The 71,421-nt window shown below is 43.8% G+C and overlaps 5 protein-coding genes and 1 pseudogene across 5 annotated transcripts in view; 3 read left to right on the top strand and 3 right to left on the bottom strand.

Moving 5' to 3' along the window:
• Positions 1-15,752: 15,752 nt before the first annotated feature.
• fam241a (family with sequence similarity 241 member A) lies at positions 15,753-21,902 on the bottom strand. The gene is made up of 2 exons (XM_030357115.1): positions 21,707-21,902; positions 15,753-16,584 (listed from the first exon to the last, which is right to left on the bottom strand). The coding sequence occupies exons 1-2, from the start codon at positions 21,824-21,826 to the stop codon at positions 16,261-16,263; spliced, it is 444 nt and encodes a 147-aa protein (XP_030212975.1). The 5' UTR covers positions 21,827-21,902; the 3' UTR covers positions 15,753-16,260.
• Positions 21,903-25,995: 4,093 nt separating this feature from the next.
• On the top strand, positions 25,996-29,026 carry lrit3b (leucine-rich repeat, immunoglobulin-like and transmembrane domains 3b). The gene is made up of 5 exons (XM_030357145.1): positions 25,996-26,884; positions 27,071-27,156; positions 27,241-27,534; positions 27,614-27,673; positions 28,147-29,026. The coding sequence occupies exons 1-5, from the start codon at positions 26,460-26,462 to the stop codon at positions 28,380-28,382; spliced, it is 1,101 nt and encodes a 366-aa protein (XP_030213005.1). The 5' UTR covers positions 25,996-26,459; the 3' UTR covers positions 28,383-29,026.
• Positions 29,027-29,254: 228 nt separating this feature from the next.
• LOC115544283 (glutamyl aminopeptidase) lies at positions 29,255-44,551 on the top strand. The gene is made up of 21 exons (XM_030357146.1): positions 29,255-30,379; positions 31,459-32,098; positions 32,370-32,511; positions 32,962-33,096; positions 34,455-34,575; positions 35,150-35,304; positions 37,456-37,569; positions 37,740-37,874; positions 40,008-40,073; positions 40,300-40,365; positions 40,502-40,662; positions 41,009-41,091; positions 41,210-41,340; positions 41,613-41,668; positions 41,759-41,906; positions 42,021-42,100; positions 42,393-42,497; positions 42,627-42,800; positions 43,344-43,484; positions 43,778-43,859; positions 43,934-44,551. The coding sequence occupies exons 2-21, from the start codon at positions 31,464-31,466 to the stop codon at positions 44,078-44,080; spliced, it is 2,877 nt and encodes a 958-aa protein (XP_030213006.1). The 5' UTR covers positions 29,255-30,379; positions 31,459-31,463; the 3' UTR covers positions 44,081-44,551.
• rrh (retinal pigment epithelium-derived rhodopsin homolog) lies at positions 44,445-49,851 on the bottom strand. The gene is made up of 7 exons (XM_030357147.1): positions 49,544-49,851; positions 48,785-48,975; positions 48,498-48,597; positions 48,242-48,395; positions 47,925-48,093; positions 47,324-47,502; positions 44,445-44,785 (listed from the first exon to the last, which is right to left on the bottom strand). The coding sequence occupies exons 1-7, from the start codon at positions 49,653-49,655 to the stop codon at positions 44,680-44,682; spliced, it is 1,011 nt and encodes a 336-aa protein (XP_030213007.1). The 5' UTR covers positions 49,656-49,851; the 3' UTR covers positions 44,445-44,679.
• Positions 49,852-52,720: 2,869 nt separating this feature from the next.
• Positions 52,721-56,888, top strand: LOC115544228 (glutamyl aminopeptidase-like; annotated as a pseudogene).
• Positions 56,889-70,648: 13,760 nt separating this feature from the next.
• LOC115544233 (uncharacterized) overlaps positions 70,649-71,421 on the bottom strand; it is a 6,557-nt gene continuing 5,784 nt past the window's right edge. Inside the window, exon 2 of the mRNA XM_030357100.1 lies at positions 70,649-71,421. This exon is cut by the window's right edge and continues 5,239 nt beyond it. The gene's annotated coding sequence lies outside the window, so the exon portion shown is untranslated.

Raw genomic sequence — 71,421 nt, forward strand, 5'->3', positions numbered from 1 at the left:
CAGAGACGTTGTCCCGCCAATGAGACTCGACCGTGCGAGCGCCACATGTGTGTGTGTGAATACACACACTGTAACGCAAGTGTTTCTTGTCGGTTCTTTGACGTGTCTTGTATTTCCACAACGAGACTGTCGTGGGGGTTATCTGAGCCATGGTTGAGAATTGGGGGAAAGGAACTTTGGTTTGACTCGCTGAAGTACATGAACTGCGTCATGCCGCCGGTTGCCGCGAGGCACCATCGCCCGGCAGCGGGCAGCCGGCAGCAGGCAGCGCGCGGTTCAGTCGACTTCAGGTTGATGTGAAAGTGGAAGAACCAGAGACGTCGCAGAACCCGACAAAGTCGTTTGTGATTCATAATATCGTCTGGAGGCGCACACAATATGTTATAAGATATAGATATCTATGTATTATATGATATTATTTAGATATATAGCTCCAGGACTGTAACGCAAGTGTTGAGAATGAATTGGGGGGAAGGAACTTTGGCTTTGACTCCCTCAAGAACATGAACCACGACAAGGAGGAGAAAGGGATCTTTGCCGGGCAGCCCTTATGCACCTCCGCCTCCGGCGGTGGTCCCTCAGCGGGGCTCAAGCGGGAGACATTCGCCGCCAACAATCCCTTTCTCCTCCATGTCGTGGTTCATGTTCTTGAGGGAGTCAAAGCCAAAGTTCCTTCCCCCCAATTCATTCTCAACCTTGGCTGAGATAACCCCCACGACAGTCTCGTTGTGGAAATACAAGACACGTCAAAGAACCGACAAGAAACACTTGCGTTACAGTGTGTGTATTCACATTGATGTGGACGTTGAAGAACCAGGAACGTCGGAGAACCCAACGCGGTCGTTTGAGATTCATAATATCGGCTCACACAGCTTTTGGCCGTGATAATATATATTATATGATTTAGATATCTGTGTAGGCTATGATAATATTTAGATATAGAGCTCCAGGACTCCCGTGTGTTCTAGAATATTTACAGAACACAGCTAAAGGCTGTGTGCACCTCGCCATTGCGATACATCCACTGTAAACAGAGCGCATGGTGGCTGCAAGCTGCTCAGGGCCACACCCCCACCCTCCTCCTTGACACGCCCACCGAAACAGCGCATTTGGGGGAAGCTCAATGTGCGACTGGCTCGGAGTGGCTGTAACTCTGCACCACGGCTGAATTTAGGGAACATCTTTGAATACTGTGTTAGTTGCCCACTAATACCTATATTAAAGAATACATAAAATAGCATGTCATGGGACCTTTAATGAGGCCCATTTACACAAATGCCCTCTAGCCCGGAAGAGGCTGTAGGTCTTCATCCAGTATTGGACTTTCAATGCCCTGGTACTTTAGTTTGAATTCTCTGTTAATGTGTCACTTGCCTTTTGGCTTCAAGCATTGTCCTCCATGTCCCAAATTCAGCTTAATATTTCTCCATAGTTTTGCAGCGTGCAGATAGTGACAGACAGATAGTGAGGCAGATACTTTCAGCTTCAGTTTGATTTCCCAGTCCTCTGCTTCATCTGAGTTCACCATGTCTACATATAATCCACTTTCTGAAACTGAACCTTCTGCAATACTGCTTACAGATCTTTGACGCCATGACAGAGATTTTAAAGCATAATGGTTAATTAATGCATTATGGTTATTCCTTGTCTGTTTTTTACTTCAGAATTAGAACCTTGTCCAACTGGATTGGTCCTGCATTTGGTGGATCTGCACCAGAGGCGGAGTGGCCGTCGGGACTATCGGGAGATTTCCCGGCCGGCCAGCCGGCCGGCCAGCGAGTTCAGGTGGACCGGCCCACAATTGTGTAGCGGCCTGCGAAGTCAGTTGGACCGGCCCACAGTTGTGAGCGGCCGCGAGGCGTCTGCAAGCCGGCCCTGAGCATAATTTATTCCCCGTCAAGACGCCGTGAAAATCCCCGAAATAAACAATATATGTCTCAAGAACATACAACCAATATTTATACCACTTGCTTACTCTCTATGTCTCATTCATGTTTTTTTTTTTTATATATTTTTTTTTTACTTCATTTAATTCTTCATTATTCAGGCGTTACAGAACTTTCATGGCCATGAATAAATAATACGAACTACAGTTTACTTTAATATGTTTGTTCTTGAATTGACGTAGAATGGAGCAAAGACTCCTGGGATTGGGAAATGCGTTTATCCAATAAACAGCTTGCAGGTCAAGTCCATTTTCGGAAATGTAGGGGGATATATGAGCGGCCCCACGTCTAATGGCATGGCCCTAAAGACGCGTCAGACAGAGAAGGCAAGCAAGTTTGTGGTTGCTTGCTTTTGCTTGTTGTGGCACTCATGGAAGGCAAGAAGAGAAAAGAGAAAGGAGGGGCTGAAAAGGCCAGAATAAATAAGAAGCGGATGCTGGAGGGGGATGCATCTAAGTGCTGAAATCAGGCATTAAATAGTTGTGCAGGTGAATTAGCCAGAGCTCCACCATTGACGTTATTGCTAGGCGGGAGCTAGCACAAGCTGCTAGTCAAATGTGTATGTGCTGGCTGGTATATATCAGACGAATTAATGACTTAACTGATCTTTCTCTTTTAATGGATGGAGAATACGTTAACAGATTTGGAACATGTAGTAGTAGTCGTCTAGTCGTGTCAACACGTTACACCGGTATTACCGAGCATAAATGGTATAAACTTTGAAACTAGGTTACTCCGTCAACTCTCCTCTCACACTAGGTGACAGCGTCTTATAACGTTCTATATATAATAGTATAATATAATTTTATAGATAATATCACGGCCAAAAGCTCTGTGCGCCTCCGGATGGCTGTAGTGCGAGGAGCACTACGGCCATCCGGAGTGCTTTTGTTTACTGCCGTTGCTATGGTTACTGGTCTTGTAAGGAAGTGCGCCAATTCTCGGAGCGCCAATTCTCTTCCGCACAGAGCAGAACTGTGACCTATTTTACCCTTTTTTTTTATTACTGAAAAAAATATATAAACTAGAACTGCAAGCAGTTATGCAGGGGTCCAAGAAGTGTGCATTTCGCCGGCACAACGCGACAAGAAATGTGCATTTCGCCGGCACAAAGCGAAGCATGTGTTCAAAACGCTACCCTGAACCTGTGGATACAAAGGATTTGACCGTGGTAGGAGTAGCGAGAAGTCAGTGTAGCGTTTTTGCGCCAAAATGTTGTAGAAGATATACAATTTCCTCGTTTATTGCGCCCCCTAATGGCGAAATGTTCCGAATTTTTTATCGAACGACAATAAGGCGAGCCCCGACATGTGTGTAAAATGTGGACTCGATCCGATGTGTAATTTTGTTTTTTTTTGGATTTTTGATTTTCCACGTCAAATTTAGCTAATAAACCAATATTCAAAACGCTACCGTTTCGTCGTCGACGGTCGGATCAAAAAAGTGTATACGGTTCCTTTTCGTGTGTGTCTGAAGATGTCGTGTGCAAAGTTTGGGGTTGATCGGGCGAGAAATGTGGGAGGAGTAGCGAAAAAACAGTTTTGCGGTTTTCGCGATTTTGCGAAAAAAAATTCCAGACGCAAATGGGCGTGGCCTATGCCAAAAGATGCAGCAGACTCCAGTGAATATGTGGGTACAAGTTTTTGACTGTGGGAGGTTCGGTGTGGGAGTTATAGCCCCAAACGCGTATTCCTTGGTATAGCGCCACCTAGTGGCCGGCATACCTGGATTTTGTCGTCTGCATAGTCTTCAGGGACCTGGATCTAATCATGCAATTGGCGTGTCGGCACCATTTACGGTCTGGGCTGTGGTACCACTTCTAGTTGGGAATAATAATAATAAAAATCCTTACAAAAACAATAGGGATCCAACCTGTTGGCTTGGACCCCTAATAAACGGTGTTGCGGGGGGGTGGGGCCGGACCGGGGAGGATTCTCCCGGTGGCTATTAGTGCCCCACTCCGCCCCTGATCTGCACCCAATAGCCTCGGCACCCTGGAACACTTAAATAGTTTTGTGCATAGTACAAGTTTTGTGCATAGTTGAGTCCATTTGTGCATCTCTTTGTTGTCTTCTTCTGACAATATCATCACCTGTCGCTTCTATTTCAATACCATTATGGCATGTCAATTATCGCACCCATTGATCGTCTGAAAGTGCCGGTATGTTTACAATGAAACAGAGCTATCCACTTCCTGTTCCGCTACGTGCAACAGCATAAATGGACCATAGTGCAATATTCCCTATCTCCCCCCGCAAGCTTTTAACAAGAAAAATAAAAAGGCTGAAAGAAAAACGGAATTGACCGAATGGCCTTATGCACCTTAAACACAATTGCAAAACATCAACTCATAGAACCTATGTAAGGCTAACCGACAGCATAGCCCTTGTGGCAGGCAGGCACACTGGCCGTCCTGGTGGACCGGCGCAGGTCAGTCTCCGGCAGCGGCAGCGACACAATGTGCACGGATGGGGTCCTCAGAGGCCGGCAGTGACGCACAAAGGACATCCCGGCCCGGCACCACCGGCATGATGGTGCCGGGCCGTCGACCTCGAGACGATCGGCCGATTGGAGTAGCGGTCCACCATCACGTGGTAGTGTACACCCTTGTGCATGACAAAATCTGAACACACCGCCTGGAAAACAGCGGGATGCTGCGAGCTTAGAGGGTGCCATCCGGTGAAAGTGTTATTTCGGTTGGCGCAGATGTCGGCCGACATGCCAGACCAAAACACAGACGATTCTGCGCGGGCAGTCATCATGGAGACGCCCTAGTGAGCAGCGTGCAGGGCGCTCAGCACTTCGCCACAGAGTGAGGGCGGTATGACTATCCCTTATCCCTGTACAGGACTTGCCCGTCAGCTGACGTAATGTCCTTGCGGTACTTGTGGAAGGCACGAATGACCTCTGGCATCTCGATCCTCAACTCGGAGAAGCCGTCTACTGCCATTTCCTCCAATATGCGCATCCCGCCGTCGCTGCTGGTTGCCTCCCTCCCTGTCCCTCCCTGTCCCATGTCACCGAAAGCAATGATACGAGCCCCGCAGCGCACCATGTCAGGTCGCCCTCCTCAATGCCCTTTGAGAGACAGGACATCGGCGTGCCTGCTGGGAGAGAGGGGTCACGATGGCGGCATTGTCGTCTGGAAGATCCATGGGCAATAGTCCCTGGGAGCCTGTGTGACATGGCATCTGAGGCCCTATTCTTCATGCCCGGGTCATGGACGATGCAGAAGCAGTAGTGCAGGTTCTTCTCCTTGAGTTTCCTTGGGTATGTCGTCAAGTGCCCTGTCACCAAGGAACTTCAACAGCGGCTTGTGGTCGACTGCCAGAATCAGGTCCCTGCAGCCTAACACGAGGTAGCGTGCCTTGTCCAAGGCGTCAGCGACTGCGAGTGCCTCACCCTCTACGGGCGCGTATCTGGATTCAGCTGCATGCGTGAACCTGCTGCCAACCAGGGTCATCTTCCATCCATCCGCACAGCAGAAGGGCCTGACCGGTGTGCATCTTGCGTGTCCTACTGTGTACCTGTCTCGCCTGGTGGAACGGGGATTGTGTGTGGTGGGTCTCACGGAACGCATGCTTGTTCAGGGCCTGGAAATCGACGGTGAGTCGTGGCTTGCCATTCTTCTTTGTGCAGTTCACCATGAGGTGACACCACGTCACCAACATGCCAAAGGGTACCTCCTCCGACACGCCAAGACGAACGTCCTGGTCGAGGCCCGCTTTTACTTCATCCTGCCAGTGTATGGCCATGGGAATGGGGGTGTGGCAGGCAACTGGCGTTGCATCCTCATCAAGCATGAGACGGAACGGTAGGCCGGCCATCCTCGGCAGGGGCTGGTTTGGGCATGTATTGAACGTGCATTGAGCGTATTCCATAGAATATCCCTGTTAGCCTCCGTCGCCGGCATGGGGAGTGCGGTTGGCCTGGTCGGCGGCGCCACACACTGCGGGCAGTCGCATAAGTCCGAGGCCGCCAGGTTGACCTCCCCGAGTGTTTGGAACTTGTCTGACATCATGCCCAGGTCCACGCAGGCTGTGCGAGAGAGGATTATATGGTCTGAGGTTTCTGTCACGTACGCGATCTGGTGCGCCTCCAACCTTATTTACACGTGTCTGCCTGCCCCTTCAAGCTAGCATGAAACGATCCGATGGGCTCCTCATGTCCCTGTCGCCTGTTAGATAGGGCCACCCGAGCTACCATGGAAATCTCCGCACGGACGGCGAGTGCTCTCATGGCTCCTCCTTTTTTTTTTTTTAAACAATGGCATCGCCCAAGGAAGGTGCAGAAGTCGACGGAGCAATCAAAACAGTTTTATCGAAGATAGATTGAAGGATTTTATCAGAGGAAAAAAATAATAATTACCAACGTAAGCCATACCCGAATGTGTAAATAAATTACTGTTCAGCCAAGGCCAGACTGATTTTCATTGCAAAATACAAACTTAAATATCTGGATTGTCCAAGGAGGTAAGTTTCACCAATCAGACTGGTTGCAGACTAGCTTAAAGGGGTAGTTCGGAATTTTGGACATAGGGCCTGATTCCCAAGTGAGCATTGGTATTCTTTATCACTGGAGACAGTTTTCAACACATTTCATTCAGTCCTTCTAGTTGCAGAGTTCGCTCGTGCTAGGCTAGCGCACGGCAATGGGCAATGCTAGCCTGCTATTAAAAACAGTCTTGCCCACTCCACAGTACACCCGAGGTAAATCAATTATAACGCCAGACTATAGATTTAAATGTCTGTGTTGATAGAATAATGTTAGAAATAAAACTAACCTTGCATTGCATTGCATTTTGAGGGAATTGCTGGGTCTCAGCAGCAGTGTTATATTCCTGGTAGTAGGCTACGGCAGCGGCGGACTGATACCTAGGTTACCGGCTCTAGTTTTTTTTCCTGCCACTGTCATTGCTACAAACGCAGAGTACAGTGAACGAAGGAATTCTATTAGGGTATTCAATTAACAAGATATGGCCACGTTTGGAGGACTTAGCGATGCATCTGCTTTTGAAGAGCCTGCCCGACACCATGGCCTTCCCCCATTGCTGATGCTGGCTTGGCGAGGAACAGCCACCCCCCTCCTCTGCACTCCCCCATCGACGATGACCTCCAGCCTCATCTCTCCCATAGCCACAACAACAACTCCAGCTCCACTGTCTCTGTTATAACTGATTTACCTCGGGTGTACTGTGGAGTGGGTAACACTGTTTTTAATGGCAGGCTAGCATTGCCCGTTGACGTGCGCTAGCCTAGCACGAGCGAACTCTGCAACTAGAAGGACTGAATGAAATGTTATGACAACTGTCTACAGTGATAAAGAATACCAAAGCTCACTTGGGAATCAGGCCCTACGTCCAAAATTCTGAACTACCCCTTTAAACCTGTGTGAATGGGGAGTTTCATTTTATTTTTCTTCAAATGTATTTCGACCAATCAATCATTTCTACATGAAATGGGGAATGATTTTGACAGAAGAGGACTGAAGAATTTGAGAATTTGACAGAAGAGGACTGCTAACAGAAATGATAGCATATTCTTCCCAATGTCGATATCCCTCCTTGGCCATCAGCAGAAACACAAAGCCAGCTCTGGCATACTAAACTTGTCTTCTGAAACCTCCATCCTGACACTTGCAGATTTGTTTTTTCTTCTGAAGAATATATCCGTAACAAGACCAGAAACACTGCGTAACTCCGCCTCTCACACTTCCTGGTCCTGGTCCAGGCGCTGTTCAGTCTCCCCCAGGAGTCTGGCAATAGCAGAGGTTGAAGAACCAAGTCACCCAACCCTCTACAACGTTCACCCAACCCTCCACAACGGTTAAGAAAAGTACCCATATCATATCAGTTTTCGGCTGTGATCTACCATCTATAAGGTTGATAAGAAGCGAGACTACAGCCTCCCCGACACATCTACTCTGCCACTATCTGCCACACAGATAGCAGACAGACCAAAGACCTTGAAGAGAGACAACAGCCTGCCCGACACCATGGACACCGTGCCTTCCCCCATCGCTGATGCTGGCTTGGCGAGGAACGGCCACCCCCCTCCTCTGCACTCCCCCATCGACGATGACCTCCAGCCTCATCTCTCCCATAGCCACAACAACAACTCCAGCTCCACTGTCTCCTCCCTTTTCGGTTTTCCAGCTGAATTTAAGAAACTGGAATATGTTGGCATCAAACTTGCATCTGTGTCAATGATAGCATCGCCACGTCATGGCCACAGGCTGATAACAAGAAGATAACTGTACACAGGCTGATAACTGTAATGATAGTAGTCCTGAGTATTACTGAGACAAAAAAGGGTTCAGCCGTAGACAAAGTATAAAGGACGTTTCGCATAATCTGCTGAACCCAAGGTTGCCTACGTCAAAACATGGCAACTTTTGCATTCCTGCTGTAACCACTAAGAGAGTAAACAAAGGGAAACTTAGGCACACTGCTAACCTCACAAATCTCATACATATCGCCTCCAAACCAAAAACAACCTTAAAGCCTATCAACAACACCATCAGGATGGGTCTACTTAATGTTAGGTCTCTTAATAACAAATCATTTTTAGTTAATGATTTTATTACCACCTCTAAACTGGATTTTATGTTTTTAACTGAAACATGGCTGGAACAAAATAACAGTGCAACCGTTCTGATAGAGACAGCTCCTCCCAACTATAACTTTTTTGATGCATGTAGATCTGGAAAAAGAGGTGGAGGGGTTGCTGTTATATTTAAAAATGTTTTTCAGGGGAAACAGATGTTATTTGGTGATTTTCCATCATTCGAATACCTTTGTGCTGCATTGAAATGCTCCCCCAGAGTTCTCCTATTAATTATTTACAGGCCACCCACATACTTCGATGACTTCACAGAATTATTGTCTAGCATCTCCACAGACTTTGACTGTCTAGTTATAACTGGTGATTTAAATTTTCATACTGATGATTTGAATGACAAGTGTGCAAAAAAACTTTTTACCATTTTGGACACATTTGAATGTCTCAACATGTGAAAGAGACTACTCATTGTAAGGGGCACACTCTAGACCTGGTTATCACAAAGGGCCTCAATGTTTCTGATCTCTCTGTGACTGATCCTTCCTTGTCTGACCACTTTTGTGTTTTCTTTAACATATCTTTTATTCCCGACATACAGACAAAATCAAATACTATCAAAAAACGGTATATCAATGAAGAATCTTATGTACTTTTTAAAAAGGCCATCTCCTCACTACCACCTCTCAACCCATGTTCTGCTGATCTTGTAGAAAACTTTAATTTGAAAATTTTGAAAGTCATTGATGTCATTGCACCTTATAAGGTTAAAACGATTTCTGGAAAGCAAAAGGCACCCTGGAGAAAAGCTGCTTCTGTAACAGCACAGAAAAAAGAATGCAGGAAGGTTGAACGCATCTGGCGTAAAACAAAACTTCATATAGACCATGATATCTACAAAGAGAGCCTCCGTGCCTATAATTTAGACTTAAAAAGTGCTAGAGAAACATTTTTCTCCAATATCATTAAAACCAATACTAATAACGCAAAAACCCTATTTGCAACTGTTGACAGACTGACCAACCCCCCAACACAAATTCCACCTGATCTCCATTCCACGCAGAAATGCAATGAGTTTGCAGCTTTTTATGCTGATAAAATTGAAGGCATCAGACGCGCCATCAATATCTCCACTTCAAACAAAAATGTTGGACTACCACCCTGTTCAGGCAAAAGTAACGTGGCAGGGATGGCATGCTTTAATGTTATAGACTCTAAAACTCTTGTGGAAACTGTTACACAACTAAAGCCATCCACCTGTTGCCTTGATTCTTTATCTACCAACCTCTTTAAGAATGTTTTTGACTGCCTAGCAATAGACATATTGCAGATAGTTAACAACTCTCTCCAGTCAGGCAACTTCCCAAAAGCCCTGAAAACTGCAGTTATTAAACCCCTTTTAAAAAGTGGAGCCTCGATACCTCTATTATTAACAACTACAGACCAATATCAAATCTACCCTTCATAAGTAAAATCATTGAGAAAGTTGTCCTCCAGCAACTTAATCACTTCCTGGCATCAACTGGTTGTTATGACACCTTCCAATCAGGATTTCGACCCCTGCACAGCACTGAGACCGCCCTCATTAAAGTTGTAAACGACATCCGTCTTAACACAGACTCAGGCAAAACCTCAATACTAATGCTACTAGACCTCAGTGCTGCATTCGACACTGTAGACCATACAATACTTTTGGACAGGTTAGAAAACTGGGTGGGGCTTTCAGGCACAGTCTTAAATTGGTTCAGATCCTACCTACAAAATAGGAACTACTTTGTTTCCATTGGCGACTTTGTATCAGAATCAACCAATGTGATGTGTGGAGTCCCACAAGGTTCGATCTTAGGACCCTCTTTATTCAACTACATCTACATGCTCCCACTAGGACAAATCATGCAAAATAACAATATTGACTATCATTGCTATGCTGATGACACGCAAATCTATGTATCGCTATCACCAAATGACTATCGGCCCATAGATCTGCTGTGCCAGTGCATTGAGCTAGTGAAAGACTGGATGTGCCGAAATTTCCTTCAGCTAAATGAGGATAAAACAGAGATAATTGTATTTGGTGCTAAAACGGAAAGGCTTAAAGTAACCCAACACCTTCACTCTCTGTCCCTGAAAACCTCAATCAAAGCCAGAAATCTAGGGGTTATCATGATTAACATTTCGAAAGTCACATCAAATCAGTTACAAAATCTGCATATTATCACCTTAAAAATGTAGCAAGACTTAGAGGGCTCATGTCCACCGAAGACTTACAAAAACTTGTACATGCCTTTATCACTAGTAAGCTTGATTACTGCAATGGTCTCCTTACAGGTCTCCCAAAACAAACTCTAAGGAAGCTTCAGCTTGTTCAGAATGCTGCTGCTAGAGTTTTAACAAAGACCAAAAAATTCGAACATATTACACCAATTCTTAAATCATTACATTGGCTTCCTGTAGGTCTGAGAATTGATTTTAAAATCATGTTGCTAACCTATAAATCCCTACATGGTTTAGGCCCAAAATATTTAACTGATATGCTTCCACTACATAAGCCTTCTAGAACACTAAGATCTTCTGAGACCAATCTGTTAAAGGCCCACTATGCAACTTCGGGCATTTCTTCGCTGTTTTCTTGGTTTTGGCACGCACATTTCTCTACACAGCGCCCCCTACAGCTTCGTAGTAGATATTTTACAACACTGTCGTAACAACTCGTTGACGACCCTTCCCCATGCACTTCTACGCGAGCCATGTGCATTTGTTTTCAAAGAATCCGGCAAATGCGTGGAGCCATGTCCGAAGTAGATGTTCATAAAGTGTAGGCAAGGTTATACATTTTTAAAATGGTGTATTTGTATCGCAATAAACATAAATCCATCCTTTTTTATAGTTGACGGGAAGAATTTATATCCTAGATTATAATTGTTTTATCTTAGGTTGAACAGAACAATCAGTGTAAGAGTGTTGGCCAACATAATAATCTAAATAAACAAGAACCTGGATTCGGGGATTCAGTCTGTATCTGGGGGACGAGACAGACGAACAGCAAAACACCCATGGAAACAAAGGTGTTTATATGATTGCAACCAAGCAAGCTAGAAACATACAGGGCTCACAACAAAACGGTCGAGAAAACAATTTTTACAGGGCTCACAACAAAATGGCTGAGCAAACACATTTGTACAGAGACTATCAACATCAAGAATACCACGAAGACAAAGTTCACCCAAGGGTACTTTCAATTTCAAAAACAACACGGCCAAGTCGGCGTCTGATTTACAGTCTTCTTTTTCTTTCAGTTCACGCTATTCCTGAAAAGCTTGCCCAACGTTTACTCATGCCTGGTCTCTCTGTCGGTCAGCCTCCCTTTTCTCTTCTTCTGTTCCTCCGACATTGGGTTTCTCTGTCTCTTTTTCGTCGGCTGATCTATGATGAATGTAACAATCCCTTAGTTACTTATGTTTATATCGAGCCGGTTCCGTGTTTGGGGGTCTGTGCCGTAAAGCAATTCGTTACTTCGCGAGACCCGAGACTCCCGCGAGAGTGGGCGGCGGGTCGCCGGCAGAAACATATTCCTTTTCTCCGCCAAGATGCGCAAGGGGGAGTCGAAACAACGAACAATCGAACAAAAATGTATAATAGAACCATCGCAATGACTCTTAGCCTGTTATATTAAGGTAAATCAAGCCAAAAAAGTTGCATAGTTCCCCTTTCACTCATGTCTGATCTCTTTTCTGGTCCATTCTTCTTTTGTTCCACCGACAGTCGCCTCTATGGTCCCTTATCAGTCGATTGATCCATGATTTATGCAACAATTGCCTCGCAACTGGCTGTTTATATCTAGCTGGTGCCAGGTTTGGGTGTGTGTCTGTGCCGTAAAGCATTTTCGAAACTACAATCTGACTACATTTTCGAGGCGCGATTGGATACTTCCGCTACGTCACATTCGGATTGTGTCGGTCCGAACAGAGCAAGTTGCATATGCGCTTTTTCCTTGGAGAGGTGACATGGGGCAATGACACACCCACCAAACGACCCAGAAATGGTTGCAGAACCATCAGAATAACTGTCAACTAGCATAATTAATGTAATTTTGGCTAAAAAAGTTGCATAGTGGGCCTTTAATTATCCCCAGAGTAAACACGAAACATGGGAAAGCAGGATTTAGTTACTTTGCAACAAATAGCTGGAATAAACTCCCTGAGGATTTAAGACTTGCCCCAACTCTGAGCACCTTTAAAACAAGATTGAAGACTTTTATGTTTGCTTTAGCTTTCTGCTAAATCTTTAATACTTTGCCTTTATTTTCTAAAATGCCTTTTAAACTTTCCCTTTATTTTCTATTTTTACCAGAAAGATACATGATCTGATACCAGACAGAAAGGTTGTATAAGGGTAAGAGTCCTGAGTTTTGTATTTGTATAAGGGTTAGAGTCCTGAGTTTGTATTTGTATAAGGGTTAGAGTCCTGAGTTTGTATTTGTATAAGGGTTAAGTCCTGAGTTTTGTATTTGTATAAGGGTTAGAGTCCTGAGTTTGTGTACACTGTGTTTAACTCTTTTGAGAAGAGGTGTATAAGGGTTAGAGTCCTGAGTTTGTATAAGGGTTAGAGTCCTGTGTTTGTGTGTGGGTGGAATTCTGAGACCGAGCTCCGTGGGAGACGTTTCCAAGTTCTGTCTGGGTTAGAGTCCTAGAATCTGGATTGGAGTTCCAGAGAAAGGACCAAGTTCCTTTAGGTCGGGTTGGAGTCCCGACTTGGGTTCCAGAGATACTGTTGATCTGACCTTAAATACATTGCACTTTAAATTTTACTTACTAAAAGGCCTTTTTAACTTTCAATTTAATTTTCTATTTTTACCAGAAAGATACATGATCTGATACCAGAGAGAAAGGATAAGGGTTACTAGAATCCGGGTTGGAGTCGGATACCAGAGAGACTGTTGATCTTTTACTTATCTATTATTTTATTTTATTGTATGACAATGTTTATATGTGAAGCACTTTGAGTCTGCCTTGTGTATGAAAAGTGCTATATAAATAAAGTTGCCTTGCCTTGCCTATAAGGGTGAGATTAAAAATAACCTTGTGGATGTATTCAAATTTAGAATAACCTCATGCATAACGCTGGCTGAGGTTTTTTGACCGCAAGGTAAAAATAGAAACATGTCTAACACTAGTCACAAGCTTTATTTTAACCTATGACTTTTAACATATTCAAGCCTTTGCTTCATCCTGCCTTAATAAATGTCACTCTCTTTATTTCTGGAACAGCATTCAATCCACCGCTTTTGGTTGCACAAAATGCACCTGCCTGTCTTATGACTAACACTATGAAATGTGACAATATAACCCCTACTTCACATACATTCAAAGAAATCCCAATCATACATCTGTGTGTCTTTGGGAGATATAGCTCGGAAGATGGTCGGAGGTGCGTTATTGATGCAAGTGCAAGAAGCCGTCAGATGAATGAGTGTGTTGCTCAAAAAACAGACGATTGCATGTGTTTGTTTTGTGATTGGCTGATGTCTGAGTATACTGGGCCAGCTGGTTGGATGATTGGTTAGTGTTTAGCTAGGCGTTTCCCACCAAAAATATTGCATTGAATGTGTGACTCACACAGCTGATGAAGATTTCCTTTCGGGCTTGTACATTAGAATGCATCATTTTGTCTGCAATACTCTAAAAATACTCCTAAATCAACGTTAATATACTGTAATATATAAAAAACACTTTGGCAGGTTGAAACACAACAATGTCTACCCATAATGACAAATAAACAAGATTATTTACTAAGTAATGGCCAGAGCAAACATTACTACCAATACAATAACTAACTGTGGAGTGTGTGCGTGAATGGCTGCTGGTTTTAGCGGCGTCACCTGGCCCGAGGCTGACTGGACCCTGGGTGTAAGAATTGGATACTAACTATACTAACTGTTAATATACAAACAGAACACAGTTGTGGTTGACAGAAAACCTACCAGACCATATCAAAGTGCTCAAAGAGGACTGGGCAAATACCAGTGGGGTGAAAACAACAGTGGTACCGCCGTTTGAGAAAATTGTGTTTTAGTAAGTTACATTCAATGGGCATTGGAGTGTGGTTACCTGGGTTATGGCCTTTTAGTGCGACAGAGGTATCTGAGTGAAGTAGGGAACAGAATGTCAAAGGCTTCTGAGGTCTTTTTATACACTCAAAGATCTAATAACTTTGTCTTTTTAACAAAGGGGCATTGAGCAAAACGTAGAACACAGGTCTATTGTTGGATTGATTGGCTAGCTCCCGCCTACATCCAACAGGGTCCTACTCTTCGTTCCTCAGGTAAAACTTAAGGACAATACGTCAACCCCCCTCACAAGATGCTGCCGTCCTTTTCCCCAAACTCAAAGCTGGAAAGAAATTTTGTGCACATTTTCCACCTGCACCGTGGCCGGGTCTTTCCCAAATTAAGTTGATTAATAAGATGATAAATTGATCATTCTCATCTGCATGCTAGAATGAAAGTTTGCCTTAATGATGAGATGGTAGAGCTTTATGTATTTGCACACATAGCACATTAGCGGGTAAATAAAGTGTAGTTAAAGCTGCAATGTTTAACTTCCCCTCTGCAACTATTTACTCCATGAATAATTGTATACAATACCCCCAAACCCTGAGGCAATCCATCAAGGGAATTGGTCGCTATAAACCGTTTAATATCAAATGTTTTTTTACACAGACACGCACACAGTGAAAAATCTCAGACGGCAGTTGTCTGAAAAGGATTTAGCTACTACAACTGTAAGGTAAGGCAATATTATTTATAGAGAACCATTTAAAGACAAGGGCCATTCATAGAGTTTAACAAGAGACAAAACCACATGTGAAAAAAAGAAGAAATTAAAAGTATAAAATGGGTATGAATGAAGTGCACATATTTTGAATTAAAGCTGTAGTAAACAGAAATGTATTGAGCCCTGATTTTTTTTTTAAGCGTTGAGGCAGACCTTAGTTTTTTGCAGCTCTGTGGTGCATTAAAAACGAAAAGCTGCTTCACCTTGCTTGGTTTACACCCTGGGAACACTGATCAGGCCCTGAGAGCTCTAGTGGGCTCATAAAACAAAAGCAATGAGTTAAGTGGTTATAAACTATTCAGTGGGAGTTCACTGTATTATGGGGTTTAATGTCTGTTAGCGCCTTTGAGCGCCTTCTGTTAATAAAGCACAATTCAGAAGACTGGGCGGTCAGATCATAATGAATATATATTGTACCTACCCTGTTACAGTGTAAAACACTGCTTTAGATTACAACCCCCCTACTGTTATTAAGCAAGGCAATGCAAAACATGACATTCGGCATGGAGTAAATTTGGTATTCCTCTTTATTTAACTCTTTTTTTTTCTTTACACAATTTACCCATGAGTCATTGATTGTTTTTTTATACTGTGCAAAGTCAAAGTCAAAGCCTAATAAGTACAATGTCTGAGATATATCGTTTACAAGATTAGATATTGGACTTCCTGAACTCCTTTAACATGCAATCAGGTAATGCAATGGCTTTTCCTTTTGTCACTCCGATGGAGCTACAGCACGCATCGGCCCCTACTGGCCATGGCAGCACACTTCAATAGATATCCACAGATATAAAAGTGACAATGTTAAACAATCGCTGACAGGTGCTGACAAAAGCGAAATTCTGGAATTCTAGGTACTATTTTCCCACAATCCCAACCACTGTCTCCTAAAATGGTATCCAGCCTAAGAAGCATTTCTTTTCATTACTTTTGGATATAGATTATGATAATGCAGAGAGTTCCAACTAGTCCTAGTGCTTGGAGACCAAGGAACCACAGCAGCAGCCAGAAGAAGACGATCACTACCGGCTCCACAATCTTCTCACCAAAGTACATCTGGCTGAAGCCCATCCTACGAAGGCACTTGTTGAGCATCCCAAACAAAGTCCCCATGCGTTCACAGTCGTCCTGCTGTGGCCTGGTGGTGGGGTCTTCTAGAAGGGTCCATGGGGCTGTTGAACTATAGGAAGATAGCTGCCTGGCCCTGGGTTGTGATGGGCTACGTGGTCCAAGCCTGTCTGGAAGGTCCTGTAAAGGAAGTACGGTGTATTAATGTTGGTTCAACCACATTCATTCATTGTGCTTTGGAAGCACATCAAACAGCAGGATGAGGGCCAACCCAAGCCTTTATGGAGCCCTAAGAATTTAGGGTTAGGGTGATGCCCCTATTGCCTCAATGCCGCCAATATTATTGACTATTGGCGTTGCTCGATCATTGGCAAACCTACTGTTAATCTCACCCAAATCACAATTTTTTAGTTGTATCATTGTAGCTTAGATAACACCAATGTCAGCCTGAGTTGTTCTTACCCTTTATGTTTTTTGAACAGGTAGCAAAGAGCGGGCACATGTTAATAGGCACGTCACTCAAAGTGATACAGTACTATGTGGCATACTGAATGTGGTGTTCTGAAAGGTGACAAAATAAACCAGCAGACAATGCATTAACAAGTGAACTGCTCCCAGCTAATGTCTGACCGATCCGAGCGTCTCTTCCATTAAAGTATTTCTACTGAAAAACCAACTTGCTGTTGGTTATTTATGTCTGGTCCATTTGTACACTCAAAGATCTGAGAACTTCATCTTTTGTTATTTTTAAAAAAGAGGCATTGAGTTATGGCAAGATTTTCTTCAACTAAATGTTAATATACATACAGAACACAGGTGTGGTTGACAGAAAACTTACCAGACCATAACAAAGTGTTGAGGACCGGGCAAATACCAGTGGGGTGAAAACAGTACCAGCGTTTGAAAATTAACTTGTTAACCTGGGTTATGGCCTTCTAGTGTGACAGAGGTATCTGGGTGAAGGTGGGAAAAGAATGTCAAGGACTTTTGAGGTAGTTCATGGTACCCCGCCCACAGGCAGGTGTAGTTGTTTTATTGTGCTGCGTTATTCATTCTAATGATTGAATCAATTTAAATATATGCAGATGTGGTGGTCTGGAATAGAGGTCATGTGTTAATGTGGAACGTGATCATGCAGCCTCATTCACATGGTCAAATGTATATTGATGAGCATACAACATCCAGGAACCTCCAAGCACACATTTCTCAAGTGAATTAAGGGCTTTCTTAAAAGCCCTTAATTCAGGGGAAATTCTGGGGAAATTAAACCTTTGTAGTCAAGAACACTAACGGAAGAAATATAAATATGAAAGATATAATTATGAAGGAAAAATGGTTAACGAAGAAGTTCCACTAATGCCATACTGTGTCTCGGCAGTCCGATTCTTGGAAACGAATGAGCCGGAATGTTGATTGCCTGATGAATTTCAGGTGCTGTTCAATGTTGTGTTTCTTAAATGAGTGGCAATTACAGGATGTCATGTTCAGCTTGTTGATAATGCTCTAATCAGGATTCGAACTCTCAACCTAAGGATCACCAGTACAAGGCATTATCCTGTTGAGCCACTGACATTCCTGAACTGCATGAAGCCTCATTCACATAGTGTAAATGTCGATTGATAAGCACACAATCAAGAAACCTCAGCAAGCACACATTTCAAGAGAATTAAGGGCTTTCTTAAAATAGTACAGATCTGAAATTTGCCCTGTTAATGGTATCCACCTAATGATAGCCGTATGGTAGTTATACAATAACAAAATGGTCACATAGGCAAAATTGACTGTGGACGTTTGGCTTTTCTATGAAATTGTGGGAAATGTAATTTTTTTTAGAGCAGAAGACCAGGGTTTTATAGATGCATCTGATTCTAGAGATTAATATTATGAAAGAATTTGAGTCCAGGTCAATCTGGTGAGGAGAAATAAGCCTAATTCATGTTTTTTTACAATAGCGCCACCTTTGGGTGCAGTAACACAAATTTGAAAAAATGGAAAATGTCAAGAGTTTTCGACTTACGGTATAGGCTGCAGTATGACTTTTACAGAATTAGAGGGGAAAAAAAACATTACAGAAACAATAGGGGACCAAGCAGCTTCGCTGCTCGGACCCCTGATAAATATATGGAAGCACTTTGCTCATGAAGGCAAATTAGACACCTAAAAAAATCTCACTGAAGAATATTTTAATCCCTTAAATCAAGTGAAAAGATTTTAACAGAGTTCAGAAGTCTATATGGAGTAAACATTGTAAACATGCACACATCAAAAAAAAAGAAAGAAATAGCCAAAGTGATAGTTTGAATACATTTGAGAATGGCTTACTTTAAAGCGGATAAAGTTTGAAATGGTTATAATAAGTCAGTCATACTGTCAAGAGAGTGTGTGTGTGTGTGTGTGTGTGTGTGTGTGTGTGTGTGTGTGTGTGTGTGTGTGTGTGTGTGTGTGTGTGTGTGTGTGTGTGTGTGTGTGTGTGTGTGTGTGTGTGTGTGTGTGTGATCACTTGTAGTAACCAGGAAAAGTGTTATTGACAGTATTCTTTCACATTTAGTTAATCAAGATAAGCTCACAAAATGATGAAGCTTGTATCGTCGGACTCCTTGGAGTTTGTGTGGATAGCATGGCGTGAAAAATATTAGCATTTAGCTTCTACCGTAAGAACATCGGATATATATCAAGCACCTAGCCTCTAGCCATATAAACGGGGGTCCCCACAAATAAACGCTGGATATATAAGAATCATATTTCCAATCGATTTATCATTTTAGCGCTAGTTAAACAAGACAAACTGTAAGCTTAGAATGGTGTTTCTAGGTTATAGATTGATATTATTAGGCTCAAAATGGTTAGCTTTTGTGATAGCCCCCAACTGAAAATATACAAGCAAACTTTGCATTAGGCTGTTGCACTTTTTTCTTCTTTAAGGCTGAAATACTGCAACACTGCTGACATGACTGTTCAACAGGAAGCACTCATGCGCTAGTCCCTCATTTGCAATTACTGTTGTTATCACCTGACGCGCTGTGTGCATCGGATCATATTGTATTCTTCCGTGCGATATCCGATCCAGAATACTGGGCCATTATCGGCCAGATACCGAGGCTGTGGATCGGATCAGGACAGGCCTAGTTATGGGAATATGACTTAATTGGTAGGTGTGTGTGTGTGTGTGTGTGTGTGTGTGTGTGTGTGTGTGTGTGTGTGTGTGTGTGTGTGTGTGTGTGTGTGTGTGTGTGTGTGTGTGTGTGTGTGTGTGTGTGTGTGTGTGTGGGGGGAGTAGCTGTGAGCTTTGAGGTATGGTTAGCTGAGGTGTGAGACCCCTGTTTAATAGGCTTGGACTTTTTCAGTGTGGGCTGCCTAAAAGATCTGAGTAACAACACACCTAGTTTGCCTAGGGACCCTTAGGTCAATATAAACTAACCCCCACAACCCAGTGTGCCTACTGCCTGATAGCACCTCAGAACCACATGCAACATAACGTATGTAACGCAGTACCAACCCCCCTCTACATGTTCACCCATGTTCCACCACGAACCCCAAGCACCCTCTAGACCCCTACGAGGGCGGAGAGCAGCCCTCCCAGGCTCCCCGGCCACAGAAGGATCAGCAAACCGCCGGTCTGTGGCGAGGGGCGCAGTAAGGGGCTGAGCGACCAAGGAGTGGTCGGGATCTGTCTGCCCTCAGCGAGGAGGAGATGGGCTCGACGCAACCGCTTCAGCAGAAGACAGACACCGCTGACGCACAACAGTGAAAAAGTTCTAGGTTGTGTTGCTGGAGTTTAATTGTGTTTGGTGTTAATGTTTGGGCGCTCAGAAGGAGGAGGCGGGCCTTTGGTAGGTGAGATACAGGGAGGGTAAAGAGAGAGAGAGCGAGAGAGGGTTGACAAGTGAATGGAGGAGTACATGTTTGGCGTGGTAACAGCCTACGTTAAGCAATCAATAAAAGTATCTAAACCACCTGTGTGGTGCATGTGCAGTAAAGCAGGACTGCTATAGATTACCTGGTGCCGCAAATACAGAGGCTCAGACCGCCTCTTTATGAGGCTCAGACCGCCTCTTTAATGAGGCTCAGACCGCCTCTTTATGAGGCTCAGACCGCCTCTTTAATGAGGCTCAGACCGCCTCTTTAATGAGGCTCAGACCACCTCTTTAATGAGGCTCAGACCACCTCTTTAATGAGGCTCAGACCTCTTTAATGAGCCTCAGACCGCCTCTTTAATGAGGCTCAGAACTCTTTAATGAGGCTCAGACCTCTATAATGAGCCTCAGACCGCCTCTTTAATGAGATTTCAGACCGCCTCTTTAATGAGGCTCAGACCGCCTCTTTAATGAGGCTCAGACCGCCTCTTTAATGAGCCTCAGACCGCCTCTTTAATGAGGCTCAGACTCCCTCTTTAATGAGGCTCAGACCGCTTCTTTATTGAGGCTCAGACCACCTCTTTAATGAGGCTCATGCCGCCTCTTTAATGAGGCTCAGACCGCCTCTTTAATGAGGCTCATACCACCAAACTAAGTCACCAATGACCTCCCCCAGAATGTGAAGACTATACCATCCACAGCATTATAATATATGAAGCCTGACCCTCACCCATATCAAATAAACCGCTGCTCAGACGGAGCTTCACCGGCATCCAAACAAGTGTCCGAAATGCTCAGCAGGATGCGTATTCAACTGAGCTCCATGCATCCTATAACTGCTGAGGACTGGGAGGGGTTATTCACCTGAAGGGTGGGGTTATGCTAATGAGAGGGGTCTGAACACAGGTTCAGGCATAAGGAGGCATTGGAGTTGGCAATGGGATAAAAGTGAATTAAAGTACTTGAAGAAATCAAAGCTGGGCTTCAATGGGGCATGAAAATAACATATTATCTTACATTTTTTTCTTTACAATAATTGAGGAATGTGCATCACCTTGGTCGCCAGTAGTTGGCAGTAATACACAGTCAGAAGTATTTATTATTGTTATAAATATGTATATATATATATGAACGTACATAATAAACACTTTGTAAACGCCCGTGAGATTGCTTTACATCCTAGTCCACACACACACACACACACACACACACACACACACACACACACACACACACACACACACACACACACACACACACACACACACACACACACACACACACACACACCGAGGAGCGCCGTCATGCTTTCAAACTGTACCACAACTTGATTGTATCTTAACGGGACCTTGTTAACCCGAAGGGATGCGATGCAACACACTGTCAGTTATTTACAGAAGTAGAATTATTATAACTTCTGCTCCTCAGATCACTAGATGTTTTTTTACCTGGTAGTGCTGCTGTGGGTCTCTTCTATACGGATCGTGGAACCTGCTGTCACTCATATATCCTTCAAACTCGTGGCGATTGACATGATGGTCATTTACTGGCGGTAGTGCGGTGGACATGATTGATTGACACTGTCAGCATAACACGATATCAAAACAAGCGATCGACTTCTTCCGCATCACGTGGGGTATGACGCGAGAGGAGCCATCATCACCATCATGGTGGGAGTGACGTCACTAGAACCTGGTGTATTCAACCTGTCACTCATTCTATGGATACCTCCATGAAAGATTAATGGGTACAAGAAACATATCTCTTGAATAGCATATTTCAATGATGTGTATTTAACATTTGTTAGTCTCTTATGTTGTCTGACGTTCTGTACTCTCCCACTAAGACTCAGGATTAATGTATTTTTTGTACCCTGCTTAATCCCTGCTAATCTTTAGTTTTACTAGGTGCTGTCGAGGAGATCCCAGAGGGACCAGACCCGGACCGGGAGTATAAAGCCATGAAGAGCTTTGGTTGGGTCGGAGCTCCGTGCTGAAGGATGTATCTGCTGTTCTTGGTTCTCCAGAGTGTTCTCCTGACGGTTGGTTCTTGTCCCTCCCAGTGCTCCTGCTCTGACGGAGTGAAAGGCAAGCTGGAGCTCAGGTTGGGTAAGGCTTGTGTCGATATTTGTTTTAGTTTTGCATTCAACATTGTTGTTATTGGAATAATTCTGCTGCAATATTTAATACACGTTAAGGCGATAGTTTCTTTATAGTTTAATACGTTTATAGTTGACATATTATGGCAACAACACTTCCTCAATCCCAAATATTTGGGATGTTGTTTTGGGTTCTGGTGCTCCGAAATGCATACAACCTCTGAAACATGCACTATTACTGCACTGCCTTGGGGCAGAGGGACAGAGAGTGTTTGGAACCTTTGCTGAATCCACCCTATAGAAGGGTGCTGCTGAACACCTTGAGGAACATTTTGCAGCCCCTCAGAGCGCTCTCCTACGTTGCGTTAAGTTCTGGTGCCGACACCAACGAGCCGGTGAGTCTGTCTCCCAATACGTGGCTGACCTGCGAGGCTTGGCTAGCCTATGCAGGTTTAATGCAAAACTAAATGATACGGGATCAACTCATTTTACACACAAACTGTGGGAAAATTAGGGGCAATTTGTTACTAGAAAATGATGACTTGACACTAGCTCAGGCTATTAAGATAGCTCTACAGGTAGAGGCGTCATTTGAATGCGCGGCAAGCCTGTCTTCAGCCCAAAATGACACTCCAGCTGATTCCACCCAACCAGAAACATGCCCTGTCAGTTCTGTTAGCTTCCCGGACAGTGTCCAAGTAGCCTCACAGCCCCGAGATCGCTCACAGCAGCAATGTGGAAACTATGGCTCATCCACGCACAATTATAGAGCACAAGTCTGCCCAGCACGTGGGAAAACCTGCTCCAATTGGTCCGCTCCAACCAAAGGCCACCGGCAATACACAGTAACCCAGCCGACGGTCATCCACAATGTCCACTCAGGACAAGTTTAATTTAAAACCTGTTCTCTAACAGTTGACGATGTCACTCTACCCCTACTCCTTGACACGAGTGCCACTGTGTCATTGCTGAACCCATTGACAAGGAAATGCTTCTCCTCGCATAAACCACTGGGACCACCTTCCACGACATTACGTGGCTACGGAAATGCCGATATTGACATTGTAGGTTCACTCAAGCTGTCCGTGCGCTATGGTGAAAGGGCTCTGCCAGCCTCCACATTTCATGTGTCATGCCATGGGGCCAATCTACTTGGTCTCGACCTCTTTCACAACCTAGGATTTACACTGCTGGACACCACAGGCTCAGAGATCCACACCGTCGCCATTCTGTGGCAGCAACAGTGGCCTGCATTGTTTGAAGGGCTGGCTTTTGGGTTAAATTCAGCCCCAAGTTGCTTTCAAAAAAATCATGGCCTCCATCCTGGCTGGGATCCCTGGCGTGGCCTTGACGACATCGTTGTCCATGGAATCAATGCCGCTACCCATGATGAGCACCACCTTATGCTGAACACTGACAAATGTGTCTTTGTGGCCTCTGTGATTAACTACGTGGGGTTCCGCCTCTCAGCAGGGGGTATAAGCCCACTTCAGTCGAACATGGAGGCCATCCAATGCGTACCTGAGCCAACGTCATCAGTGCAAGTTGCCTCCTTCCTGGGCATGACTGCGTATTTTCTCAGTTTCTTACCTCAGTACTCCGACACAACTGCTCCACTGCGCAAACTACTGAAAACCGATGAGCCCTGGATCTGGACTCCAGCATGCTCTGAGGCAGTCCTTCGCCTGAAGGACTGCCACAAATCCTGGAACACTACGACCCGGCCAGCCCCACACTTGTGAAGTGCGACGCCTCTTCCATAGCAATAGGCGCTGTGATGTCTCAACTTCAGAGTGACGTGGAAAGGCCAATCGCTTTTGCTTCCCATGCACTCAGCCCTACGGAACAACGGTATTCTGTGGGAGAGCGGGAGGCACTGGCTTGTCTCTGGTCATTTGAACGCTGGCACATGTACCTGTATGGACGTGAATTCATATTAAGGACTGATCACCAAGCCCTCACCACCCTCTTGGCCACGTCAGGCACCGGCCAAAAACCACTCAGATTGCACTGCTGATGCAAGTTGGGCCGACCGCCTACAGCAGTAAAATTTTCGTCTTCAGTTCACACCAGGAAGGGTCAACGTAGTGGCCGACCTGCTATCTCGCTCCATTAGCGCACCCACAGCAGAGTCTACAGCGTGCATGACGAGGCAGAGCATAACATTATACAGCTTCTCCATACGCCACTGCAGGAAACTGTGTCACTGAGTGAGCTGCAGGACGCCTCAGTCCCTGCTCTTTCCCTAGTGGCCTCGTACATCCGGAACGGCTGGCCTAACAACGTGCCGGACAATCTTTTGGCCTACTTCAGGGTCCGCGAACAACTTGCATGCTGGAATGACTCCTGTGTTGCGCGAGGGCTCTGCACTGTGGTCCCTAGTGTCCTTCGGGCGCATGTCCTTGCTATGGCGCATGAGGGCCACTTGGGCATAGTCAGGCTCAAACAACGATGCCAGGACCTGGTATGCTGGCCGGGGATTGACAGAGACATTGAGACCCTGGTCAGAGACTGCACTGCCTGCTTTCTCAGCGGCAAGACCAGGGCCCCAGCCCCGCCCCCACCCATGCAGCCCCTGGACTGGCCGTCCCCCCTCAGTCCTGGGAGCAGCTTTAACTCGACATCTTTGGTGAGCTGAAGGGAGTGCCGCACCACAAGAGACTTCTTGTGGTGACCTACGACCTCCACTCCAAGTGGCCAGAGGTGGCAGCAGCCGGCACAGTAACGGCTGGGGTAGTGATTAACGTCTTAGACTCCCTGTTCGCTCGCTGGGGTCTGCCTAAGAAAATCACCACTGACAACGGGCCCCAAATGGGGTCTCAAGAACTTTGTTCCTACCTGAAAGAGAAAGAAATTCACAATATTCGCATAGCTTTCTATAACCCATCAGCCAACGGGGGGGTTGAACGGCTAAATCAGTCACTAAAGAATGGAATTAGGGCTCACCTGGCTCAAGGGTGCAAGTTCAACACCAGTCTACTCCAGACACTACAGCACTACCGTGCTACCCCCCACGCGACCACTGGGGTCTCTCCGGCCTCCCTCATGCTGGGGCGGGAGCTACAGTTACCGCTGGACAGGCTTCACCCTGGTCTGGTCCACACTCCAGGGCACCCGGCCCAAGCAAGGGTCAATATACATCAGGGCCAGATGAAGAACCGGTTTGACCGGAGGCGGCGAGCCAGACCACCAGCCATTGCTGCTCAAGAATGGGTCAGAATTCGACGACCCCATCGCAACAACAAGCTGGTGTCAATCTGGTCGGAACTAATGCAAGTCAGACAGCAGCTTGGCCCTGCCACGTTCAGGCTCGTAGATGGTACCCGCTGGCATGGCAGCCGCCTGCGCAAGGTTTTAGCTCCTCCTGCACCTGGCCTGAGCACAGCTCCTGCTACAGCTTCTTCAGCCCGGCAGTCAGACCTTTCTGCGGCCTGGGATTCACTGCAAAGTGATGCGCCATTGCCTCCTGCCCAGCAAGGGGCCCCGGAGCCCAACCCTGAGACCAGTGCCCCACCTGAGCCCCGCCCGGTCCGTGCACAGAACTGGCCTGGGTGTCTGCAGGACTTTGAGACTGAGTATCACACTTGAATTCTTGTGAAGGGGGGGGGGGGATGTTATGTTTGACATTGCTGCAACAATGCATGTTATGTTACGCATGTTTACGACATACCATGTTCTAATTGGTTTTGCACTCTTATAGTAGGGAAGCTCCGACTAGAGCTCTGTGACATCACATCTTTTTTCATACATAACAGGCAGCAGCTAATTTGCATTAAAGCTACAGATATCAGAAACAGCGCATTCTGAAGGGACTGAAACAGAGGGGAGTAGCGGTACGCAAGATTTTATTTTTTCTATTTCCAGCAAACAGCTTCAAAAACTGGAACTCATATACTATGTTTACTTGTTGGGAAAACACCATAATTTGTCTCCTTTAATTGTCATGAAGCCCATCCATGCACGTTGCTGCACAAGCTGAATTGTTTTCAGAAATTGTTCCCCTTCCTGATTTCAAAATTACTGTTATAATAATATAACAATTAAAACAACTGAAAAGTATAGTTACAGTATAGTCACTAATACAACCTGATCATAAATGTCGAATGCATGTTGTTTATGTCTATGGAACCTTCTATTTATTCCAATCCGCTAGATGGGTCCAGTGCCGGGGCCCTGGGCTGCGGTACATCCCCGCCAACGCCCCCGCGGACACGGTCCGGCTGCGTCTGGAGAACACCCTGGTCTCCAGAGTGCCCCGTGCAGCCTTCTACAACCTCTCGCAGCTGCGCTTCCTGTGGCTGACCTATAACTGCATCACGTCCGTCCACCCAAGCAGCTTCCTTAATCTGAGGTCCCTCCATGAGCTGCGCCTTGACGGGAACCTGCTTTCGGCCTTCCCTTGGGAGGGCCTGAGGGACGCGCCCCTCCTTCGCACCCTGGGCCTACACAACAACCGTCTATCCAGCCTGCCTGCCCAGGCCGCGCTGTTCCTGCCCAACGTCACCTACCTGGACCTCTCCAGCAACAGGTCTGTAGGCAACAAGAACATATTCATCAAGGTATGACTGTGGGCTTATAGGACAAATCGAACTATCATTAGAGAGGCAAAATCATAGGCAATGTAATTCAGATTTGTTATATTATCAGGTTCTAACGTGGATAATCTCTGCTCCTCTTTCCTCCTAATGTTTTTCCTATTTTTCTTTATTTTTAGATTAACTATGTTGCCCGCTGAGCTTCTTAACCTGTGGTTCCCACGAACGGGTCGAGAGGGTGGGCTTGTGAAAATAAAGATTTTAGGTACGATTTTTGTTTTTAAATATCCATAGTGTTAGCATACCGCGATCATTTAGGTTGCTAACCTTACATTTTCCTGCTCCCTAGGTCTCCATGACAACCCTTGGTTGTGTAACTGTGAGATTTCCATGATCAGGTCCTTATCCATGTCTCGGGGAAGCCTTGTGGTTCTGATTGACCAGATGTTGACTTGCAGCAAGTCTATTGACGGGCCCACTGTGGAGGTACCAGGAAAGGAGACCTCCCACTGTATACGGCTCTCAGTCAAGCCAGCAGCAACAACAGTCATTTCCTCTCTAGGCAGTAATGTAATCCTTCGCTGTGATGCAACTGGCTTCCCGACACCAACTCTGACGTGGATCAAAACATCAACCTACTCTGGTAAGAAATCAATATTATCTATGCAGAGATAAAGTAACAAGTCAACCAACAAAGCATGTGACTCATGTGTTTACTGCAGGATGCTGTCCACCAGACACCCCTGAAAATATTGAACCATTACCAAAGAATCTAAAGAGTTGTAAGTATGTTATAATTTTGAAGGTGTGTGTGTGGCGGTTGATTATATATGAGCAGGTCAGTCAATTATTTGACTTGTTTTTCCAAGCCTGCAGGCTTCTTGCTCTAGGATGCCTACAGGTAGCCGCACCTTTCACAATTTCTCAATATATCTTGTAGTACATTTAACTAACCAGAAAGTTAACAGGCCAGGTGAGTTGGGAGATTTATATTCAGAATAATAAACATTTCATTCAGGTGACAAAGTTGACTGGACTTTTTTGGTGAGACTGTTCTAAGGGACTTCCAATTGAGCGTAGAAGTGCAATTAAAAGTTGAAGACAACTCCTGCACAGAGCCGCTTGCATCGCAGCCTGTTTTTTGTCAGTTACATTTAGGTCCTCTTCTTTTTTGTGTTTTTTGTTGCTTTTGTTTCGCTGCGTTCCAAGAGGTTCCCGTCAAGATATCCCAATGTTGACCTGAACGTTTTCACAGTTCTGCAGGTGTCGCCTGGAGTGGGATTACGTTGGTCCGTCATTAGCCTGAGCGGGCTGTCACTCAGAGATGCTGGAGAATACCGCTGTCAAGCACGCAACACGGCGGGAATAGCTGAAGCAAACATCAAGCTTAAGGTGGTCGGGGTGATAGGAGGCGCACATCCTACTACAAATAAGTTGGTTCAAGCTCAGCTGAAAACATCTTTTAAATTGTATCGTCCAGATACAATTTAACTTTAAAGAAATGTCATAAGCACACTTCATTACCAAGGACAGCCCCGTCACAAACAAACGCAAACACAATCAACTAATATTTAAATAGGTTTAATCAGCTCTTGGTGATTCAGCCAGTTAGCGTATGGCTTGACTGCATACAAATTATGTTAAATGTAATTTATTGTCAGTCCTGAATACACAATAAAATGGAAATATTGCTTTACAATGCTGAAAATGCTGAAAAAAAATTTAATCTGTGATGTTTGTGCTACCACACGTCAAGACCTTTGTCACATCTCCTTCCCTTCCTAAATCAATCATTAATAAATGAATAATGAACTCATTCATTCATTCAAATGTAAATGAATAACCACATACTTACTTATTATTAAAACATGAAATACATACTTTAATAAATACTTGATGCAATGTGGAAGACCCTACAAAGCATCTCAATGACTTATCAGAGACAGGGCACTAGCCTGGGAATCTGAAGCTTATGTGTTTGTCCCCCATCAGAGGGTCTGTCCCCCTCCCCTCAGAGGGTCTGTCCCCCTCAGAGGGTCTGTCCCCCCTCAGAGGGTCTGTCCCCCTCAGAGGGTCTGTTCCCCTCCCCTCAGAGGGTCTGTCCCCCTCAGAGGGTCTGTTCCCCTCCCCTCAGAGGGTCTGTCCCCCTCCCCTCAGAGGGTCTGTCCCCCTCAGAGGGTCTGTTCCCCTCCCCTCAGAGGGTCTGTCCCCCTCCCCTCAGAGGGTCTGTCCCCCTCAGAGGGTCTGTCCCCCTCAGAGGGTCCGTCCCCCCTCAGAGGGTCTGTTCCCCTTAACCTCGTAGGGGGGTCTATTCTTTTTTTATGTATTACATATTATATATATTTTCTGTAAAAGCAGGTCCAACAACTTCACTCAAAGCGTTTGTTGATAAGAAAGACATAACTGCCGCCCGTCTGATAGATTTGGTAAGAGTTGAATGTGTGGTTGTACCGCTGAATTTGGGGCCGGTTGTATCAGGGGACGGTGTTTCTACCAAATCTAAAACCTAAGCTGTTAAGACATGGTCGGGCCTGAAATCATTCATGGTCTTTGCTCTTTCCAGCCTCCCTTGGCATTTGCTGTCCCAAACTTGCCTTATGCCTTGCAGTTTGATGCTAATTACAATTTGGGTGGTTCCAGAAACTGTAATCCGGGTGTCCGTGGCTTACTGGTTAAGGAGTTGGACCGGTAAACGGTTGGGTGGACGGTTCGAATCCCTACTGGTGCACAAAAAATGTGGATGGAGGGAGTAGTTGTGCAGCACTCTCCTACGACTTCATCCACGGATGAGGTTCCCTTGAGCAAGGCACCTGAAACCCTCACCTGCTCCCCGGGAGCTGGCCTGCGGATGCCCACTGCTCCGGGTGGGCCTGTGTGCCCCAGTTCCCAGATTGGTCAAAAGCAGAGAAAGAATCGCCCCCAAAAATGGACAATAATGGATAACTTAACTGAAATACAATTGAATTAGTTTAAAGAAACTGAAATAATACTGCTGAGAACAATGTAAGTTGATAAGGCTTGTTTCTTGTTTCTAACTGGGAAAAGCTCTAGATCAGAGCTGGAGTTCACACAGAGTCTCACAAGCCCAACAGAGGAGATTTGTCAGCAGTTGTTGCTTGCTCAATAGTATGGCAGTTTGGCTCTGCTCTTCTGATAATTTATGGTTCGACATAACAATTGGTTTAGTGCAAGAAAACATATTATAGGCCATGAGAAACACTGCCAAACCTGTGCTCGGTGTGTGAAACTATAATCACTCCAGACTGCAGCTGTGTTGACTCATATTTCAAGTGATGGGCCAAGGGACCTTGTTTGGATGTACTTCCTGTATGTGGAGCCTGATTCTAAGAACCTTAGCAATGTACTTCTCGTGCAAATCATCACGAAGAGAAAGAGAAAACTTCTGACCTCTGGACAGCAGCTGGCGGTTCTCTAGTTGATCTCATTCTTGAGCTACATCTATCACTCTTTCCGTTTGGTTGGGATTCGTGAGTAGGAAACATTCCTTATTTTCTTGTCGTCGGCAATTGAAACGAGCTCCAAGAAAGCACACCTAAAAGAGAAAGGCCTGACTTGTTACTGATTGAAGTCCTGGGTTATTTTGTTTTTGGTATTTATTCTTCATTTTGTATGAGTGGTTGATTTAAATTATGTTAAGTGTGGAACTTACTTATTTACTTACTCACTTGCTCACTCATTTCATTCAAATAAATGTCAACCTCAGAATTTATTGATCAGCAAGTATTTTCTCTTTTGTTTAATATTTGATGTGCTTTTCTGCATTCAACCCTTGATACATTTGAGGAAAAATTGATTATAGATTGTAGTGCATAGAAGTTTATGCTCTTTGAAAACAATACATCTACATTTTACATATACATTTTTTTTTTTGTAGTTTTCATCAAGTCGCCTCCCATGCAGACATTGTTAAGTTCCTTCTTTGTTTATAAAGGAATTTGGTGGGAGGGCCACATATCTATAATTTATCATTTACTCTTGATTACTTATTAAATGTATCTTTATGAATAGCCCTGTTATAGAGCTATATTCTTTTTATGTGTCCCACTTCATAAGTTACCAATTTTTGCACTGTTCTTGACACAACAATTATTAAATGAGCTGGAATCTTTTATGTTCAGATGAAGTTTCGAGGTGACCTTATCTCTTTAAAAATCAAGGCCGACAATAAAGATAAAACAGGGCAATAGCCCAAAACAGCCTTGTGCAGTTGGCATATTTGATCTTTTGTGTCCCTGAGTGTGTGTGTGTGTGTGTGTGTGTGTGTGTGTGTGTGTGTGTGTGTGTGTGTGTGTGTGTGTGTGTGTGTGTGTGTGTGTGTGTGTGTGTGTGTGTGTGTGTGTGTGTGTGTGTGTGTGCGTGTGTGTGTGTGTGAGATAGAGAGAGATGCATATTGCATGTTAATTGTTTTGTTTTAAGTGTGTGTGTGTTTGTGTGGGTGTGTGTGTGTGTGTGTGTCTTTGAGGGGCTGTACTACATGAGATATCATTGAACTTTGCACACCTGTTAAAAGAACTTTAAGTCCCTCTATTCTACATTTTCAACCCAGACTGAATGATGGAGCGCATGGACCAGGATGAGCCGGTCAAGCCCCACTGTATTCGTGGGAAGCATGTAGCCTTCATCTGCCTAGCTGTCGTGGCTTCTGCCGTGGCTGTGGGTCTCGGTGTGGGTCTCAGCCGCCCCCCGTGCTCTGTAGTCGACCCCAGCGCAGAGCCTCCAGAGCCCACCGCCGGGCCTGTACCGCCACCCGTCCAAAGGGGACCATGCACGCCCTCGAATGACTCCACCGGGGGCTGGGGGGATTTCCGTCTCCCTGATTACGTGAAGCCTGTGCATTACGACCTCCATCTGCTGCCCGACCTGATCACGGACGTCTACCAGGGGAGCGTGGCAATCCATCTGGAGGTGAGCCGGCCCACCCGCCACCTGTGGCTCCACATCCGGGAGACATTTGTCACAGCAGTCCCAAGGCTGCAGCTGGTGACCCAGGGAGGTCAGAAGGAAGTGGGGGTGAAGGCGTGCTTTGAATACAAGCCCCAGGAGTATGTGGTGGTGGAGGCCACAGAGGAGCTGCCCGCCACTGGTCCAGGGGAGATGTACATCCTTAGCCTGGACTTTCGTGGATGGCTCAATGGGTCGGTGGTTGGGTTCTACAGGGTCATCTATACAGAAGATGGGATTGTCAAGTAAGTTCATTGATATACATTTGACAACTCAGCACACTAGGCTAAAACAAAGTCATCAAAGTAGTATCAGATATGCTACAAAAATATATAAATATGGTTATCTTACATACCTGGTAATGAAGCAGGTACACCACACGCGGTGAACTGAAATCAATTCTACTAAAGTGCTAATCATATGTTGAGTGTGAATCGTGTGACTATCCAGAATGGCATGATCCCTATTTTATTGCCTTACCAGTAAGACCTTTTTATTTTTTATTTTGTGTATTAGAAAGATTGCAGCGACCGATCACGAGCCTACGGATGCCCGCAAGTCGTTCCCTTGCTTCGATGAACCCAACAAAAAGTCTACATATCAAATCTCCATCACACACGACCATACTTATAAAGCTCTCTCCAACATGCCACAAAAGGTACAACTGTGAGGTTAAACCTTTAATAAGAGATCCTTTATCCTCAAATTCTGCTATTTACTCACCCTGACCAGTATGTTTCAGTGACCGTTGTGTGGTTTATAGGCCAGGATGTTTGATTTCTTGATACCAACATTTTATATATTTCTTGTTTCTGGGTAATGCAGGAGAAGACAATCTACTCCTGCATTACACGCTTGTTTAGAGAAAAAAACTTCTATCTGGTACCTAATAACCTCAATAGAGATATGGTTGTGTAGCATTAAAAGACGGAATAGGTTATTCTGTCTTTTAATGCTACACAGATATCAGTCAGTCTGCTGCTCATTTTACATAGAAGGAAGACTCACAAACACCCAGTTTTACCATTTGTGGAAAAATGTCTGGTTTGCCTCTTTTTGCTCATTGGATTATGAAATTGCCAGTTACCCTTTGTCCTTGATATTACAGGGGACGAGAGAAGCACTGCCCAACAACAAAATGAAAACCACATTTGAGAAGTCGGTACCAATGAGTACCTATCTAGTTTGTTTTGCTGTGCACCAATTTCACCATGTGGAGAGAATTTCTGCAAAAGGCGTTCCAGTGAGTTTGTCTTTGTTTTTTCATACACCCTGCAATGCTAAATGTGAAACAGATCAGAAATGTTTCAGAGGACAGATAATAAAAGGTTTACACCATGTAGGGTGAAAAAATGCTTTTGAGCTTCTACAGCCAACTCTAACAGAAGCTCCCCCCAATGCATGTCGATGTTAACTGAGAAGGGCAGGTAGGGTTCTGTACCAAGGCATCGGTGGAGCAGTTGTAACTGAGGCCATGTTACAATGGCTGATTTGATGATTTCACCAAGAGGAAGCATGTGTTTGGTTATAAGGAGAGCTCCAAGCACAGAACCTTGGAGCATGCCTTGTTTGACTGGGGCAGGGAGGACAGTAACCTGTTTGGGGAAACCTGGCTGAAGCCAGGAGAGAGCGTTACCCGTGGTCTCTATGAGGGGTGGTCGAGGGGGTAGGAGACCCATCTAGTGATGTTGGCTTGGTCCAGGGCCCAGGACAAAAAAACGAATTGAGGCAGTTGAGCAATAACTAAAGTCTGAGGGGGGAGGGGGCACCTGGTTCTGAAAGGTCTGTAGGAACCTGGAGCAAACCTCAGAGCACGTCAAGGGGAGGCATTACGGGTCTGGAGGAGACCTGAGGGAGGCATTAAGGGCTGGGGTAGACATGAGGGAGGCCTTAAGGGGCTGGAGGAGACATGAGGGAGGCCTTAAGGGCTGGAGGAGACCTGAGGGAGGCCTTAAGGGGCCTGAGGAGACTTGAGGGTGGCCTTAAGGGCTGGAGGAGACATGAGGGAGGCCTTAAGGGCTGGAGGAGACATGAGGGAGGCGTTAAGGGCTGGGGGAGACCTGAGGGAGGCCTTAAGGGCTGGAGGAGACCTGAGGGGAGGCCTTAAGGGCTGGAGGAGACATGAGGGAGGCCTTAAGGGGCCTGAGGAGACTTGAGGGTGGCCTTAAGGGCTGGAGGAGACATGAGGGGAGGCCTTAAGGGCTGGAGGAGACATGAGGGAGGCCTTAAGGGGCCTGAGGAGACTTGAGGGTGGCCTTAAGGGCTGGAGGAGACATGAGGGAGGCCTTAAGGGATGGGGGAGACATGAGGGAGGCCTTAAGGGCCGGAGGAGAGCTGAGGGAGGCCTTAAGGGCTGGAAGAGAGCTGAGGGAGGCCTTAAGGTAGTAACCGGATCATGTCCCCATGGCTGATGGTCTGGGAGTCTGTCATACTCCTGGAGGTGATGATGCCATGTTTATTTTGAAATTAGTTTAGTCCTTTTGTAATTAGTGACAATAATCGCACAAGGCCAATGCACATGCGGGGATACGCAGTAACACACACACACACACACACATACGCATTCACACATTTCTGTCCTGTTGAATTTTTTGTTCACAGCTAAGGATTTATGCCCAGCCGAGCCAGATCAGAACAGCAGATTACGCAGCCAACACCACCAAAATAATCTTTGACTATTTTGAGGAATATTTCAACATGACGTACTCCATAGGAAAACTAGGTAATTTAAAACAATTGTATTACCATACCAGCTATTGGCATAAGTATGCACTCCTCCCTCATGTGTAGATAATGTTTTTTTATTAAAAATTAAATAATAAATGTGAAAATAATATATTGAATAAAGAATGAGTACAATTAATGGATGCCATATTAAAAAACAATTAATGCATTTCATTGTATGCATTGTATTCCTTGTGTAACTTTAGACCATAACACAAATAGATACTAATGGTTAAAAAATATAGCAAGATACCCTCTATTGGTTTGGCAACTATAGACAGAACACTAAATACTACGTTTAGATATTTGTAGTTGGACAATTCCAATTCATGCCAACCAATAGTGTTGGGTTAATAGTTCCTATTATGAGGGAATCAATCATAACACTTTATTAATACCAGACAGAAAATCCTAGAAAACCTACGTAGCCTACTCATGATGATAATCTCAGGACCGTCACTGCTCAATGTTTTTCATGATCGTAGTTAAAGCCATTAACACCTCACCTTAACACCTGATAGAAATCCCTAATCACTTCCTTCTTTCATCTACACTTTGTTATCTTTATTCAGATAAGATCGCCATCCCTGACTTTGGGACGGGTGCCATGGAAAACTGGGGCTTGATCACTTACCGAGAGAACAACCTGCTGTACGACGAGGAGGAGTCTTCCTCCTACAACAAGCAGAGGGTGGCGAGCGTCATCGCCCACGAGCTGGTCCATCAGGTGACATAATGTCAAGGAGAAGAGGAGAAGAGGTTGCCCGTCAGTGTCCAATGCTTTAGCATTGGACACTGACGGGCAAACTCTAGAGGAATTATTATATAAAATAATAAGGGTAATGAGGAGGCTGTGTGTTCGGTGGTTGTAAGATGACGTTTGAGATGCGATGGTTTCATGGATTAATTTCTAAGAACATCCCCACATACCACCACTTACCACCTTTGCTCTGTTCACTGTCACTGTTTTTTACAGTTTTGCTTGAAGTATTCTGCCTCTTACTGCACTTCATTTCCAAATAGATCCCGCTTGGAGCCACGATCAAAGTGTATTTTAACCATTAATAATTTTAGCACTTACAGTATATATCTTGCCGTCTGTTTAGCTTGTAATCGTGGATGTCTACAAAACAGGCTGATATTGAAAAAAAAATATTACAGGAAGGGAAAAACGTAACAAATAAATAATAAATATAACCGCAAGCTGTGATTAACAGGGTCCGAGCAAAATTAAAAGTCAAGAACAAACTAATGGAAGAACATATAATTGTCATATTTAAGGAAAGATGTTCCAATTATAAACCTGAACTGAAGCCTCATTCACATGGTCAAAATGTCTATTGATAAGCACACAACATCCAGAAAACTCAAAGCACACATTTCTCAAGTGAATTAAGGGCTTTCTTCAAAGCATATGAAAAATCTTTGAAATTCTGGGGAAATAAACATTTGTAGTCAAGAACACTTGCAGAAGAAATATAAATATGACAGAGTTAATTATGAAGGAAAAATTGTTAATGAAGAAGTTCCACTAATGCCATACTGTGTCTTGACAGTCCGATTCTTGGAAACGAATGAGCCGGAATGTTGATTGCCTGATGAATTTCAGGTGCTGTTCAATGTTGTGTTTCTTAAATGAGTGGCAATGACAGAATGTCATGTTCAGCTTGTTCATGCTGCTCTAATCAGGCTTCAAACTCTCAACCTATGGATCACCAGTACACAGCATTATCCCGTTGAGCCACTGACATTCCTGAACTGCATCAAGCCTCATACAAAATGTGAAAATGTCGATTGATAAGCACACAACATCAAGACAACTCCAAGCAAATATTTCACATGAGAATTAAGGGTTTTCTTAAAAGAGTAAAGATCTGAAAATGTGCACTGTTAAAGGTATCCACCTAAAAATAGCCGAATGGTAGTTATACAATAACAAAATGGTCATATAGGGAAAATGGGTTGAGACTGTGGACGTTTGGCCTTTCTATGAAATTGTGGGAAATGTAAACATTTTTAGAGCAGAAGACCAGGGTTTTATAGATGCATCTGATTCTAGAGATTTATATTCTGAAAGAATTTTGAGTCCAGGTCCATCTGGTCAGGAGAAATAAGCCTAATTCATGATCTTTACAATAGCGCCACCTTTGGGTGCAGTACCATAAATTTGGGTTCATGGGTAGTGGGGGTTATTGGTAACCATACCTGAAAATTTCAAGAATTTGCGACTTACGGTATAGGCTAAAGTATTATTAGATATTATTAGTTATTATTATTAATAATAATAATAATAATGTAATTCCTCTGCCTACCACTAAATAGTGCCGTTTGAGAACCACTGTTCTAGGGGAAAGGGCCATAACCACTAGGGGAAAGGGCCATAACAAGCACCAATGTTTAACCAGAGACTGTATTAACGCTGACCTTTAAGTTGGGTAGTTGTCCCTAACAACCTCCTGCTACTGGTTTAGGAGACCTTGAGTTGTGTTGGGCCTCGTAAACCTGAGAAATTAAATTATACCTTATGTGTCGTGGAATTGTTAGCAGTCTTTATTGATACAATTAATTAAGATATCTGCACTCACTAATTTAGATTAGATCAAAGAACTTGATTTTAATTACATTGAGCGGGAACAGCAAATATTGATAGCAACTTCTTTGGTTCCATTTTTTATCAAATCAATAAGGAAATAAATCTGCACATGACACACAAGGTAAACGTTGTTATGACTTCGGAAAAAGAGCTCAAGGCTGATACTGTAGAGGGTACTGTAAAGATTGGTTTCTATGATAGTAAACATTGCAACCTACATATCTTTCTTACTATCTATCTACATCTATATCTGTCTGTCTGTCATGCTTTATGTGGGTTCCATAGTGGTTTGGAAACATCGTGACCATGGATTGGTGGGATGACCTGTGGCTGAACGAGGGCTTTGCTAGTTTCTTTGAGTACATCGGCGTAGAGAAGGCTGAACCTACCTGGGGAATGGTGAGCTTTCCTGCCCTGGTTATTGTTGCATTATTATGTAAACTCATCTGCTAAGGTCATTGGAAACATAATATCCTGAGAATATGGTGTGATGTGTATGATTTGATGTATTAATATGTATTACACATGAAAGATATACAGTTTTTCAACACCATTAAATGTTCCAACAGCGCGATATCATGCTCATTAGCGACGTGCTGCCGGTCATGGTAGACGACGCCCTATTGTCCTCTCACCCGATCATTGTCGACGTATCCACACCTGCAGAGATCACCTCCGTGTTCGATGGCATATCATACAGCAAGGTGAAACATGAATGCCCTTAATCTCATTGGATGTGAACTAATTTCAATTACACATTTAGTGTAATTCAAACTGCAATTTAGGAGAATTATTTTCTAATTGAAATGTTCATGTGGATTTTCTGGTCTTATAAGTTTGTTTCATAAATTTTGAATGTCTTCATTTCATATCTGATACTTTAATGTCTTTCCGACGATCTGTCTGCTACATTTACATTTAGGGCATTTAGCAGACGCTTTTATCCAAAGCGAATTACAATAATTACATTTGTCATAAGAAGTGAAACAATATATCGCTGTCAGTACAGTAAAGATGTTCATAAAGCCAGTGCAAGTGCAAGTACTAACAATCGCTAGGCTAACCCATTCCCCGTGTATAGCAATGCTAGCAGCTACTGCAGATGTTACACAATTAAGTACAATGATTAAGTGCCATGTAGATTAAGTGCGTACAATAAGTGCGTACATTAAGTGCCAGGACGTACACCACACAATGGTGGCCGGAAGTGGCTGGGTAGCTATGCAGAGTCGAGGTGAACTCTGAACAGTTGAGATTTGAGTCTTTTGCGGTAGCTGGTGAGCGACTCTGCAATCCTGACATCGGCAGGGAGCTTGTTCGAAACACTGAGGACCCAAAACAGAGAAAAGTTGTGACTTTGTTGATCGTCCTTTGCTTGCTCTTAGCGGTGGCGGTACCAGACGTCCAGCTGAGGTAGTTGAGCGGAGGGATCGAGCTGGGGTGTGTGGCTTTACCAATGCTTGGAGGTAGGCAGGAGCAGTTCCATTGACTGCCTTGTATGCCAGTACCATCATCTTGAATCTGATGCGGGCTACTACAGGGAGCCAGTGGACGTCCCGGAAGAGGGGGGTCACATGCGAGGCGCGCTGCCGCATTCTGGATGCGCTGCAAAGGTTTAATCGCAGCGGCAGGGAGTCCAGCCAGGAGCGATTTGCAGTAGTCGAGGCGGGTGATGACCAGTTATTGGACTTGAAGCTGAGCTGCTTCCCTTGTGAGGAAAGGCCGGATCCTGCGGATGTTGTTAAGTGCCAATCTGCAGGATCGGATGACGATGATGTTTGCGGTGCAGCATAACTGATTGTCAAGTACCACACCAAGGTTTCTGGCAGTTGGAGAAGGAGATACAGTGATGTTCTCAACAGTAACTATTAAGTCCATGTGTGGGCAATCTTTCCCTGACATTAGGAGGAGCTCAATCTTGTTGAGGTTAGGCCTCAGGTGATGGGCAGTTGTCTGACGTCTGCCAGACATTCAGAAATGAGTGTTGGTATATGGGCTTTGTCTGATGAGGGGAAAGAGAGAAATAGCTGGGTGGCGTCAGCATAGCAGTGATAGGAAAAGCCGTGTAATGTAATTACAGAGCCCAGGGATCTGGTATAGAGGGAGAACAGAAGGGGCCCCAGTACCGAGCCTTGAGGGACACCAGTTTCAAGGAGCCATTCCATGTTACCTGATAAGGAGGATCTGGTGGTTCACCGTGTCAAATGCTGCGGACAGGTCGAGGAGAATGAGAACCGATGAGAGGGACGAGGCCCTGGCAGCATGGAGGGGCTCAGTCACCGCAAGGAGAGCCGTCTCAGTGGAGGGTGCCTTCTTGAAGCCTGACTGGTTAGGGTCAAGCAGGTTGTTAGATGAGTGATAGGAGGACAGTTGGTTAGCGATGGTATCAAGGGTCGGTTTTTTGAGGAGAGGCTTTATTCTGGCTGTCTTGAAAGACGCTGGAAAAATGCATGAAGTGAGGGAGGAGTTAAAAAGTGCGGTGAGAAATGGCAGAATGTCACTTGAGAAAGCCTGGAGGAGAGAGGAAGGGATAGTGTCAAGGGAGCAGGTGGTGGCATGGTTAGATGTTATTATTCTGTTGACCTCGTCGTAGGTGAGAGTCTGCTACTTGTAAAAAGAAAGCACCTCAATGATTTTGAAACATTTAAAACTGGTGGCGATGGAATATCAACTATAAATTAAAATGTAATGGGGCCAGATGTTGTGAAGACCACAGTGATATTGAGGGTTGTTCTTGATGTTAGGGGGCTTCTGTTCTGAGGATGTGATGTTGAGTTGTTATGGTGTCAGGGGGCTTCGGTTCTGAGGATGTGATGTTGAGTTGTTCTTGGTGTCAGGGGGCGTCTATCCTGCGGATGCTGGAGGACTGGATGGGAAAAGACAACTTCAGAGATGGCTGTCGGGTACGTGAAATACATACACTTGATATTTAGCTGTCGGAAGTGCCCCCAAATCGAATTGAAGTTGTTTAGTATATTAGCTATTCTATAACAATATTTAAATTACCATAACTCTCAAATATTTTCAACTTATTCCAATACTAGTTGCTATTTTCTTTTGCTGTTTTCTTCTCTCACATAAAAAATAGTTATTGCGTTAGTTGTGTTCATTTTATTTTTCTCCCAATAGAAATACTTGAAGGATAACCAGTTTAAGAATGCCAAGACTGAGGACTTCTGGGCATCGCTTGCTAGTGTATGGTTGTATTTGGTCATCTTTTCGATTACACGTTAGCGTGATTCATTATAATATACCAGGAGAAGATATCGCCGGACTGGGCCACTGTTTTAGAGAACATATTCAAACTGGTATTGGTTGGATCCTCCCACAGGTGAATGGGCTGCCCGTTGCAGAGGTGATGGACACATGGACCAAGCAGATGGGCTATCCCGTTTTAGACCTTTTCATTTCAGGCCGCGCCGCCACTTTGACTCAGAAGCGCTTTCTCCTGGATCCCAAAGCCGACCCGAGCCAGCCTCCGTCACCTCTTGGGTCTGATATACTGAACGGATTCAGAAACCTCTTCCTTCTGAACTCCATAATTGTTACGGATGTTTCCATTCAAACCGTAGTAACGCTAGCTTTATCTTATTTATAAAGACAAAAAAGACTGCTCTAATTGTTTCCTCAACAGAGACTTTCTAACCCTAACTTATTAAAGTTAGTTATTTGAAAGTTGATCAACTCATCCGGCTATGAAAATCTAACTAAAATGTCTGTAGTACCGGCTGCGGCCAGAAAATATTTTCCAGAAAGCATCTGACAGACAAAACATTAATGTGCTGATCCATGATCCGCAGTTGACAAGTATATCTTGTGTTTTTTGTTTGCATTGCAGCTACAAGTGGACATTTCCAGTTAAAGCAAAGGTTTTGAGTAGTGATGTCAACATAACTTCGATGTTCAACAAAACTAGCTCAAGTACTATTGCCTTTTGAATTAGAGAAAATGTTGGAAATTATTGTAGATCATTTAAATATAAAGCAATTGATGTGGTTGGTTTGACCTGCAGTCTGAAATGATGATTCTGATGTTTCAGGTCTTGTTATTAGCAACTCTCCGTCAGGGGAACTTATTAAAGTGAACAACAATTACGTTGGATTCTACAGAGTCAACCATGACAAAGACATGTGGATGGAAATAAGTCTACAATTTAAAACCAACCACTTGGTAATCCATCCTAAATCTGCATATTCACTTCTAGTGAATCATAAGTGCACAACAGCATAATTGAATAGGGGACAACAATTTAAGGCTGGAAAGATTTTGATGTTGTGTATGGTTGTGTGGAATGCAACTGGTTGTGGGAAAGGTTATTTGCAATTTATTACAGATAATGGATGCCCACATGTCCTAAAAGCTGATTTTAGGATTCAATGCTACTTTAATTCGCCTGACAGTGAATTGAGAAACAAAAACCTTTTATCATCTCGCTTCAACAGGTGTTTGATGCAGCAGATCGTACCGGTTATGTTGATGATGTTTTTGCACTGGCCAGGTAGATAATACATTGATTCTAAACGTATCATATTGAGCATGTTCCTCCCGCTGTATGTTGTGCCCTTACTTTTCCTTCTCTCTTTATCAGGGCTGGCCTTGTAGATTATGGAACTGCTTTTAATTTGACCAAGTACTTGAGGAGTGAGGAGGACTATATAGTGTGGGATCGCCTGGCATCCTCCATCGCCTACGTCCGGGACATGTTGTCAGACACAACACTGTACCCTACATTTCAGGTGAAGCCACCTGCTTTCCCCCCCCTAGTTGTCAAACCATTATTTCACTTATAACATTTACATTTGATCCTTTTTCTATTTTACGTATGTAACCTATTAACTTTTATGATTCAGAAATTATTTCGCGACCTTGTTTTTCCAATAACAACCAAACTTGGTTGGAAAGATGATGGAACACAGACACAGACAGAAAGGTAGGGCCTAAAAGAAAAATAACTGTTGTTAAATCAAGTCTGTTATACTACCCATTGCTTTCTTCAGTTCTGATTTGGTTTTCTCATTATTTTTAACTAAATTGGCAAATATATTACAATGAACCTAGTTGATTCATTTGTTTGCTTATTTAATTCATTCACTAAAATTATTATTATTTTTAATCTAAACTATACACTTGATTTGTTGACAAGTAAATCATGCATTTGTAGATTTAAATTCCCTGCTATTTATTACATTTATACTGTAATTCATTCGGGCAAATTCTCTCAGGTTACTGCGAGAGACCGTTTTGGGCATTGCTTGCCAGATGGAGGATCCTATTGCAACAGCTCAGGCATCAGAGTTCTTTGATCAGTGGATTGTTGGTAACATCAGGTATCTGCCCACAATACAGTTGTTGTGTCTTATCTGGGTCATGCCACCACACATTGACTTAAAAGACATCACTGATACAGACATTAATGTGTGCTCCAAATAGACTAATCCCATGTTCTCCCTCTTTAGTCGTGTATCGGTGAACCTGAGGCTGCTTGTCTACCGCTATGGGATGAGGAACTCTGGCACGGAGGACAAATGGAACGTTATGTTCCAGAAATACAAAGATTCTACATTGGCCCAAGAGAAGGACAAGCTGTTGTATGGGCTGGCATCTGTGAAGGATGTGAATCTTCTCTACAAGTAACTTAAAGCCTCCCCCTCTTATGTGCACAAATATTAATTGTACATTGTTATTATTATTATTATTATGTATTTATTAACTTATTTTATTTTACTAAAGAACAGACAATGACACAGCTCAAGTATAAAAGATGGACACTCGTATGTGGATATTTAGTGATAGAACCCGAAGAATCCAACCTGATGAAGCAGTGAAACAACCAAATAGACTAGACAATTGACGAATCTCCTAAAAAAAAAAAGACTAATGTGTACAATTCAAGGCAAACGACATGCACACATGTACACACACACCAAACCACCATGTTCACATACTATTACCAGAACCCTCAGGCTCTTTCCACACAATAGGGGGGGATAAATTGGAGCAATTTTTTGGGTCATTAAAGGATTACTTTGGTATCAACATTAAATAGATGAATGTGTTTCACTGAAGGATAAAGAATAAAGAATCTACAGAATTAAAATATAAATAAATTAACACACATTATCTCTCTATCTGTATATATTTCTTGGAAACACTTTGCGTGTTATGTCTCCCAGGCTGCTAGAGGCCACTAAGGATGAGAGTGTGATGAGGAGCCAGGATCTGTTCACTGTGGTGCGGTATGTGTCCTTGAATCCACTGGGCAGCAGCATGGCCTGGGACTGGGCCACCCTCAACTGGGACTACCTAGTGAACAGGTCAGTGCAATCCAAGTGCCAAAGTGGAACGGAGAAGCAGGGATTTTCACTCAAATTTGTCAAATTGACTGTACCAGCAATACTATATAATAATAATTATGATTATAACAATAACAACAGTAGTAATACGTTTCAATAAAAAATGTAATCATCTAAACTAATTTCTGCGCAACAACAATTTAGTAACATTATTGTATTAGACAAGCTATTTTTCGGTTAGGGAATGGATGTACATTTGCATGTACAAAATGCATGTACATTTTTATATAATCAAATCTGTACATTATCAACAGATACACCATTAACGACAGAAACCTGGGCCGCCTGTTGAGCCGAATCACGACTACTTACAACACAGAAGTTCAGCTCTGGAAGGTGAGAACATACACTTCGAAACTTGACACCAGTATGGGAAGGAAATACTTAATACAGCCATATTTGTATTTTAGATGGAGCACTTTTTCAAACTCAGACCCAATGCTGGTGCTGGGGAAATGCCCAGAAAGCAAGCCCTGGAGACGGTCAGGAACAACATCGAGTGGATCAGGACAAACAAGGAAGCCATTCGCTTATGGTTGGAAACCAACGTTGCATAAGATTTCTGTTGGCCACGTACATTATCTCAATACACAGCCATTCAATTCCAGTGTATGTGTCTCATTTCAAACATTCCCATTACACAACTTTATATATGTTGTTTGTGGCTGTCGTAGCTGATATCAAATTTAAGTCACTAAAAGGACTTAAATCTGGGGCTCTGTTAGCAATACGTTGTTCTTTATACTTTTCATATTTATAATCAATTTATGCAAATCTGTATGTTTCAACCCTTAAGTGATCAATTGATTTATAAAGTCGTTTTTAAATAACATTCCGTAAACCACCATTGTTTACGTATACCATCTTTATAATGTTTTCCTGTATGCATACTACAAAACTATATTCTGATGGGAATTGCCATTAACAGTCAGTCCATTTTTAATTGAATGTTTTATACAATACAAAATAATTTCAGAACAAACAAAAGATTGAATTCTCTCAGATAAATAAACTGCCATCATTACGTTTTTCGTATTCATGGCATATTTTTTCTAATCAGCAGAGTATGTGTATAATTAAAGAATGTTCAAAACATCAAAGGATATCCAACAGACGATACTAAGACACCCAACTAAGCGATGTCATTTTACATCAACTATTGGGTCAATGGTATTTGTGAGGCGGTCATTGGAACTTCGATGTTGATGGTCATTCGCTGCCTGGTTTGACATCGAAGCATTCCTATGATTGCTCTTCTGAACCTAAAGGAAGAGTCCAAGAGTACATTAGCGCACAACTGAATCATGTACACACTACGGTTAGTCCCTTCAGTCTAGCCAAAGATTAGGCCAGACCAAAGACCAGGAACAGTCAAGTTTGAGGAAAGACCAAGTGGGGGTCTGAGTCTCACTTCAAATCTTCAAAAAAGATCCATTGTCAAATCCACCTTTGCAGGCAGTTTGCGCTACTTGAATCTCTTGCTGAAGCGTTGTCTTGTACTAAGCTTATATGTCAGTCGGCAAACTCTACATAGCAAGGAGATGAGGAGGAGGGTGTTGGAAAAAACAGGTGGGCTGTTAAATCTAGATTAAAAAGTTGTATAATCGAGATATTACTCTTGCGTACACAGGGGTACAGAGTCTCGACTGGAGCCCTACAAACCAAGCACAGATTAACATTGTGGTCAGAAACAGGGTTAGTTCAGGACTTTGGCTTTGTGATCCCGGGGATTGATAAGAGCAGTGGCACAACTTGGTTGTAGATTGGTTCGGTGATCCCCGCGTACCCGTTAGCATTGTGGTAGAAAATAACCGAGTTCTATCACTTCAACTAAACTAAGAGAGCTTGAGGAATCGAGGGGTCCGCAAGAATGACAGAAGACTTTATTGCTACCCGCGAACAGGCGACAACAAAGCAGAGTGGCTTGCAAAACACACTGACAGATGTTTCTCGTGGTTCGCAGAACACACTGCAGAATGATTCTCGTCCTGCCCCTTAGATACCCAATATTGTTTTCACTTTTTGCAAGTCATCCTCCAAGACTTCCATTACATGTCAGACCATACAGATAATGTTGATTTACATAACATGTTTTTCCAGGTCACGATTTACCTTTGAACTTTATTGATGGTGTACGTGTGTGTGTGTCAGCATATTTTTTAAAGTTTGACGTCCGTGCATCCTGATCCTTGGACACTGCATGTGGCAGCGCACAAGATAGGAACAGAGTGAACCTGCTCCCTGGCGCCGTGTCAAACCTAACTTATAGGGGAGAGGTGTTCAGCTACTTTCCACCATTAATGTATCTATATGATATATAGGCCTAATAATAATCATAGCTTGCCATAAAATGTAGGGTTAATTTCTTCCATAGCATTAGCAGGCTGACGTCAATTCCATGTTGTCAACTTAATCCGCCTTCCAGATAACGCAAACAAGAGGTGGAACTAAGAGGAAGAGATGGCCCCCCAGTGGGCTGCATCCTCAGCGAGAGCCCCCAGCCTGGTGGTGTGCCATGGCATCGCCACCGGTGGGCCTGTGCTGCAGGGAGGGTTAGACAACCAATGTTGTTTGGGAGGCTCTACATCGCTGGTGAAGAAACTCTTGCTGGAGCTTGTACCACTCAAGAGAAACATTTCAATGCCATGGGCTTAATCCCGGGTACGTGCATGCTCACGCGCACTTAATCATGTGCACATGTTTAGACTAAATTCACCATCAAGGTATAAAAAAGTATGCAGCTTACACATGTGGCGGGAGCTTATGTCTAAGATTAAAGGATATTGCCTTTCTACGCCCATACCCTGAATACTTCCACCCAGGGAAATAGTCAACCTTTCACAATACACACACCAACCCAATAATGGTTTATTTTCGTTCAATAAAGAAAGTAGGGTTAGGGCTGGTATGTTCAATATGTACTAGGAAGTCAGATTTCCGACTTTTAAAGTCAGAAGGACCTTAAAACTGAGGCCACAGGATCCAAGATGGCTGCTCGGCATATCAACAGTAGTGAAAGCTATAGTAATAAACTTTTAATTAGAATGTATGTCTTATTTGTGCCTCATTAAATCCTAAAAACAGTACTATCAAACTTCTTTCTATGCTACAGAAGAGGTAAATGGAGGCAGCAGAACATCAGCGTGCTAGTGGTAACGGTACATGGCAGGAGGTTTTTAAACAACCTAAGGCTGAAGACATATTTGGAACTCAAATACTGACAGAGCCAGACTGATATTCCGACTAATTTAATGATCTGGAAAATTTGGATGGTCTCACAAGGCCATAACCTTAGACAGCAGAGTAAGGCCTAAACCTTTCAATACATTTTACTATCATATTTTCCCATCTCAATGAGACAAATATATTAAACAAAAGCCTGAGCTGTAAATATATGTAAATCATTGAAGATTTTAAAACCAATTGATGGGTTGATTCAAAATATTGGATCAACCCATATATATATATATATATATATATATATATATATATATATATATATATATATAAGAAACAATATATATATATATATATATATATATATATATAAGAAACAATATATATATATATATATATATATATATATATATAAGCAAATTTAGGTTCATGGATTGATTCAGCAACTGTTCACACAGCCAGACAATATAAAAAATAAAGATTAGCACTGTCCATTTTCAATGAGAACAGTACAACTGTAAACAACAAGCAAGACTTGCTTTGTTAAAGTCCCTACACACACACACACACATACACACACATACATAGCAATCACATGTGCATTAAGAAAGAGAGAAACTCACTTTTTGTTGGCAACAACGTAAATACAGGGATTGTAAAAGGTGGATGATTTTGCAAAGAGTGGAGCAATGATGGCCATTGCGGCAGGAATGTTTTTAGGGTCTGAAAATGATGCCCACAGACAGACTATGGAGTATGGAGACCAAGCCACCAGGAACATGACAATCATCACTACTGACATCTGGGGGGCAGAAAAAAATGTAGAGCATCATTAAAACATTTGAAGAAAAAATAGATAATTCCAGCAAGCAAACCAATTGACCCTTCCTGTTAACCTCATATACTACAATCAATGATGAAATATGAATATGTTTCATCTGAAGGTGGACATCGGTAGACTCAATAATCTTGATTGAAAGAATTTGTTATTTAAGCTAGTGCTTAAATTGTTCCTGTGAAAGATGGGCAACCCTTGCCTTGAACAAATGACCTCTGACTTGAGCTATTAAAGACACATATCAGTCCAAATGTACCTACAGTGGGCTTTAAATACCACATTGGCCACATTCAACTATCAGGAAATGCTACTAATTCAAGTAATGGGGATATCCGTATATAACACCTCATCTATTTGGATATAGGCTCAGCTAGAGGTTTCTTCACCCTAGTAACATCCATCTGGTCCGACCAGTCCATGTTTAGGTTCTCCAGACAGTTGCTTGCTTTGAACCTCTTCATAGTGATGGACACATTGTAGTAGCAGTAGAACATGACACCCAGGGGTACCACAAAGTTAACAGCTATCACTGCCATTGTGTAAGAAACAAAAGAGCTGCGAAAGAGAGGAAAATAAAAAATAATGCACATTTTAATATATTTTTCTGAACCTATATATGATTGATACAAAAATGATTAAATATATAGAACAGGGCCACACAGAATTGTCTATATTAACAGCTCTATAGGACTAGGGAACTTACGCATCGTTCTGCCTCCAGTTGATGGTGCAAGTGGCTCCGGTGGGGTCAGGGGCATAGCCCGACCAGCCAACGATGGGCATGGACGACCAGAACACAGCATTGAGCCAGGCTGCTAGAATCAACAGTGTGTATGAACGAACAGTCATTTTCTGGCCTTTGCGGGGGAAAAGAAACAAATATAGGGGTTTGGTTTCATTGATTGACAGCACTATCACATGGAGAGGGTGGATACAGAATGATTGTGTGGATGTGCTACCTATGTCAGGTCTACATATGCTGAGATATCGGTCAATGGCGACCACAGTCAGCAGGCCGATACTGGCCATGCCAAAGAAGATGTTGAGTGCTGCATAGATCTGAAATGATGAATAACACAGGGTGAAGTTATCGAAACACACTGAACTTGGAGAGTGCAAGTACTTTTTGTCACTAGACAATTCAGAAATGACATGGTCTGCTTTCAACTCAATAATTCTTAACAAAAGTAGGTGATGTGGTATTATTTCAATAAATAAAGGAAATTATAAATATAAATCAACCAACTTGACATCCAGTGTATCCAAATTTCCAGCTGCCATGGAGATCGGAGGCAGCAGATAACGGATAACCGATGGCAGCCACACCGATGTCAGTAAATGCCAGGTTTATGATGATGGCATTGGTGGCTGTACGGAGCTCCTTACATTTCACAAACATTAGCAGCACCACAATGTTGCTGGCCAAACTGACAATGCCTGATGGCGACAAAGTACACACATTATAGGTTCTCTTTCTAACAATCATTTCTATATTGTCTAGCTGACCAGCTGTCCCGTGATACCTTGGCCTGGCAAAGTCGTTACATAAGGCTAAAAGAGGCTTTCTAAGCACTCAGGCTTTCTTAGCTGGACTTGGAATAGCCTTTTGAAAGAATATACAACAATAAACTGCCAGATTCAAAATCTGGTTTCCTTGACAATACCAAGACCTCGTAACTTGAACGATAAATGACTAGAATTGAACGAATTACATGTCTACTATACATTTTCAACAGTATTCAGTGTTCAATACCCAGTTCTTAGCTCTCCATAATGTGTGCATTGTTGATTTCAGTAATTAAGCGCTCTATATTTGTGGTGCTGCAGACAATCCCAAAACCAAATAGAGATTGCTTATTGTGATTAGGAAGTTGGGATACTATTGTCGTCACCTGCAGGAAAATATTATCAATGAATTCAAATAAAAATGTTAGATTGCTTACCATTACATTTATTTATATTATGCCACTTAGACTAATAAAAAAAATACATATAATAAACTTACCTGCAGTGATGAGGTAGCTGGCCACAATATTATGCTCCAGCTGTGTGAAAGCACTCTTCCCCCCATAAGGTACGACTTCATCTGAAGCGTTAACCAAAGAATCTAGTCCCATTTTAATGAACTGCAAAGTGAATCGCTTTTGTTGATTAAATAAAATAACAATGTTCCCAGTAATACTATACTCAGTCGAATTCACGTAGCTAGGTGTGAGTTTCAATAATAATAATACCAAAAATAATGCAAAAAAAAAACAACTCTGCCAGTTCACCCTAAAACCTGTTGGAGAATTCCAGGGACTTGGTAGAGGAGCTTGGGAGGGGGTTTTAAGTGAGGGATTAGAACCTTCACCCTTATTACCAATTCTTAGCAGCCTGTTTGTTTCTAGCCGTAGAGGATTACATCTCACGTGGGATTATGTAGTTGCCAACATGAGTCTTGGTTTCACAAAAATGCTAAGTAGTGGCCTGCATTGCCTTCTATTAAAAACAAGTTTTTCTTTGATTAATTCATTAGGATATTTATCATGATACAACATACTAACTCATTAATAAATCCGCCATATTTGTATTTTTGTGTGCTTGTTTTTAACCTGGCGTTTATGTTCTCTTCTTCAAGCTCCATTGTGTTCCAAGTTTCTAGAGAGGTGATGGGACAACAATAAATAGATTTTCAACTTGATGTAAATCTATTGCAACCTGTTTTGCTTTGACCCCTCACAGCCATGACCGTATTATGGACAGGATCACAGGGAACTTGAGACAATGCTGCAATCAGACATCTTGCGCTTCCCCAAGTTTTATTTATGCTTAAAATAGTTTCCACTGGGGGTTCCTAACCTGGACAGAATAAAGGAGGTTGCATATCATCAGCATAACATTCATAACCACTGCATTCCCACGTTGACTCGGACACATCCACCCCTTGCAGCCATGTGCAACTTAATTAGGCCTACTCCAAAATCACTGAAACACATGCACATACTAGTTATAGCTTATAACGCCAATAAGTATATACGTTGGAAAATGAAATGAGTTAAGGCCTTCTTTACATTACCGTTTGTACGTTCTTGGGATGTTGTGAACTTACGGTAGGCTAATATGAGTCTATTGCCCTCACACACAGGCCTCTAGTGGCCTCAGCCGTTTTGTAAGTGAGCTGAATTATTTTTGTCACATATTTTCTGCAGCATAGAAGTCATTTAAATCAATCTTAATCCCTTTTCACCACGTTATCTGTATACAGCATCAACTGTTAGGAAGAAGTGAACATTCTCTTGAATTTAAAACTGCACTTTTCGTGCCTCAAACACTTACATTATTCATTCTAAGTGTTTCAATGAATATGAATTCATTCACTGAATGTAAAAAATTACATGACATTATATTAATTATTAAATAATATAGTGTAGTATAGTTATTCCAAAAACAGACTTATAGTTGGAGGAATGGTATCGTGGCACCAATCATGCAGACGTCCGGGGTTCGATTCCCACAATTTAATTCACGTCATAGTTAGGCGATGCTCTATTATTGCAGTTAGGCCTACAACGATCAGTGCGAGTCGTGTTTAAGATTATTAGCAATAAACTCAAACTTCTCCCATACTCGTGAGCGTTTTCTTGGATTATCCATCACATGTTGTTTTGTGTCGAGGCAACAGGAAAACTCGAAGCTATGTCGATGTATCTGAAAATGTCAACATTTTAAAGATGAACTGAACTGAAATAATTAACATCGATAACGTGTTAGATATGACCATTATAAAAAAAAGACACTAAATTGTTTTTTTTAAATTAATAGATAGCTTTTTTTTAGCAACAAAAGAAAATGTGTCTTTTAGTATTAGAGCGCCGATGACGTCACTGGCATGGTAGGACTAGGTCGTTGCTGCAGACACGCAAATGTCTTCTACACTCCACCGTGGAAAATAGTGATTTTATTATGGCTGGTAACGCGTTTGAGCCTGTGAGGTACATGCCTGTAGTGTCCGACTGCCACCCGGTGGAGAGGCATCAATTTCAGATTCCAGCTCTCGATGTGACTGGTGTGCGTGTGGGTGCTGCCGGAGCATGGACACTGCCATTGAATCGGTCTGCTGCCGAGAGGTCCCGGTCAACCTTGACCATCTTATGGTGGGATTAGGTTGCATAACCATTCATAGGGCATTTCGGATGATGTGTGGCGAGAGAGAGGTTTTGGAAGTGGCCATGCTCTCTCTAAGGGACGTCCAAGCGGAGACACTGGGGCGCCCCTTAAATAGCAACCAATAGTAGCCTAAGTAACAAGGCGAAAACGATCTTTCCCCCTCCGTTTTCCTTTAATGCGTTTCAGGAATATCTACGTATAGACGGACTCATTGGGGAAACGCAATGAGCTGTACAAACGCTGTAGTACCTACATATTCAAGGCGCTGGTTCTCCACAAAAAAAAGTGGAGCGCATCAAGCCTGCGCGCATCCAGCCAGTCGGGTGTATAAAAACATTCAAGTTTAGGAGGAGAAAGTAGTTGTTTAACCTTTTAGATTGAGTTGAAATACTTTTTAATGTAGAGTTAGCAATTAAATTGACCAAGGGGCTGTATTCAAAGCTACAAAAATAATTTAAAAAAAAACCTGTAACTTTCAACACAACTCTAACGTTGCTTCAGGCGTCCACACGAATCCTAACGCAAAACCGCATAGGTCTGGTTTTATTTGAAACCACCCTCGGACCATGGACCTATTAAAGACGGGACCTGAAAGACATGTTAGATGCACTTTGGGAGATACACCCGCGGATGAGCATAGATGAGAGGCGGAGTCACGAGTGTCACGTTTATTTTAGGTGGATGTTGGAGTTTTACTTTCTGGTGGATGTTGAATATTGCACAGATGGATTTTGCACAGATAAGCCTACATCTTAAACTACTTATTCAAGTTTAACTCCCTCTGCATGCATCTGTGAGTAGAATTTGATATTTTGTGTCCCTGAGTGTGTGCGTGTGTGTGTATGTGTGTGTGTGTGTGTGTGTGTGTGTGTGTGTGTGTGTGTGTGTGTGTGTGTGTGTGTGTGTGTGTGTGTGTGTGTGTGTGTGTGTGTGTGTGTCAGGGGCTGTACTACATGAGATATCATTGAACTTTGCACACCTGTTAAAAGAACTTTAAGTCCCTCTATTCTACATTTTCAACCCAGACTGAATGATGGAGCGCATGGACCAGGATGAGCCGGTCAAGCCCCACTGTATTCGTGGTAAGCATGTAGCCTTCATCTGCCTAGCTGTCGTGGCTTCTGCTGTGGCTGTGGGTCTGGGTGTGGGTCTCAGCCGCCCCCCGTGCTCTGTAGTCGACCCCAGCGCAGAGCCTCCAGAGCCCACCACCGGGCCTGTACCGCCACCCGTCCAAAGGGGACCATGCACGCCCTGGAATGACTCCAGCGGGGGCTGGGGGGATTTCCGTCTCCCTGATTACGTGAAGCCTGTGCATTACGACCTCCATCTGCTGCCCGACCTGATCACGGATGTCTACCAGGGGAGTGTGGCAATCCATCTGGAGGTGAGCCGGCCCACCCGCCACCTGTGGCTCCACATCCGGGAGACATTTGTCACAGCAGTCCCAATGCTGCAGCTGGTGACCCAGTGGAGGCCACAGAGGAGCTGCCCGCCACTGGTCCAGGGGAGATGTACATCCTTAGCCTGGACTTTTGTGGATGGCTCAATGGGTCGGTGGTTGGGTTCTACAGGGTCATCTATACAGAAGATGGGATTGTCAAGTGAGTTCATTGATATACATTTGACAACTCAGCACAATAGGCTAAAAGTCATCAAAGTAGTATCAGATATGCTACAAAAATATAGAAATATGGTTATCTTACATACCTGGTAATGAAGCAGGTACACCACACGCTGTGAACTGAAATCAATTCTACTAAAGTGCTAATCATATGTTGAGTGTGAATCGTGTGACTATCCAGAATGGCATGATCCCTATTTTATTGCCTTACCAGTAAGACTTTTTTATTTTTTATTTTGTGTATTAGAAAGATTGCAGCGACCGATCACAAGCCTACGGATGCCCGCAAGTCGTTCCCTTGCTTCGATGAACCCAACAAAAAGTCTACATATCAAATCTCCATCACACACGACCATACTTATAATGCTCTCTCCAACATGCCACAAAAGGTACAACTGTGAGGTTAAACCTTTAATAAAAGATCCTCATCATCATCTCATCTCATCTCATCTCATCCTCTCCTCAAATTCTGCTATTTACTCACCCTGACCAGTATGTTTCAGTGACCGTTGTGTGCTTTATAGGCCAGGATGTTTGATTTCTTGATACCAACATTTTATATATTTCTTGTTTCTGTTTCATTTAACAGCCTATAGTCCTAGACGGCCAACATACAGGGTAATGCAGGAGAAGACATTCTACTCTCGCATTACACAGTTGTTTAGAGAAAAGAACTGTATGTTTCAATAAAAAAACTTCTATCTGGTACCTTATAACCTCAATAGAGATATGGTTGTGTAGCATTAAAAGACGGAATAGGTTATTCTGTCTTTTAATGCTACACAGATATCAGTCAGTCTGCTGCTCATTTTACATAGAAGGAAGACTCAAAAACACCCAGTTTTACCATTTGTGGAAAAATGTCTGGTTTGCCTCTTTGTATTAAGCTCATTGGATTATGAAATTGCCAGTTACCCTTTGTCCTTGATATTACAGGGGACGAGAGAAGCACTGCCCAACAACAAAATTAAAACCACATTTGAGAAGTCGGTAACAATGAGTACCTATCTAGTTTGTTTTGCTGTGCACCAATTTCACCATGTGGAGAGAATTTCTGCAAAAGGCGTTCCAGTGAGTTTGTCTTTGTTTTTTCATACACCCTGCAATGCTAATGTGAAACAGATCAGAAATGTTTCAGAGGACAGATAATAAAAGGTTTACACCATGTAGGGTGAAAAAATGCTTTTGAGCTTCTACAGCCAACTCTAACAGAAGCTCCCCCCAATGCATGTCGATGTTAACTGAGAAGGGCTGGTAGGGTTCTGTACCAAGGCATCGGTGGAGCAGTTGTAACTGAGGCCATGTTACAATGGCTGATTTGATGATTTCACCAAGAGGAAGCATGTGTTTGGTTATAAGGAGAGCTCCAAGCACAGAACCTTGGAGCATGCCTTGTTTGACTGGGGCAGGGAAGACAGTAACCTGTTTGGGGAAACCTGGCTGAAGCCAGGAGAGAGCGTTACCCGTGGTCTCTATGAGGGGTGGTCGAGGGGGTAGGAGACCCATCTAGTGATGTTGGCTTGGTCCAGGGCCCAGGACAAAAAACCGAATTGAGGCAGTTGAGCAATACCTAAATTCTGAGGGGGGAGGGGGCACCTGGTTCTGAAAGGTCTGTAGGAACCTGGAGCAAACCTCAGAGCACGTCACGGGGAGGCATTACGGGTCTGGAGGAGACCTGAGGGAGGCCTTAAGGGCTGGGGTAGACATGAGGGAGGCCTTAAGGGGCTGGAGGAGACATGAGGGAGGCCTTAAGGACTGGAGGAGACCTGAGGGAGGCCTTAAGGGGCCTGAGGAGACTTGAGGGTGGCCTTAAGGGCTGGAGGAGACATGAGGGAGGCCTTAAGGGCTGGAGGAGACCTGAGGGAGGCCTTAAGGGCTGGGGGAGACCTGAGGGAGGCCTTAAGGGCTGGAGGAGACCTGAGGGAGGCCTTAAGGGGCCTGAGGAGACTTGAGGGTGGCCTTAAGGGCTGGAGGAGACATGAGGGAGGCCTTAAGGGCTGGAGGAGACCTGAGGGAGGCCTTAAGGGCTAGGGGAGACCTGAGGGAGGCCTTAAGGGCTGGAGGAGACCTGAGGGAGGCCTTAAGGGCTGGAGGAGACATGAGGGAGGCCTTAAGGGCTGGAGGTGACCTGAGGGAGGCCTTAAGGGCTAGGGGAGACCTGAGGGAGGCCTTAAGGGCTGGAGGAGACCTGAGGGAGGCCTTAAGGGGCTGGAGGAGACATGAGGGAGGCCTTAAGGGCTGGAGGAGACCTGAGGGAGGCCTTAAGGGCTAGGGGAGACCTGAGGGAGGCCTCAAGGGCTGGAGGAGACCTGAGGGAGGCCTTAAGGGCTGGAGGAGACCTGAGGGGAGGTCTTAAGGGCTGGAGGAGACCTGAGGGAGGCCTTAAGGGCTGGAGGAGAGCTGAGGGAGGCCTTAAGGGGCCTGAGGAGACCTGAGGGAGGCCTTAAGGGCTGGAGGAGAGCTGAGGGAGGCCTTAAGGTAGTAACCGGATCATGTCCCCATGGCTGATGGTCTGGGAGTCTGTCATACTCCTGGAGGTGATGATGCCATGTTTATTTTGAAATTAGTTTAGTCCTTTTGTAATTAGTGACAATAATCGCACAAGGCCAATGCACATGCAGGGATACGCAGTAACACACACACACACACACACACACACACACACACATACGCATTCACACATTTCTGTCCTGTTTAATTTTTTGTTCACAGCTAAGGATGTATGCCCAGCCGAGCCAGATCAGAACAGCAGATTACGCAGCCAACACCACCAAAATAATCTTTGACTATTTTGAGGAATATTTCAACATGACGTACTCCATAGGAAAACTAGGTAATTTAAAACAATTGTATTACCATCCCAGCTATTGGCATAAGTATGCACTCCTCCCTCATGTGTAGATAATGTTTATTTATTAATAATTAAATTATAAATGTGAAAATAATATATTGAATAAAGAATGAGTACAATTAATGGATGCCATATTAAAAAACAATTAATGCATTTCATTGTATGCATTGTATTCCTTGTGTAACTTTAGACCATAACACAAATAGATCCTAATGGTTAAAAAATATAGCAAGCTGCCCTCTATTGGTTTGGCAACTATAGACAGAACACTAAATACTACGTTTAGATATTTGTAGTTGGACAATTCCAATTCATGCCAACCAATAGCATTGGGTTAATAGTTCCTATTATGAGGGAATCAATCATAATACTTTATTAATACCAGACAGAAAATCCTAGAAAACCTACATAGCCTACTCATGATGATAATCTCAGGACAGTCACTGCTCAATGTTTTTCATGATCGTAGTTAAAGCCATTAACACCTCACCTTAACCCCTGATAGAAATCCCTAATCACTTCCTTCTTTCATCTACACTTTGTTATCATTATTCAGATAAGATTGCCATCCCTGACTTTGGGACGGGTGCCATGGAAAACTGGGGCTTGATCACTTACCGAGAGAACAACCTGCTGTACGACGAGGAGGAGTCTTCCTCCTACAACAAGCAGAGGGTGGCGAGCGTCATCGCCCACGAGCTGGTCCATCAGGTGACATAATGTCAAGGAGAAGAGGAGTAGAGTTCCTCTAGGGGAATTATTATATAAAATAATAAGGGTAATGAGGAGGCTCTGTGTTCGGTGGTTGTAAGATGACGTTTGAGATGCGATGGTTTCATGGATTCATTTCTAAGAACATCCCCACATACCACCACTTGCCACCTTTACTCTGTTCACTGTCACTGTTTTTTACAGTTTTGTTTAAAATATTCTGCCTCTGTCTGCACTTTATTTCCAAATAGATCCCGCTTGGAGCCACGATCAAAGTGTATTTTAACCATTAATAATTTTAGCACTTACAGTATATATCTTGCCGTCTCTTTAGCTTGTAATCGTGGATGTCTACAAAACAGGCTGATATTGAAAAAAAAATATTACAGGAAGGGAAAAACGTAACAAATAAAAGAAATAAAATGAACCGAATGATAAATGAACCGAATGAACCGGTTCGGTTCGCAAAGGTGCGGTAGGGAGGGGGCGGTATAGCCCAGCTCAGTTCCGAGGTCGCGTTTCCACCGCCGACAGTACCGTTTAAGGTAGGTGGGATGTCGATCACCGCGGCAGCTACGTAAACATCGTAAACAACGTCTTCCTCCCCAAGAATGCAGACGAACGTCTCCACCTCCTTGTTCACCCAAGCAAGCGTTTTACGCAACATGTTAATTGTAAAGAATAATACCTCGAGGCTACTGTTTGTTTGTTTTTATCCCCACGTCTCCCGGAAGTGATGAATCTGTCGACCAATCAACGGAGGGGGTGTGTAGCTAGAATTTCCCGGGACCCTTTCAGGCGTCTCGTCTCGTTTTCAGTACCCCAACGGAGGAGTACTGAAAACGAGGCCAAAACGGGTACAGCTAAGTCCGGGTCACGCCCACTTTTGGGGGTGGAAACGCAACCCATACCGCACCTTTGCGAACCGATCCGTTCCACACCCTGCAGTGGAAACGCGGCATTATAGACGTTACAGTGTTCAGTTCAGTGGTTCAGTTCCTTTATTTCTGGGGTGTCAAACAAATTTTTAGCACGGCCACATGAGCACTATGTTTTTCCTCAGAGGGCCGCCATGCCTCGTCTCGTCTACATGCGTGACCATAAACTGTCTGGTTTCTGGCCATATCAATCACAGTCCCAATACGTCTGTGTTCTAAATTCCTCACCACTTCATCTCGTCTTCCTTTCCTGTCGCTAAACGGTTCCGTTTTGCACCATAGTTGAGTTCAATAGTGACATGCCGTGCATGCCGACCTGCCTGAGTTGTGTTGCGGAATTGCAATTATTATTTTGTGAATCATTAAAACTGATTTCAAGCAGGCCACAGAGCTGCAATTATTATTCAAGCGTTTGAGATCAGGCCGCATGAAATGATGTAAAGGGGTGGTTTCAACCCTGGACCATATGTTTGACACCCCTGCTTTATGTTATAAGGTCATGTCCATGTGGACCTTACACTAGGACAGTCACATTCATATGCCATCATAAAGACGAGATGATAGTGAGTGCACCAGGGGTTTACTGTTTCTTTCTGATTAGTTGCACAATACAGAGATCTTGCAGAAAGGATAGATCCTGGGGAATGGACAGAGAAAACTGGGTACCATTTTGAGGTAAGTGATATTCATTTGTATCAAGCTTTACAGCCTGCATTTTTTTTGCAATAGCAAACTTCAATTGGCACCACTGCGATCAATGCTGATGTTGGTATTATTCTGTTAGAAGTTTCCTCGGCAAAGTCCTCGTGGCCTTCTTGATGTTGATAGTCTCTGTAAAAATGTGTTTGCTCGACCGTTTTGTTGTGAGCCCTGTATGTTTCTAGCTTGCTTACTTTCTGAGGTGTAAGAGTACCCGCTACCAAACACCTTTGTTTCCATGGTTGTTTTGCTGTTCGATCTCGTCCCCCAGATACAGGCTAAATCACAGAATCTGTGATCATAGCTTGTATTCAAATACCTCTGATTTTCAGAGTTTAGCCTATATCATGTGATATGTCCGGCTGGCCATATAATGCGGAACCCTGCACGAGAGCGGTAACAGAACTGTTACGAGACGTCAACCTCCATTATAGCTTTAGCCATATTATACCTTTGGTGTAGTTTCCCGCTTGTAAATACGTTTGTTAAAAAGCTATAGTCAGAGCCGGACAGTAACGGAGTACATTTACTTGAGTACAGTACTTAAGTAAAATTTTGAGGGATCTGGGGTCTCATTTATAACCGTTGCGTACGCACAAAACGGGGCTGAAATTGGCGTACGTGACTTTCCACGCCAAGGTTGTGATCTATAAAAACCAACTTGACGGGAGAATGTTCGCAGCCCTAAGCAAACTCTGACCCATGCGTACGCATGGTTTGGAGGAAAAGGCGACACAGATGGTGTGGTGGTGAACTGAAGTCAGACAGAAGAATTGTAGAGTGAGAAGAACGATTATGTTTTATCATTGCCCTTCATAAATTTAATTTCAACCCGTATCATGCGTTTAATCGATGTAATCAGAATAATTTAAGTCAACTGCGTTATTTCTCAGTTATAGCTCCAGAAACATCCCCTTAGAACAGAAATAAAAAGAAAAATCTCTATATTTAATCCCGTCACTCCATACTGTCCACTGACGGCGCGACTGCATAGAATAAAGCATCTGTCAAACATGTGTCAATAACATAATATTTTTATGTGACACTGTAAACACATAATCAAATGTCAATTAAATCCCAAGTGTGCAAAACCAAGCCACACTCCTCATCACAATCGTTGTCCGTTACTCTTGATGCTTTTCATGACAAATCAGGCATTAAAAAGGGGTTATGTTCAAGAACATTTTATGTGGGTGATTACAAACTGATTATCCAAGGTGTTCTCGGTCAGTCTTATTACCTTAACCCTATAAATACAGAGGTGAGCGCCGTGGTAATGCTGCACCATATGGCACTTCTGGCGGACCATGCAAATGGCAGGATTCGGAGGGAGAGGGTCTTTAGGGACCATAACGATTTATTGGTAGGCTACATAAAAATATGTAACTTTATGTCAGACCACTTATTCCTTAATTCTGGGACTGTGCGCTCCGTGCTACTGACAGAGTTCACTGCTGCAGCAACATGTTGCCACTCACTCTGCTTTTTGTTGTTGGCGATCCCAATCCCGTGACCGCCGAACAAAACTACTTTTCGGGCCTCCATCTCACCCACAAGTGTCTCCACTTCAACATCCGTGAAATTTCGCTTTTTTACTTTTCTCAGTACTTCTGCCCTTGTTTCCGACAAGACATAATACTTGCATCTGAGTCTGTTTTATATGCGGATCGCATTCATGAGGTCATTTGCATTGACCATTTATGGTTAAAAAGGGGCGGGTGCAGGGCGGAACATGAAGCTGTTTCAGCTGCGCACACTTGTAGGCAGTCTGTGATTTATAAAGCAAAGATTGCGTACGGTGTGCGTACGCAGGGTTTTATAAATCTGAATATTTTTTGGCGCACGCAAAACTTGGCTTTTGGGCGTACGTACACTTTTAGTAACGATCCCACGCACAGTTTTATAAATGAGACCCCTGTACTTTACTCGAGTATCATTTTTGGGGAGTACTCATAATTTTACTCAGGTAAATTTGAGAGGCAAATATTGTACTCTTCTCTGTTATATTTCTATCCATAACCGTGAGTACCCGTTACTTCTTCTAAAAAAAAAAAAAAATCTCGGAAACCCTAAATTTGTTGTTTCCCTGTCAAACGTTATTGGATTGTGCAGGCGTCACTGATTAGGACAGCCTTCAGCCTATCAGCAATCATCTTCACTTTCCGCCAAAGTCAACTCCATGGTCAGATTTAGATGAGAGACGATTGTTGATTTGATTGATGAAAAAACTGAGAAACTCACACATACATACCATTGTTAGCTGAATTTTCTTTTCTGACATTATATTTAAGTAAGCTGAGCAATTGTTTTTATGTTCTTGAGTATACTGTTATACTGTATACTATTGTGCTATTGCCTTGTGGGCAAGTGAGAAATGTTAAATAAAGCAACATGGTAAAAATATGAAAATGACTTGATTTTACTTTCAATTACTTTTACATTCTCCAAGTTATTAACATTTTTCATAACTCCATGTAGGACGTTTCTTTACATAAATGCAGAGCCGGACAGTAACGGAGTACATTTACTTGAGTACAGTACTTAAGTACAATTTTGAGGGATCTGTACTTTACTCGAGTATCATTTTTTAGGAGTACTCATGACTTTACTCAAGTACATTTGAGAGGCAAATATTGTACTCTTTACTCCGTTACATTTCTATCCATAACCGTGAGTACCCGTTACTCCTTCTGAAAAATAAAAGGAGAAAAGAAAAATCACGGAAACCCTCGATTTGTTGTTTCCCTATCAAACGTGATTCCCTCTCAAACTGATTAGGACAGCCTTCAGCCTATCAGCAATCACCTTCGCTTTCCGCCAAAGCCAACTCCATGGTCAGAATTAGACGAGAGACGATTGTTGATTTGATTGATAAAAAAACGGAGAAACTCACACATACATAGAATTGTTAGCTGAATTTTCTTTTCTGATATTGCATATTTATGTAAGCTGAGCAATTGTTTTTATGTTCTTGAGTATACTGTTATACTGTATACTATTGTGCTATTGCCATGGTAAAAAGATGAAAATTACTTGATTTTACTTTCAATTCCTTTTACATTCTCCAAGGTGTTAACATTTTTCATAAATCCATGTAGGACGTTTCTATACATAAATGTAAGCACTGTGGCAGTAGTAATGCAATATTTAGAAAACATACTCTTGTACTCTTGATACTCAAGTACTTTTAAAAACAAGTACTTCAGTACTTTTACTTAAGTAGACATCTGACTGTAGTACTTTTACTTGTACTTGAGTAAAATTTAGCAAGGGGTATCTGTACTTTTACTCAAGTAAGGAAGCTGTGTACTCTGTCCGCCTCTGCATAAATGTAAGCACTGTGGCAGTAGTAATGCAATATTTAGAAAATGTACTCTTGTATTCTTGGTACTCAAGTACTTCAGTAATTTTACTTAAGTAGACATCTGACTGCAGTACATTTACTTGTACTTGATTAAAATTTAGCAAGGGGTATCTGTACTTTTACTCAAGGAAGCTGTGTACTCTGTCCGTCTCTGGTTATAGTTACGAGGCTCGATGAACCAGGATGGCTCGGCCTGCTTGCCCCGATACAGCCACCACCCACATCCAAACTTGTGCGGGTACAAGTGTCACGAGGAAATCCAGAGAACCATCAAGGAGATGCTACTCAATAGCCATAGGGCAAAAAACAAAACCATGAAGGATTGTCAATGGAAGCATGCATGTAGCAAAATTCAAATGGCAATGCAATTTGCAATTTGCAATTCAATAAGTCATTACATTATGCAATTGACAATTCATTATGCAATTTTATAATGTAATTTGTAAAAACGTTATTCAAAGCCTCTCCTGGAACCGTCACCTTATCGTGGTGGAGAGGTTTGCGTGTCCCTGTGAACCTGAGAGCTGTGTTGTCTGGAGCCTTGTGCTCCTGGTAGGGTCACTCATGGCAGAGTGGTCTCAGGTGAGGGGCCAGACTAAGAATGGTTCAAAAACTCCAATGAAAAACGAAAAAAGAGGAGATGTGACCCGGCCCGGAGGAAGCCCGGGGCCCCCGTCTGGAGCCAGGCCCAGACGGAGGGCTCGATGGCGAGCGCCTGGTGGCCGGGTTTGCCACGGAGCCCGGTCGGGCACTGCCCGAACAAACTACGTGGCACCCCACCTCTCTTCATCCCATGGGCCCACCACCTGTGGGAAGACCCGTTGGGGTCGGGTGCGCAGCCACATGGGTGACAGCGAAGGTCAGGGGTCTCGACGGACCAGACCCGGGCGGCAGAAGCTGGCTCTGGGGACGTGGAACGTCACCTCGCTGTGGGGAAAGGAACCGGAGCTTGTGAGGGAGGTGCAGCGCTATCAGTTAGATCTGGTGGGGCTTACCTCCACGCACAGTCTCACCTCTGGTACCGTACTCCTGGATAAGGGTTGGACTCTATTCTTCTCCGGAGTTGCCGAGGGCGTGAGGCGCCGGGCGGGTGTGGGGATACTCATAAATCCCCGGCTGTGTGCCGCGGTGTTGGAGTTTACCCCGGTAGACGAGAGGGTCGCCTCCCTGCGCCTAAGGGTTGTAGGGGGGAAAACTCTGACTGTTGTTTGTGCGTATGCACCAAACAGCAGCTCAGAGTACTCGGCCTTCTTGGAGACCCTGAATGGAGTCCTGTATGGGGCTCCAGTAGGGGACTCCGTAGTTCTGCTGGGAGACTTCAACGCCCACGTGGGCAACGATGGAGACACCTGGAGAGGCGTGGTGGGGAGGAACGGCCTCCCTGATCTAAACCCGAGCGGTCGTTTGTTATTGGACTTCTGTGCTAGTCATGGATTATCCATAACAAACACCATGTTCGAACATAAGGGTGCTCATAAGTGTACCTGGTACCAGAGTACCCTAGGCCGAAGATCGATGATCGATTTCGTGATCGTGTCATCTGATCTGAGGCCGCATGTTTTGGACACTCGGGTAAAGAGAGGGGCGGAACTGTCAACCGACCACCATCTGGTTGTGAGTTGGATCAGGGAATGGGGGAAATTTCCAGATAGCCCTGGTAAGTCCAAACGAGTAGTGCGGGTGAACTGGGAACGTCTGGAGGAGGCCCCCGTCCTAGGTATCTTCAACTCACACCTCCGGCGGAGCTTTTCTGGCATTCCTGTGGAGGTTGGGGGCATTGAGCCGGAGTGGGCGGTGTTCAAAGCCTCCATTGCTGAAGCTGCGGTGGCTAGCTGTGGCCTCAGGGTCTTAGGCTCCTCAAGGGGCGGTAACCCTCGGACACCGTGGTGGACACCGGTGGTCAGGGAAGCCGTCCGATTGAAGAAGGAGGCCTTCCGGGATATGATATCCTGGAGGACTCCTGACTCGGTTGCAGGGTACCGACAGGCTCGAAGGGCTGCAGCGGCAGCCGTGTCGGAGGCTAAGCAGCGGGTGTGGGAGAAGTTCGGAGAGGCCATGGAGAAGGACTTTCGGTCGGCACTAAAGTGTTTCTGGAAGACTATCCGGCACCTCAGGAGGGGGAAACGGGGAACCATCCAAGCTGTGTACAGTAAGGATGGGACTCTGTTGACCTCAACTGAGGAGGTCGTCGGACGTTGGAAGGAACACTTTGAGGAACTCCTGAATCCGAATAACACGCCCTCTATGTTGGAGGCAGAGCTCGAGGTTGATGGTGTTTCGTCGTCAATTTCCCTGGTGGAGGTCACTGAGGTAGTCAAACATCTCCGCAGTGGCAAAGCCCCAGGGATTGATGAGATCCAGCCAGAAATGCTAAAGGCTCTGGATGTTGAGGGGCTGTCATGGTTGACACGCCTATTCAACATCGCGTGGGAGTCGGGTACAGTGCCAAAGGAGTGGCAAACCGGGGTGGTGGTTCCCCTGTTCAAAAAGGGGGACCAGAGAGTGTGTGCCAATTACCGGGGTATCACACTTTTCAGCCTCCCTGGTAAAGTCTACTCCAAGGTGCTGGAAAGGAGGATTCGGCCGATCGTCGAACCTCAGATTGAAGAGGAACAATGCGGTTTTCGCCCCGGACGTGGAACTACGGACCAGCTCTTCACTCTCGCAAGGATCCTGGAGGGGAGCCTGGGAGCCTGGGAGTATGCCCATCCGGTCTACATGTGTTTTGTGGATCTGGAGAAGGCGTTTGACCGGGTCCCCCGGGAGAAACTGTGGGAGGTGCTGCGGGAGTATGGGGTAAGGGGGTCTATCCTCAGGGCCATCCAATCTTTGTACTCCCAAAGCGAGAGCTGTGTTCGCGTCCTCGGCAGCCAGTCAGTTTCGTTCTCAGTGGGTGCTGGTCTCCGCCAGGGCTGCGCCTTGTCACCAATCCTGTTTTTGATATACATGGACAGGATATCGAGGCGTAGTCGTGGTGGGGAGGGGTTGCAGTTCGGTGGTCTGAGGATCTCGTCACTGCTTTTTGCAGATGATGTGGTCCTCATTGGATCATCGGCCTGTGACCTTCAGCACTCACTGGATCGGCTGGCGGACGAGTGTGAAGCGGCTGGGATGAGGATCAGCACCGCTAAATCTGAGGCCATGACTCTTAGCAGGAAACCGGTGGATTGCTTACTCCGGGTAGGAAATGAGTCCTTAGCCCAAGTGAAGGAGTTCAAGTACCTCGGGTCTTGTTCGCGAGTGAGGGTACTATGGAGCGTGAGATTGGCCGGAGAATCGGAGCAGCGGGGGCGGTATTGTGTTCGCTTTACCGCACCGTTGTAACGAAAAGAGAGCTGAGCCGCAAGGCAAAGCTCTCGATCTACCGGTCGATCTTCGTTCCTATCCTCACCTATGGTCATGAGGGCTGGGTGATGACCGAAAGGACGAGATCGCGGGTACAAGTGGCCGAGATGAGTTTTCTCAGAAGGGTGGCTGGCGTCTCCCTTAGGGATAGGGTGAGAAGCTCAGCCATCCATGAGGAACTCGGATTAGAGCCGCTGCTCCTTTACTTAGAAAGGAGTCAGCTGAGGTGTTTCGGGCATCTGGTAAGGATGCCCATTGGGCGCCTTCCTTGGGAGGTGTTTCAGGCACGTCCAGTGGGGAGGAGACCTCGGGGAAGACCCAGGACTAGGTGGAGAGATTATATCTCAACACTGGCCTGGGAGCGCCTCGGGATCCCCCCGTCAGAGCTGGTCAATGTGGCCCGGGAAAGGGATGTCTGGGGCCCCCTGCTTGAGCTGCTCCCCCCGTGACCCGACCCCGGATAAGCGGATGACGATGAGGATGAGGTTATTCAAAGTGTAATTTAATATGCAAAGTGACAATGCAATCCTCAATTAAATTTGCAAAAGTTATAACAATAAAAATAGAATAACATTTTGTCAAATTCTTTGAGTTCCTTTATTCAAATTGAAAAGCTATAGCGTCCCCGTGATTGCAATCCACTTCGCCACGATCCGTGTGTTGCGATATTCAATTGGCATTTCAATCCGCAAAACGCTTTGCAAAAGATTTGGCAAAACGTTTTGCAAAACGTTTTGCATCCGTCAGCCAATCAAATCGCTTCGCCGGGTTCTTCCCGCTTCTTCCTGCTTGTTGCGATGCAAGATGACCCGCTTTCCTGCTTTCCAGTAGCGTCAGAGCCTGAGTCGCGTCACAGTGCTTAAATGTGCATACGCGATCTTATTGGATGATGGATCCGTCGCTGCCGATAAAGTTTAAAATTTTTCAACTTTTTGACGGAGCCAAAGGCTCCAACGGAACGGACAGATCCACTATGCATTGCGCGTCCGTCCCCATTCAAAGTCAATGGGGATCAGTCAACGGACGGAGGTAGTGGGCACGAGGCGTGAACCACACTGGCGTAAGCCGTCTATCCTATCTCCCAGAACACGCCTGTAGGAGCCATTCCATTGAAAGAACTGCAGGCGTCGCACTTTAGTTTTTCTTTCTGTTCGATGACACAATCACTGCGTGTCCCGTGCCTATATATAGTAATTGAACGCAGGTGCGGGGGACACAGGAGACGCCGACAGAAATCGTTTTCAACCCCTCGGTACCACGCCACATCTATACACACAATATGAAAAGATAGGAACGTTTTCGAGGCAAATAGGCGACGCCGTTTTATTTTGAACCGAACGAATAGTGTAGGTGCATGCATCGTCTTTAAGTTGTTAATTTGTTACTTTGAATGGCACACGCCTGCAGCCACATACACACACGGCCATTCATTGACCCATTCCCGCACGCACGCACCCACCGCAACCAGACGATCTCCAAGCAAACTGTACAGTAGGCCTAAGTGATGCCGCAGCGCGTTGAAGTCCGTCCCAAGGCGTCCGTAAGGCTTCAATAATTTGCATGCTTGAAAGCCGTGACATAAGTTGAAAACGTCTGAAGAGTTATTCCCTGGATGGATGTAATGAACATGATGTCGGACATTAATTAGTTGTGGATTTAATTGTATATTTAACCGGAATGGAGCATCGGAACAAAAACGCTGTGATTAAAGTCTTGTTTGACATGAGGATTATTTGAACGGAAAAAGACGTATAATGATCCAGTTGATGACACGAAGTGAATGACTTTAATCACCACCGTACGGAACGTTGAGGAGCCGCGCCCCGTTTAACGTGCTAAATTGGAGCAGTTAACTAAATCGAGAAGTGGTAAATTAAAGCAGCTGATCACAAGCAGAAATCAAATTGAATCACTTATGGTTGAATATGATAATCTGGAGGTTATTTCACAAACATCAACTTCACTGTGCTTATCAAGGATTTTAGTAAAATACAATGCTCAATTTATGAACTCCTTCCAAAGGAGAGAATGAAGATGATCACACAAAATGGTGCTTATCAAATCTTGCCAGATTTAATGAATTCAAAAGTACAGTAAAAAAACGGAAGCAATATGCAGCAACACTTGCACAAGAGCATCAAGCCACAGAGGTTCCAGAAGAGCATACTTCTGGTGCCTCTCTCATAAGCAAGGTTCCTCAAAGCAGCACAAGGAGCAGCCATAGATCTTCTACAGCTTCCTCTTCCAGGCGTAAAGCTGAAGCTGAAAGGCACAAGCTGAATGTCTTAAAAAGAAACTTGCACTTGAAAGGGAAGAAGCTGAGCTCACTCAAAGGTGGGAACAAATAAGGGTAACCCTTCCTTTTACAGTCCCCTAATAACTAGGTATTTACCCGGTACATACATGGTCAATCATAGCGTATTACTGGGTAATTGCCACGGGTAATAAGAAGGTAAATACAGAGGAATTATCCGGTAAATTATAGTGTATTACTGTGTAATTACCACTGGTAATAAGAAGGTAAATACAGAGGAATTACAGCTGAAGTACTAAGTAAAACCTCCACTATTACCCATCAACTCAACTAAGTAGCGTGTAGTTGTAACCGTTTTAGGTTGGTCATAACTCCGATATTGTGTACTTCCTAGGAAATTAGGCAACCAATTCTTATAAACACCTATTATCCAAGGTTTATGTTGTTAACAGCCCAAGTTTAATGATGTACTATCTAGAAATTAGCATAGTGCTTTCCAATAAAATACTTTTTCTTAGTTATTATTCGTAGCTACACCCATTTAGAAAGGGTTTATTCGATTTACCACTATGGAATTACTTACCTGGTAAAAACCTCTGCAGGAACAGTTTTCCTCTAGTGTTATGGTACATCTTCTTAAATACTGGGTACAAAGCCGTTTGTTTCCATGGTATTACCAGGTTCTTACCATATAATTTATAATAGATACATTCCATTATCCATGCAGTCAACACAAACTTGTACCATGTACGTTCTGCGACGTTGCCAAGTAAAACACACCAATTTACCCAGTAATTAAGCTGAAACTGTACTGTAAATGGAAGCCTTGTTTGTTTCCTTGGTATTACTAGGTTCTTACCATATAATTTGTAATACATTATTCCCTTTTACATGCAGTCAACACAAACTTGTACCATGTACGTTCTGCGATGTTACCAAGTTAAACACGACAATTTACCCAGTAATTAAGCTGAAACTGTACTGTAAAAGGAAGCCTCGTTTGTTTCCATGGTATTACCAGGTTCTTACCATATAATTAGAGCTGTCAGTTAAACGCGTTATTAACGGCGTTAACGCAAACCAATTTTAACGGCGTTAAAAAATTTATCGCGCGATTAACAGACTTATTTTATTTAAAAAAAATATATATAACAAACCCACGTTTTGATTTTATAAAATAAATTTAATGTTAAAAAAATATTTATAAAATCAAAGGATAGGTGTTTTGAGAAAATAAGCTTTGTGTTATGTGTGGGGCAGTTAGTTGATTACACCAGATGTGTTTTGCTATGGGTAGGTCAAAAGGTCAAGCCGCATAATAGATTTATAGCCTTTTTTAACATTAAAATAATAGTATAAAATCAAAGGGTAGGTGTTTTGAGAAAATAAGCTTTGTGTTATGTGTGGGGCAGTTAGTTGATTACACCAGATGTGTTTTGCTATGGGTAGGTCAAAAGGTCAAGCCGCATAATAGATTTATGGCCTTTTTTAACATTACATTTTTTTTTATAAAATCAAATGGTGCTTTGTTTTACATAGGTAGGCCTTGTATTAACACATCTAAGTTGGTTTGACACAAATTCGTCCATCGAAGCCAGTGCTAAATAGATTTTTCGAATGTGTCGAATATCCAACGTCCAATAAAAACTAACTTTACCACGCTTCAAGAGCGGAGGGCAACACAACATTAGGTTTGGATTAACTGGGTGTAAAGGCGTCTTATTTTTTAGAAAGTCATAACTACATGGAAAGTAGGGTCACAAGTTGATCTGGCTGCCTTTCGTGTTTTCAAGAAGTATTTGCGAATTCTAGTATACTACGGCGGCGAATTTCCCAGTGGGTCAACGGCACAATGGAATGGAATTGCGGATTGTTATATTTTTCCCCACAATGGTACGAGTTCGAATCTCGAAATGTATGTTTTCATGTGAATAAACGTTGTTTCTCAAAGAGATATCGCCTTGCGTCACATTGATTTCCGAAGTCGCTGCTTTGCTTACAGAGAGGATATAAAGAAGGAGGACGCGACAACACCACATCAGGCGACCGAAATGATCGAATGAGCGCATAACAGGGTTTTTGGCTAGTTTCAAGCAGTGGAGGGCAACACAACATTAGGTTTGGATTAACTGGATGTAAAGGCGTCTTATTTTTGGGATACGTGACCAATGCATGGTCATAACTACATGGAAAGTAGGGTCACAAGTTGATCTGGCTGCCTTTCGTGTTTTCAAGAAGTATTTGCGAATTCTATTATACTACGGCGGTAATTTCCCCAGTGGGTCAACGGCACAATGGAATGGAATTGCGGATTGTTATATTTTTTCCCCGCAATGGTATGAATTCGAATCCCGTAATGTATCATATTTTAAACATTCATTTTCCATTTATTTCGGCTTAGAACGGTTCTACGTGACAAGTTTCTTCCAATTACACTCCAAAAACGAATGAGATTGTAATGTTTTTGACATTTTATTGAATAACAAATCAATGAGGCAATCGCAAGGACAGCTACGTGTCTGGTCCCGATTTCCAACATCTGGCGTAGCCATGACAACAAGCGAAGCATTCGGCTGAAAGTCACCAGTTAAACCGGTCACCACTTGAACTGAAACACCGGTTTGATATTCGCCGGATATTCGGTTTACCACCCATTCGGATTCATCAACATAAGTGCAATACATTACTGGCTTAGTATGTTGAGGACGGTTTAGGACACCGTATCGCGAAAAATCACAAACGCATGTTGGCGCCATCGATGTCTGTGCAACAACGTCATTTACGTTCTGGGCCTGGCTGCTACCTGTTCTAGGGACCGTCAACAAGTTACACTCACCGACTGGTGGCAGAGACGTTACCATGGAATTGTTTCTGGAAATAAATCATATAAAATAACATAAAAATCACAAAAAAATACATTTTGTCACCTGATTGTAGTAGTAGTTGCCAATGTTGGGCTGCTACTTACTGCAGGTAACTTTGCTAATATATTGCATTATTGTTAAACGGGATGCAATTAATAATTTCAAATATATGTAACCGATGTCTTTCTGCGTTGTGTCTTGTATCTTTGAGTGAGGCACACACAGGAGTCGAGTCCTGGAGGTTTATTCTTTCCAAAGGAGACAAAACAACACGGGTGTAATTCCCTCAGTACAAACGACAGCAACGAGTTTCCTTTTTGTTTACTGGCAGGATTTATTTGGTTCATCCAGACCGTGAAAACTGTAATCAAAAAACATAATACACAAATACAATAATCACTAGTCAAAATAATAACAAGCCATACAGTAATATCCCAACATTGTCCTGGTAATGTCGTCACTTTCAATTAGGCTACTGTATACACAATACACTTTGGTTACATATAATACAACAAAACACAAAGACCAATCTAACTAAGCCCAACATGTGTTAGCCCTTAACGGTGTTAGCCCTTAGCTGTATAAAAACAATTTAATACAAACAAGAACAGAAAACACACACAAAAAACGTCAGCAAAACATACCTTAGTAGCTGCATTGCATGAGGAAAGTTGTGTAGCTTGGCATTACTCTGTAGGATTGTTTATCTTGATGCTAAGAGCTATTTTGCAGATGCATCAGCACTGAAAAACATGTACTAAATCAGCGGACTTTTTTGATGAGTGTTACGCTAAAGTATGTCCTGACGGAAACGGGCGATACAAAAACAAAGGTTCCGCCTTAGAGAACTTTGGTTCCTACCAAAATAAATAACTCAGAAATACTGCGCTGACTGACACAGAGGCAGTTACACTCCCACCAAAACATATCACATGTATATGATTTTCTTCAACTATTGAGAGACAACATACTGCGTAGAAAGGATAAACAAAAAAACTAAACTTCAGTCCTTGGCTTCCCCAGAGAACGATCACCATGACTGCACCTGTAGTGAGACAGATAGAGAGAGAGAGGGGAGGAAAAGAAA

Source organism: Gadus morhua, chromosome 5 (assembly GCF_902167405.1).
Source record: "Gadus morhua chromosome 5, gadMor3.0, whole genome shotgun sequence".
Classification (NCBI taxonomy): Eukaryota; Metazoa; Chordata; class Actinopteri; order Gadiformes; family Gadidae; genus Gadus; species Gadus morhua.

Excerpts from the sequence above, each read along its gene's own strand:
- rrh (XM_030357147.1), bottom strand. The coding sequence starts at position 49,655 with ATGGGACTAGATTCTTTGGTTAACGCTTCAGATGAAGTCGTACCTTAT. Across the intron at positions 48,598-48,784 it reads TTGGATACACTGGATGTCAA|ATCTATGCAGCACTCAACAT; the intron begins GTTGGTTGATTT and ends TCATCATTTCAG. Across the intron at positions 47,503-47,924 it reads ACCAGATGGATGTTACTAGG|ATGTCAGTAGTGATGATTGT; the intron begins GTGAAGAAACCT and ends TCTGCCCCCCAG.
- lrit3b (XM_030357145.1), top strand. The coding sequence starts at position 26,460 with ATGCATGTTGTTTATGTCTATGGAACCTTCTATTTATTCCAATCCGCT. Across the intron at positions 26,885-27,070 it reads CTGGACCTCTCCAGCAACAG|ATTAACTATGTTGCCCGCTG; the intron begins GTCTGTAGGCAA and ends CTTTATTTTTAG. Across the intron at positions 27,157-27,240 it reads TGTGAAAATAAAGATTTTAG|GTCTCCATGACAACCCTTGG; the intron begins GTACGATTTTTG and ends CCTGCTCCCTAG.
- fam241a (XM_030357115.1), bottom strand. The coding sequence starts at position 21,826 with ATGTCCACCGCACTACCGCCAGTAAATGACCATCATGTCAATCGCCAC. Across the intron at positions 16,585-21,706 it reads ACCCACAGCAGCACTACCAG|GACCTTCCAGACAGGCTTGG; the intron begins GTAAAAAAACAT and ends CTTCCTTTACAG.
- LOC115544283 (XM_030357146.1), top strand. The coding sequence starts at position 31,464 with ATGATGGAGCGCATGGACCAGGATGAGCCGGTCAAGCCCCACTGTATT. Across the intron at positions 35,305-37,455 it reads CCCACGAGCTGGTCCATCAG|TGGTTTGGAAACATCGTGAC; the intron begins GTGACATAATGT and ends TGGGTTCCATAG. Across the intron at positions 37,570-37,739 it reads CTGAACCTACCTGGGGAATG|CGCGATATCATGCTCATTAG; the intron begins GTGAGCTTTCCT and ends ATGTTCCAACAG.